Consider the following 65526-nt stretch of genomic DNA (forward strand, 5'->3'; position numbering starts at 1 on the left):
GTCCCGGAGCGGGGGCCTGGTGGGGGGCCATGCAAGGGGTTCCCAGCCCCCGGGGCCCCTTTCCTGGGCTCCTGCCCGGGGTGGGGGACAGCCAGGGCTTGCTGGAAAAGTACCGCGCGTGGGCGGGAGCTGCCCTAGGTTGATGGTTAATCGCATCCAGGGGACTTGGAAACAATTTGACCTGTTTCTGGGCCTGCCGAGAGCGGGAGGAGCTGGAGATAACTGGGGTGGCCTGGGGCGCCCTCTGCCCGCTCGTAAACCAGGCCCCTGGGAGGGCCGGCCTGGCCGTGAGTCAGGCCCCAGGGAGGGGGCCACGGGAGGCCCGAGGACACCCCGCAGACACCCCGCGCTGCCCAGGGCAGGGCCTGCAGCCCCTCTCAGCTGGCGCCTCCCGACCGCCCTCCGGGCCCGGTGCCCAGCACAGGGTCTCCCCTTGGTGCGCTTGGGGATGGGGTGCAGGGCGGGGCACCCCAACCTCAGCATTCCGCACACCTTGGACTCAACCCCAAACTTCACTTGAAAACTGGGTTCCCAGGTCGCCCATCTCTGAGACCAGAAACTGCTCGGCACCGGGTTCAGCCCAGACCCCGCAGCGGCCCTGGTGGCCGGCGCCCTCCCCAGGCGCACCGCAGCCCGGCCAGCCTCTCCCCTGGCCTGGAGGAAGCGGCCCGGATAAGAGGACACTGGACCCCCTGGGCGGACCCACCTCTGGTCTCAGGGCCGCGCGGGTGGTGCGCCCCAAAGCCAGCCCTGCCAAAGCCGGCCGAGCTGCCGGAGCTCAGACATCCATGGTGCCACCACTCAGGGGCCCAGCGCCAGCCACACGGCCTCCAGCAGGCGGAGCCCCGAACGCCCGCCAGCAGCTCAGCCTGGGTGCGGGTGGCCTGGGCTCTGCAGGGCCGGCCCCCGGGCCCAGGGGCACACGCCGTGCGGAGTGCAGGGCCTTCAGAAATGGCTCTGCCAGCAGGGCCCAGAGGAGAGGAGCCGTCCCTGCCCCTGCCACTCCTGCCCGCCGTCACCCGCACGCCCTCCCGGTGCCTCCACACCGGGTCATGGGGTCAGCCTCCTCCTGGTCGTCCGTGTGTCCAGCACCTGCACACGTTAAAACCACAAAATGACCCTAACGGCAAAGCCAACCACACTTCCAAGTATCCCGGGTAAGTGAGCGTGAGTGCTTCGGGAGATGCGTGGGCCACCCGCTGCCAGCTGCCCCCCGCCCGGCCCTGTGCTGCCTTTTCCAGCTACGTGTCAGAACGTGTCATCTCAGAAGCCGCACGGACATCTGGGCGGATGGCCTCGGCGGCTGCCCTGGCCACTGCAGCTGCCCACCCGCGGCTCCCCAGCAGCCGCGGGGCCATGGGTGCTGGCCGACGTGGCCGTCCGTGTCCCCCGCCAGTGCCCGCCAAGGCCACACTCAGGCTGCAGCCCCTCACCCAGCACCCTCTTATCTGGCCACTTCCTCCAGGCCCAGGTGACAGCCGCTGTTTTGATAGCTCAGCGGTGACCGCGCAGGGCGGGGCTCCAGGGACTGGGTGCTCGGCTGCTCCTTGAGAGTCAGCAGCAGGGGGGCATTTCCTGCCCAGGTGAGCCCGGGGGGGATGTGTCGCCCAGACACGCCTTCCAGCTCACTCCGTCTCCCCTCCCCACTGCCCAGACGGGGCGGGAGGGGCAGCAGAGGCAGGCCTGGTGGGCGCCGAGGGACATTCATGTGGGCTTAGCTCTGCCCAGGACGACCCGGCCTCCAGCCAACCCGGGCGCAGGCTCTCAGGAAGACAAGTCCCATCCAGACAAAGGTCAGCGGCTCCGCGACCCCAGGCACTCCCTGCTCCTGCCCACGCCCCGGGCGTGGCGCACGCGCGTCCAGCACCGAGGGCGGCGCCCAATTGCCCCTCCGGGACTTCCCGGGCGATGGCCCTGGCTCTCTGCCGGTGGCACCGCTGAGCACCCCAGGGCTCCCAGGCCGGACAGGCCTGGCGCGGGGCCAGGCGGGTGCACTCAGGCGGTCAGCTCTGCCCGTTTTCCGTGTGTTTGGTAAATGTATGGAATCAGGAAACATGTGGAGCAGCCGCTGTTGGGCGTGGTGGGGTGACCGCCTGCCGAGGGCCGTGAGGGCCGGCCCTGGCCTCAGCCTGCGTCCCGCAGACGCCACCGCCACGTGTAGCCCTCAGCCGCTTGGGGCCGCGTCCTGCAGGATGAGGGGTCCCTAGTGAAGGCCGGGGCTAGTGTGGGGGTGCAGGGTGGGCCCACGGTCAACTGCAGTTGTGGCATTAAGAGAATAAAGGGTGGGGCCTCCCTGGGGCGCACAGGTTGATTCTCGGAGCTATGAAGCCATCGCCAGCCGCTGAGTCCCATCCCCGGCCAGGGAGCGGCCCACAGGCGCAGCAGACCTCTCTGTCTCCCGCGGCTCCCCTCAGCAGTGGGTTTCAGTGGATCCGCCTGTTGTGCTCCCCGCTCTGTCTCTGGGGAGTCCTCCCATCCCCCCAACCTCTGGCCTGCACCCCGGCTCTTATAAGCATAAATAAGTAAAATAAATCTTAAATAAAAAAGAGGGAATAAAGGGTGAGGTGCTCACGGCCGCCTTTAAAGGGCAGCCGGGCCCTGCGTCTGCTGCCACTGGCGATGGGGGGCCTGGGGCGGGCGCGGGGGGCCCAGCGGGGACGGCCGCCAGTGTGCGTCCACTCAGAGTGACCAGCACGCTCCGCGGCACAGCCTGTGCGCCTGGACGTTGTGGGTGGGCTGAAAGGCCCTTGAGGTGCTGGGGCCCCCCGCTGGTTCCTCGGCTGGAGCAGGACGCGGGAGACGGCGGGAGACGGCAAGGGAAGGCAGGAGGGGAACACGGATGGCCTTCCGGCCCGCGCAGCGTGTGCGGGGGATGCCCAGGCGTCAGGGCTGACGTGCAGGAAGCCCCAACGTGGTGATGGCAGCGGCGGGTTGTTCTGAGCGTAGGACGGGCCAGCGCGGGCAGCAGGGGGCAGGGGCCCCTCACACAGGCCCGGGCAGCTCCCAGGCCCCTGGGGACCCTGGGGCGGGCCCTGCCAAACTGATGCCCGAGGGGCCCCTGCACGGTGGGGGGACGGGCGGCGGGCAGGCAGGTGCGTGGATGGTCCGGCGGTCCCGCGGGCCTCGGGCCCCTGGGCTGCGTGGAGCCAGAGAGGCCTGCAAGGGCAGGGGCCGGCCATGTGCCCGGCCAGGAGACGGGACCCCGGGACAGGATGGAGGGGGAGGGATGCCACTGGGGCTCTCGGCAGGAGCAGAGCCGGCTGGTCCAGGCCGGAGAAGCAGGGTGGAGGCGACACCTCCCGCGTGCAGCCCCATCCCTGGGCGAGGAGCTGGTGGGGGAAGGGCCGGCCTGGCCCCGGGAACATCATGGGGCCCCAGGAACCCACAGACGTGGCACCCAGGCTGGCCCAGCTGCAGGAACACTGACCCCAGTGTCCACCGCTGCCCAGTGCAGCCTCTGAGGCAGGGCCCACAGCCAGACACAGGGCTGTGGGGTGACTCAGGCCTGGACCCCATCGCCAGGGGTGGAGGCCGCACACCCGGCTGCCGCCCGCAGGGCCCAGGTTCCTCGGCCCAGGCAGCCAGTGGCGCGGGTGGGCACCACGGGGAGCCGGCTGGGATGGGTGCTCAGGGGCTTCTCTGGGGCCCCGCCCCGAGGCCGTCTCCCTGTCTCGGCGTGGGTGTGAGCGTGGGCCGCGAGCGGCAGGCCCCGGGGACGAGGTCCAGCCACTGGCCTCCAGCTCGCCGGGGCGCTGACACCCCCGGCAGAAATGACTTGAAAGGAGAAGTCGATGAGCGGTTGTAGCCGTGACGACCCACGTCCCCTGGAGACACGGGCGCGCAGCTCGGGACGACGGCGTCACGGAGAGGGCGCGGAGGAGAGGGGCGGGTCAGGGGGCAGCAGCCCTGGCAGCGGGCCGGGCAGGGGCCCGGGGCGGGGGCCGGGCCGGAGGAGCGGGGCCTGCGGGGGCTCCCAGGAGGACACGGGCGTCGGCGGAGCATCCGGGAGAGCCTGTGTCCAGAGTCTGGCTCTGCGTCTGTGGGCCGGGGGTGTGCGCTGGACACGTCCAGGCCAGCCCTCGCCACCCCACCCTGCCCGGTGCCCCAGGCCACGCTGCCTGCCGCGGCCACTCCCCCGCCCACCAGCCTGCGCCCCCCCCCACCCCACCCTCCGCCTCTCCGTGTCTGTCTGTCCTGCCCTGGCCCTCGGCCTTTCCCGCCCAGGAGCCTAAATACTACCCCTCCTCCCGCCCTCCCTCCCGCCTCGCCCCTCCCCAGCCCCCCGTCCTGGGCGCAGATGCCAGCTCCTGACCCTGGACCGGGGTCCTGGGACGGCGCCGTCCAGTGGTGCAGACCTGAGCAGGGCGCCAGGGCAGCCCCAGGGGGGAGGCCACTGTCCCGGCGCTGCCTGAGCCGGCCAGGGCGTCCCCCGGAAGGGCCCGGCAGGAACGGCGGCACAGCCGCTAGCCAGAGGGAAAGCGGCCGGCGGTGACCACGTGGGCCACCGGCCAGCGCGCGGAGGAAGGACCCCCCGACCCGTGTGGCGCCGCCTGACCGCTGCTGGGGCCGGGCCCTCGTGCCTGGGGATGGCGGAGGCCGGCCACTCCTGGGCACCGCGGCTGGGCCGCTCTGGGGTCCAGGGCCCCGCCGGCAGGCCCCGCCGGGCGCCGCGCCCGTGGCCGGAGGGACGCCAGGGCCGTGAAGGAGCTGGCTCCGCTGAGTCGGGTGGGGGCTCTGCGCTCAGGCCACTGGGGCCGCCGCCTGCAGGGGTGGGGTGCGGTGGGGGAGGGCTGTGGGGCGGGGACCCCGGGCCCTGGGAGGTGGTCTTGCTGCTGCGCTGGGCGGCGGCCCCACCTGTGCCGCTAGGCCTGAGTTTGCAGAGGGGCGGGGCGGAGGGTCGGCGCCGGCAGATAAGGCATTAACAGCCGGGATCTGCTGACGCCTCCGCTCGGGCCTCGGCGAAGTGCCAAAGGTTCCCTATAAAGCCCCGGGGCCTGCCCTCGCCCGCGCTCCCTGCCCGCGCTCCCTGCCCAGGCGAGCACAACGCGGCCACCATGGTGAGGCTGGTGCTGCCCAACCCGGGCCTGGAGGACCGGATCCCCTCCCTGGACCAGCTGGAGGACCTCGAGCAGGCGGAGGCCAGCTCCCGGCCCAAGTGGGACAACAAGGCCCAGTACATGCTGACCTGCGTGGGCTTCTGCGTGGGCCTGGGCAACGTGTGGCGCTTCCCCTACCTGTGCCAGAGCCACGGCGGAGGTGAGCGGCCGGCGGGCGGCGCCTGCGCCGGGAAGACAGGGCTGCGGCTGCCCAGAACCCCCCTCTGCCCCGTCCATCGGGAGGTGGCGCCGGGACCGCCTGCCTACCCGGGCGGAGGCTGCCCCTCGTGGACGACGCGTTCCCCGCTGCTCCCGGCGGCTCCCGGCAGCTCCCGGCAGGCGCGGCTGCTCCCCTCGCACGGGCGTGTCGGGTGCCCCGGCACTGGCCGCCTGCCGAGGCCTCTGAGGGTCTCCGGGCACCAAGCCCCCGGCCCCAGCCGCAGGGCCCCGGGGTGCGGGTCTGGCCCTGCAGGGCTGCGTGAGGCTGGCCCCTCTGGCCCGTGCCCTGGAGTGGTCAGTGGGGCCCGGGGAGGGTGGCGCCGGCACCCCCGCCGCTGGCTGGAAGCCCAGGAGCCCGGCTCTGTGTGGCCGGATGAGGGGGCGCTGGGGTCAGTGTCCTGAGGGACAGAGGGGCCGGGGCAGCCTCCGGGCTGCAATGTCTGGGAGGGTGTAAGCCCAGAGGGCGACCCATGACCGAGTGGGGGGCCCGAGGCTGCCAGGTGGGGGGCGGCCCCCACAACTCCCTGGCCCCGCCGGACACGGTGGGCTGTCTGTGGGGGCAGCCAGTGCGGGGGCACACCCAGGCCTGGGGGGCGGGGCTGGGCACGAGACCCCCAGGATGGCTGACCCTTCAGGCTGGCGAGGGAGCAGTGCCGAGGCCCATCCAGCCTGGCGGGCCTGGCCTGGGGAAAGGGTCATTTGCCTCCCCTTGTTCCCGGGGGTGGATGAACTTGAAGGCGAGGCCGCCCCCCTTCGCTTTGACTTGATGGCGTCCCTCCACGCAGGCCGGGCGTGGCCTTCCACGGCAGCACGGACCCTGAGCCCGGGGAGCGGCCGCACCCCACCCTCCCAGCTCCTCCATTTCCAGATGTGCTCCCCGCACGCCGCTGCAGTCACCTCAGCCCCCGCCGCCTGGCAGTGCCTCGGGGGGCGCGGGCCTGGGCCGGGGGCTTGGGCTCCACCATCTGGGCCGAGCGATCCGGGTCCTGGCTGGCCGGGAGGGGCTGGGCCTGGGCTTGCGGGGCCGGGCGGGGCACTCGGAGGGGAGGCGGGTCTGGGAGGGGGCGGATGTGCCCTGCAGGCCCCAGACGCCGGCCTGGTCTGCCCACCTCGTCTGTCCGGCCTGGGCTGGGCACAGGGGCTCCGGTGCTGCCCAGGGAGGCTGGTCTGGGGGCCTCGGGAGCCGCCCGGGCGCCCACTCGGCGCAGGTGCACAGCCCCCTCCCCGCCCCTCGCGCCTTCGTCCAGGAGAAACGAGGGGTGTAAAACGACCCCAGACCGGCCGATCCCCGGGAGCGGAGGGGCTGCCGGGTCTCTGAGGAGAAAGGGGCTGAGGAGTGCCCCACCCCCAGAGGCCCAGGTCCGGGGTGGGGGGCGTGTGCGACCCCCTCGCCCTCAGCTCTCGTGGGCCCCCGTGGGGGCAGCAGCAGCTCCCGGGAGGAGAGGTCATCCAGGCAGGGCTTTCAAGGGGGCCCCGAGGGGCAGGGAGAGTGGGGGTGAAGGTGGCCTGGGGGTGGGAGCAGGGCGCGAGGCCAGCGGGTGCGTCTGGAGTCCCAGGCCCACTCCCCAGGGGGCGTCGGGGCAGCGTCCGGGGGGCTGCCGGCGCCCGGACACAGAGGGACTCCCTGCAGGCGACCTGGCCAGCGCCCGGCTCGGCACTGGGTGCTGGCCCCACGCACACGCGTGGACACGCACAGGCCATGCACACGGCGTGAACACAGCTCGCCCACCCAGGGCCTCTGCTGCGGCCCAACGAGGCGGCTGGGGGTGCCGGCAGGGGCGCAGGGCAGGTGAGGGTGTGGGGAGCGGGGGAGGAGAGCAAACAGGAGCCGGTGCAGGGAGGGCGGGGGGGGGGGGGGGGGACAGAGCCCAGGGGGCCAGGGCCGCGAGGGAGGGACAGGGGGTGGGTGCTGAGCACGTAGGGGTGGGGGGACAGGCGCGCCGGATGTTGGGGTGTCCCGCGTGTCCCTCTGGGAGCAGCCCCCGTGGCCCTGAAGCGGAGCTGAGCGCGGGGCAGTGTCGGGGCGGAGGTCTCAGGTCTCGCAGCAAGTGGCAGACGGCGCCCCCACCCCCTGCGCTGCCGCCCCTCGCCCCGCCTCCTCGCCCCCCACGCTGCCCCTCGCCCCGCCTCCTCGCTCCCCACGCGCCCCTCGCCGCGCCTCCTCGCTCCCCGCGGCGGCTCAGTCCCACCCTCGCCCTCTCCGCCCCTCGCCTGAAGCCCGCGCCGCGCTGGTGCTTTGGGCCTGGCCCCCTGGAGTCCCTGCCCCGCCGGGCAGGGGCAGCCGGGTAGTGGAGGCAGAGGACACCCCCGCCGAGGCCGCGGCCCCTCTGGTTCGGGGGTGCCCCTCCACGCCTGTCAGGGGGCCCTAAGGGGCAGCTTGCTCGCCCCGGCCACGGCCTCCTCCCCGCCCCGCTCTAGGGTCTGACCCCCAGCAGCCGCGGGCCCTCCCGTGCCCTCACGGATGCCCCCCGTGGCGCGCCCAGCCGGCAGGTGGCCCGGGCTGGACACGTGGGCCAAGGGCCCGGGACGCTGGGCTCGGCAGAGGGGACCCCGTAAAACAGCTCTGGGGGCCTCTGCGGCCGGCTGGAGCCGTGAGTCCTCCGCGGCCCCGCTCAGCTGGCCCCTCTCCCGCCCGCCGCCCGCCCGCAGGGGCCTTCATGATCCCGTTCCTCATCCTGCTGGTGGTGGAGGGCATCCCCCTGCTGCACCTGGAGTTCGCCATCGGCCAGCGGCTGCGCAAGGGCAGCGTGGGCGTCTGGAGCTCCATCCACCCGGCCCTGAAGGGCGTCGGTGCGTGTCCCCGCCCGCGGCTGCCCACCCCTTCCCGGAGCTGCCAGGGCAGCAGGGCCAGGACCCGAGTCCACGGGTGCCCGGGGCAGGGGGTGTGGACACCCTGGCCAGAGCGGCCCAGCCAGTGCCCCGGTGGCAGGCGTCGGCACAGCAGGCCCCTCCTGCCCTCGGGGACTCCTCGTCCACTACACACCTCAGCGGGGAGATCCTCGGGCCAGACCCCTCCGTGCCCCCTGCACCCCACCGTGCCGTGCGCCCCCCCACCCCCCCACGCCCCACACTCCTAACTCCATCACGACCCGCAGGGCCCTGCCCCCCCGCTCCGGGCCTGCCCTGAGCCCCCCGCCCGGGGCGCCCCCCGGGCCCCCCGCCCGCCCGCGGCCCGCCCTGCCCCTGACCGCGCTCTGCCCGCAGGCGTGGCGTCCATGTTCGTGTCCTTCATGGTGGGCTTCTACTACAACACCATCATCGCCTGGGTCATGTGGTATTTCTTCAACTCCTTCCAGGACCCGCTGCCCTGGAGCCAGTGTCCCCTCAACGAGAACCGCACAGGTGAGTGGGCGCCGGCCGGGCCGCCCTCCCCGCGCCGTCCAGCCCGCGGCTGCCTCAGGCCGCGAGCGCCCACAGGAGGCAGGGCCGGGCCGCCGGTGGACCCCCAGGGGCCAGGAGAGGACAGGCCTCCCCAGGGCCCCCCAGGGAACGCGCCCGTCTCCGAGGTGTCCTCCGGGATTGGGTCGCCTCCCCCTTAGAGGGTCTGGGAGGGTCCGTGAGCCTGAGCGGCGGCACGACCCCAGACCACAAGGCGGGACAGTCTTGGGCGGGAGCCGGGTCGGGGGCCCCTCGCAGCGCCTGCTGTGCCGGCACCCGGCAAGCCCCGCGCCCTGCGGGGGGGGGGGGGGGACCGGGAGCGCGTGCCTGGGGCTGGCCGTGCTCCGCAGCGCCCCGGTGCCCCCAGGCTACGTGGACGAGTGCGCGCGCAGCTCCCCTGTTGACTACTACTGGTACCGGGAGACCCTGAACATCTCCACGTCCATCGACGACTCGGGCTCCGTGCAGTGGTGGATCCTGCTGTGCCTGACCTGCGCCTGGAGCGTGCTCTACGTGTGCACCATCCGCGGCATCGAGACCACCGGGAAGGTGCGGAGCCCTGGCTGCGCCGGCTCTCGCGTGCCCGCCCCCGCAGGCCCTGGTGGGGTGCTGACCGCTGAACCGCAGGCGGGCGCGGGGCGCAGGGCGGAAGGCCGGGGCGCAGGGCCGCGGGGCGGGCGGGACGCAAGGGCGCGCGCAGGAGCCTGGTCAGCTGGGGTCCCACCGCCGTGCCGCCCTCCCAGGCCGTGTACGTCACCTCCACGCTGCCCTACGTGGTGCTGACCATCTTCCTCATCCGAGGCCTGACGCTGAAGGGGGCCACCAACGGCATCATCTTCCTCTTCACGCCCAACGTGAGTCTCCGGTCCCGGCCGGGTCTCCCCCCAGGGCAGAGGGGACGGCCGGGCTTTCGGGGAGGGTCAGCTGCCCTCTGAGGGGTGGTCCTGGCCCCTCGCCCCATGCCGGGGCCGCAGCCTTGCCTCCCGCTCGGTCTCCCCCGCGGCGTGCCCTGGCGGCCCCGAGGTGCCCGGCTGAGCGTCCCCTTTGTGGCAGGTCACGGAGCTGGCCAACCCGGTCACCTGGCTGGATGCGGGCGCTCAGGTCTTCTACTCCTTCTCGCTGGCCTTCGGGGGCCTCATCTCCTTCTCCAGCTACAACTCTGTGCAGTGAGTGTGCGGGCCCGTGGGGGGCTGCACGGGCGCCTTGGTGCTGGCCTCGGTTTCCCTCCAGGAGGGGGTCTGTGTGAGGACGGAAGCCGTGCAGGTGCGGGCAGAGCCCCCTGCTGCCCCTGCTGGGCCGCCTTCCCGCACCCCACGGGATGGGTCCCTCTGGACCCAGAGCCCACACTCGGAGGCAGCCAGGAGTGAGCGGGGCGGTCCCACCCGCCTCCCCTCCAGCTCGGTCTGCCAGGGCCAGCCTGGGTGGGCACGCTCTCCCCTTGGCCCCCCACGCCGGCCCCCCAGCCGCAGGCTCCCTGAGCCTCCCCTGCACGCACGCCCAGCCTCGCGGCCCCCACCCAGGGGACACAGCAGGGCTGGTTCCTCCCCAGGACACGAGTGCACCTACTGTGCGCCCGCCTGCTGCGGCAGGAGCCCGGGGGCGGGGCGCGGGCAGCTCAGAGTGGGCAGAGGGGGCGCCTTGGCACAGACCCTGATGGTGTGCTAACAGTGACGCCGCGCGCCCGGGCGCTGGAGATAAGGGGGCTAAGGCCGCGGCTGGGCGGTCAGGGGAGGGGCCAAGGGGGCACGAGGGGTGGCCGGGCGTTGAGACCCCAAACTGCACTCAGCTGTGGGCTGCGCGTGGGGCTCAGTGTGCGGGGCCGCGGGCACCCCCGCCGCGTCCTGGTCATCCCGTCTGGGCCCGGCGCCGCCCTCCTGCCCGCGGCCGTGGGCGGGGAGCTCCAGGGCCAGTGAGCGAGGCCTGCCTGGCCCTCCCAGAAGGGCATCCCCGGCCGCTGCCAGTGGAGCGGCCTGGACGCGTGTCCGGCCCTGGGCCAGCGGCCGGTGACCGGCGTCCTCTCGGCCGCAGCAACAACTGCGAGATGGACTCTGTGATCGTGTCCATCATCAACGGCTTCACGTCCGTGTACGCGGCCACCGTGGTCTACTCCATCATTGGTTTCCGGGCCACCGAGCGCTACGACGAGTGCTTCAACCAGTGCGTGCCCCCGCCTGGCCCTGGCAGCCCAAGGAGGCGCCCCCCAGCCCCCTGCGCCCACCCCGTCCCGGCCCCGCTCTGTGCCCGACCCACCCTTGTGCCCGCCCCCCCGTCCGTGTCCCCCCACGGGAGTCCCTCTGGCCCCTGCCCCGCCCCGCCCCACCCCCCATCCTGTCCACGCCCCTGGCCACCCCCTGGGACCTCACCACGGGTCCTTCCAGGAATATCCTGACCCTCATGAACGGGTTCGACCTGCCGGAAGGCAGCGTCACCCAGGACAACTTCACGGAGGTGCAGCAGTGGTACAACGCCACCCACCCCGCCGCCTTCGCGGCGCTGACCTTCCAGACGTGTGACATGAACTCGCTGCTGTCGGAGGTGAGCCCGCCCGCCCGGCCGGTCAGGCACTGGCCGCGTCGCTGGGGCGGGGCGGCCGCTGACACGGAAGCCCGGGGCGGTCCCGGGCACCGCGGGCTGGGCCCCCCGCGGCCCGCCGGCACCGTCCACGGAGCTCTGCCCGTCCACGGAGCTCTGCCCGTCCACACCCGCGCCTTGATGGGGCAGTTTTCCCATCTGGGCCCGCGCAGCCTTTGGGGTGTCGGCACCTGCAGGCCCCCAGCCCGCAGGGCCCCGGCCGTCCTCAGCGGCCACACGGATCCGTGTTTCCCTAAAACCCGCGCAGAGGCTGCGGCCCCGCTCCGTGGTCTGGGCCTGTGTGGCCAGGGCCGGTCCACCGCGCCTCCCCGCAGGCCGGCTGGGCTCGACCCCTGCCGGTGGCCGCACCTGTTCGCGCAGTCGGGCTGCTCCCCTCAAGCTCCTCCGGAGCCCTCCGGGCGCCGCTGGGCGCGTGTCCCCGCGCTCCCCCTGAGGCCGTGGCCGAGGCCCCCGCGGGTCTTCCCTCCTGGCCGCGCCAGCCGAGCTCCCCAGGCGGGGGTGCGTGGGCCCAGGGGCAGGGCCCTGCTGACCACCCGCTGACCGCTCCCCCCGCGCAGGGCGTGGAGGGCACAGGCCTGGCCTTCATCGTCTTCACCGAGGCCATCACCAAGATGCCGGTGGCCCCGCTCTGGGCCGTGCTGTTCTTCATCATGCTGTTCTGCCTGGGGCTGTCGTCCATGTTCGGCAACATGGAGGGGGTGGTCGTGCCCCTGCAGGACCTCAAGATCATCCCCAAGAAGTGGCCCAAGGAGCTGCTCACAGGTGGGGGGCCGCGAGGGCGGGGCAGGCTGGGCTGCGGGGGCGGGGCGGGCTGGCTGGGGCGGCCGGGTCTGCAGCGCTGCCGTCCACCGCAGGCCTCATCTGCCTGGGCACCTACCTCCTGGCCATCATCTTCACGCTCAACTCTGGCCAGTACTGGCTCTCTCTGCTGGACGGCTATGCCGGCTCCATCCCCCTGCTCGTCATCGCCTTCTGCGAGATGTTCGCTGTGGTCTACGTGTATGGCGTGGACAGGTGGGACCTGGCGGTGGCCGTGGCATCAAAGGGTCATGGGCCTGGGGACAGGCCCGGGTGCTGGGGGCAGGCCTGGCCGGCCGCTCACTGTGCCGTCCGGGGTGGGGCCGCTCCCACGAGGAGCCGAGTGGGGTGGGGACACGGACAGGCAGGCCCGGAGATGCCAGGGTCTCCGCTGGGGCAGCCCCTGGGGCTGGGGCGCAGGCTGGGGCATCTGTCCTTTCCCACAAGCGTCCCCGAGGCTCGCTGGCCGCCCGGTTCGCTTCTGCTGCCCTTCCCAACCCAAGGTCGCCTGGCGTGGGGGAGCGGCACAGGCGCGGGCCGCCGGGCGGGGGCCAGCAGGGAGCCCGCAGAAGGCTCTGCCACCAGCGCCGCCGGACAGGCCTCGAGGGGCCCGGGGACGAGTGGCCACGGGGCCTCCCGGGTGGCCGCACCTGTGGTGTGGGAGGTCAGGTGCAGCAGGAGGGACGGCGGCCCCCGGCTGCCCTCTCTCCCGGACAGGGCGGTGACGCACCCTCTGGCCTCGGCCTCCAGGTTCAACAAGGACATCGAGTTCATGATCGGCCACAAGCCCAACATCTTCTGGCAGGTCATGTGGCGGGTGGTCAGCCCGCTGCTCATGCTGGTCATCTTCCTGTTCTTCTTCGTGGTCAAGGTCAACGAGCAGCTGATCTACAGCGTGTGGGACCCCTCCTACGTGAGCGCGGGGCGGCCTCGGGGGGCTGAGAATCGGGATGGGGGTCTTGCCCTATGGGGCCCCGTGACCTTGGCGCCTGCTCACCCCGAGGCCTCTCTCCCCAGGAGGAGTTCCCCAAGTCCCAGAAGACCACGTACCCCAGCTGGGTGTACGCCGTGGTGGTCGTGGTGTCCGGCGCGCCCTGCCTGGTCATCCCCGGCTTCGCCATCTACAAGCTTATCAGGACCCGCTTACAGCGCGGCGGGGACCAGCAGGGGCTGGTCAGCTCGGCGTCCACAGCCTCAGTGAACGGGGGCCTGAAGCAGTGATCCCCAGAGGGGCCGGGGGGTGGTGGGGGTGTCAGGGTGAGTGTGCACAGCCACAGGCCACGGGTGTGCACAGGGGAGCACTGTGTATGAGCGTGTGTGCGTGTGCTACATGTGCAAGTGTGTGCGAGTGTGTGTGTGCGAGTGCTATCCCTGTCAATACATGAGTGCAGGCATGCATGTGCCCCACATGCAGGGGTGTGTGTGTGTGAACACGTGTGAGCATGAGTGCACTCGTGTGCGCAGTATGTGCGTGAGAACAGCACATGTGGTTGTCTTGTGTGCACGTGTTGCACACGTGTGCACTGGTCGCACAGAGTGGGTGTTTGCGAGGTCTGACTGCACGTGCATTGCATGAGTGTCAGCTCACAAGCATGTGTGTTGGGGCGTGTGCACGTGAGTGTGACCGCACACCTGTGTGTCGTGTGTGCAGGTGCACATGTGGGTGTATGTGCCTTGCACACCTGTGCACCCTGCACACATGCTGCCTGCCCGCTGGCCCTCACACGTGGACGTGCACCACCCACACTCCCGGGACAGGCCCTGCGGGGCTGGGGAGGCGGCACCCCTGCGCCCTGCTCTGTCCCACCCCGACCTCGGCGGGTCGAGCCCTTCGTCCCTTCAGCGGGAAGCCTGGTCTCCGGCCGCGCTGCCCCAGGCTGTGGTTTGAGGAGCCCGTCTGCGGCCCTCGGGCGCCCTGCCCCCCAGGCCCCAGCCCCCAGCCGAGCGCAGCCCATTAATCATTGCTCCTGGCACCGCCGCGGGAACAGTTGTCACACCCAGCTTGGCACGACTTAGGCAGAAGCCACCTTTGCATCCTCACGGGGATGTGAGCTGCGTGAATTTTTAGCCTGATGTCGGAGAAGACCAGTTACAGGCTAACTCGGCTGGGCCCCGCGTGGGGGATGGCATGCCCCAAGGGGTGCCAGGCGGGCTCCCCGAGACAGCCCGTCGCCCCGGCAGTCACCGCTTGCCCACTTTCCATGGAAAAATCTGCAAGTTTCAACTCCCTGGACTTTCTGAGACTTGTCAAGAGCAGGAGTCCGGGGAGCCGAGCACCCGCCCGCCGTGGGGGCCCGCCGCTCCCCACCTCCCCAGTCTCCCGGCACGGAGATCACAGCGGCGGGTGCCCCACGGCCCAAGGAGGCCCTCCAGAGACCTGGCGCCCCAGCCCAGACGCCACGACCCACAGAACCTCAGACGGACCTGGGTGTGCAGCTGGGCCGGCGCGCTGACCTGGGAAGCCCACAGGGCCACCCCCACCCCCGTGCTGCTGGCCGTCGGGACCCCGCCCCTCCTGAAGCCCCCTGGCCTCACCTGGGCACAGGGTCGTGCCGCCCGGCCCTGACTCTGCAGACTGTGCCCATCCTGGGGAATAAATTGATTTTCGTATTCTTGGCCCAATGTGTCTGCGCGCAGAGGGCCCCCTGAAAGGGCGGGGGGGGGACTGGGTTCTGTCCGGGGGAGTCTTCTCTGAGGAAGCCAGGGAGGCCAGGCCATGGAGGGGGCTCGGGGCCGCGAGCTCGCAGGGGGCAGCGAGCTGTGGGCGTGACGGGGCTTCTGGGCAGAAGAGGGCGGTCGGGAGCCTGCCTCCCTCCCCACCCCCCAGCCACCTGGTCTTCCTAGGCCCACTTTTCCCTTCTCACCCCAAAAGGACCTTGTAGATGAGTCCCCTGGAGCCGTTTCCAGGACACACGCGTGAATCGGACCGTGCAGTGGGCATGGGGCCTGGCCCGAGAACTGTGGACCAGGGCCTGCCCTGTCCTGGGGTGTCTGTGGGCTGTGGGTCTCACGTCCAGGGATCCCCAGACGCTACCCCCTGCCCTGGCGCAGCCCCCCTCGGCGGAGGCGAAAGGGCGGGGACTGCCCGTGGGTGGCTGGGGTGCTCTGGGGGAGGCTCCCCTGAGGCCTGCGCAGTGGCCAGAGAAGCCTGAATTCTCTCTGGAAATGAAGGCCCAGCAGCGGCCAGCAGGAGCTGCCCCCAGGGTGGACAGCCGCGGGGGGCCGGGGAGCAGCGGGTGCCTGCAGGGGCCGGGATGCGGGCGGCGGGGTTACCCATTAACTGGCTCCACCGGCTTCCCTTAAGTCGCCCGCCGGAGCGGTCGCCGCTGTCTCTGCAGGATGGCGAGCGCGGGCGGCCCGGCCGCGCCGGGGGCCGGGGAGGACCGGCCGCAGTGGGACAACAAGCTGCAGTACTTCCTGAGCTGCCTGGGCTTCGCCGTGGGGCTGGGCAACATCTGGCGGTTCCCGTACCTGTGCCAGAGCCATGGCGGGGGTGAGCCGGGCGCGGGGGGCGGGGGGCTCCTCCCTCCAAGGCCCCGCAGGCCCCCCAGGCCCCCAGGGGAGCTGGGAGGGCTCAGCTCCGCGGGTCTCTGGCCGCAGCCCCCCAAGCTGGTGCACACTGCCTGGCACCCTGCCCCGACACTTGGGGGCCTCCCTGGGGGCCCGGCCCATGTTCCCGTCCCTGGCCAGGCTGCCCCCGCCGGGCCCTGCCGCGTGGAGCTCTGGCGGGTCTCACGCTGGGGCACAGGTCCTGCTGGGGACGAGGCGTCCCCTGGGGGCCGGAGGGTCGAGGCGGCGTGGGCACGTCCTGCTGGGGACCCGCCGCCCCCCACCCCCGAGCTGGCCGCCCTGCCCCCACCCGCCTCCCGGGAGCTCGGGCTCTGCGACGGGGGACGCGGGGCGGGGTGGACCGCAGGCCCCGGGCGCAGCGCACCTGCCCCCCCGCCGCCCCCCACGCCCCCCACGCCCCCTACGCCCCGCGACGTCCAGGCCTCCGGGGTCTGCGCGGGGCCGGGGCGCGAACCCGCAGCACAGGGCGCGGCTGAGCCGGGCGACTGGCCGGCGGCGGACGGCCCGGGGGGCCGCCCCTCCCCCCCCGCCGGGGCCACGCCCCTCGGGCCCGACGCCCCGCCCACTGGGGGCCCGCCCCGCCCACCCGGGGCCCGCCCCGCCCCGCCCCGCCCGCGGGCTGAGCCGCGTCCCCGCAGGCGCCTTCCTCATCCCCTACTTCCTCGCGCTGGTCCTCGAGGGGATCCCCATCTTCCACCTGGAGCTCGCCATCGGCCAGCGCCTGCGCAGGGGCAGCGTCGGCGCGTGGACGGCCATCTCGCCCTACCTGGGCGGCGTGGGTAGGCCCCGCCCCGCCGTGCCCGCGGGGCTCGGAAGGGGCACCTGCGGCGGGGGCGGGCACTTGGGGGGCACCTGGGCCGGGGACTTGGGGGGCACCCTGGGGCGGGGGGCCTGGGACTTGGGGGGCACCTGGGCGGGGGGCCAGGGAGGCTGGGGCAGGGCAGGGTGCGGGGTTGGGGTGCCTGGGAGTGTACCTGGGGGGTCATGGGGGGCACCCTAGGGCAGGGCCGGGGTCTGGGGGGCACCTGGGCCAAGGGAGACTGGGGCAGGGTGGGGGGCCTGGGGAGCAACTGGGGGGCCTGCAGCGGGGACCTGGGGGGCCGAGGCGGGGCACAGGTCCGGCGGGGGCTGGGGGACTGGGGCAGCCGGGGGGCCTGGGGCGGGGCCGGGGACAGGGCCCGGGTCTGGCAGTGGCGGGGGCTGACGCTGTCCCCCCGCAGGCCTGGGCTGCTTCACCGTGTCCCTCCTGGTCAGCCTCTACTACAACACGGTGCTGACCTGGGTGCTCTGGTACCTCCTGAACTCCTTCCAGCACCCGCTGCCCTGGGGCTCCTGCCCGCCGGACGGCAACCGCACAGGTGGGCTGCGGGCGGCGGCCGTCCCTCCTCGCCGCCGCCACCCCCACACGGCCCGGGGGCAGGAACCGGCGCCCAGCGCCGCCCTGAGCTGGGCCCTAGCTCTGCTCTGCCCAGGGGCCTTTCAGGGGCTCAGGGCCTCATTTTCACACCCCAGGCGGCGCCCACACCCCTCCCCCCTCGGTGCCCGTGCCCACACGCCCCCCCTGCTCCGGCCTGGGGGCCGAAGGGCGAGAATGGCCGATGGCCGAGTCTCCCTTGGTGGCCCCGCTGGGCTCAGCTGGACACTGGGGCAGCGAGTCCCTCGTGTGCCCATCCCCCCGGGGGCGGGTCCTGCGACTTGCCCAGTGGGCAGCGACCACCATGTCCCGAGCCCCGTGGCCAGCACTGATGCCCATGTCGCCCAGGCCTGGAGGAGGAGTGTGGCCGCAGCAGCGCCGTCAGCTACTTCTGGTACCGGCGGACCCTGAACATCTCGGCCGACATCGCGGACAGCGGCTCCGTGCAGTGGCGGCTGCTGGTTTGCCTGGCGGCCAGCTGGGCGCTGCTGTACCTGTGCATCATCAGGGGCATCGAGTCCAGCGGGAAGGTGCGCGCCGCCGACAGCCCGTGTCCTCTGCGTCCGCTGGGTGGCCGAGGGGGCGGACCCCAGGGCTGGTGCAGCCTCCGGGGAGGTCTGCAGGCCCCACGGGCGGCCGTCACCGCGCAGCTCTAGCCCTGCCTGACTCCCTGCTGCTGGGGCGACTCCCTGGCCACACAGCTGCCCACAGCGCCGGCCGGACACTCGCACGGCCTCTGTGGAGACAGAATCACCTTCACGGAGACGCAGGCAGCGGGACCAGGAGTCAGAGCGGAGGCCTCGGGCACCCGTCGCGGTCCAGACTGAGTGCCCTCCTGGCCCCGTGACCCCGTGTCCCTGCCTGCCGTCGAGGGCATCAGGCTGGCGGACAGGGCAGCTCCCAGGCATCCGAGTCCCTACAGACACACGGGGCCCCCCAAGTCAGTCTGTGGTCATGCCTTGGGGGATGTGCGGGGAGAGAAGACCCCACGCGAGGTGGCCCTGTCCAGCGAGAGGCAGGGTCCAGGCCACGCGGGGGGCGGAGGGGCTGAGCGGAGGGGCGGGGCGCGGCCCGGTGGGGCGCCCCCGTGGGCACACAGGCCTGGCTGCCACCCACCACCTGCCGCTCTGGCTGCTGGGCCCGGAGCCGCCGCCCGAGGCCTGCCGTCTCTCTCCCGAAGGCGATTTACTTCACGGCCTTGTTCCCTTACCTGGTGCTGACCGTCTTCCTCGTGCGGGGCCTCACCCTGCCCGGGGCCACAGAGGGCTTGATCTACCTGTTCACCCCCAATGTAAGTGGGCGCTGGCCCGCCGGGGCGGGGGCTCGGGGACTCAGGGCGGGGAGCGGCATGGAGGGAGGGGCGCCAGCACCGGCTTTGGTCCTCCCCCAGGTCCAGGGGGGGACACCATAAGGGGGGGCTGGGGTGCTGGCGGGGCCCCTTGGCCCACCTCTAGTCCTGACCCCGTTGCTCTGAGAGAGGAGCCCCGGGACCAAGGGCCCCGCCCCCCAGCGCCTGCACCCCCTTCCTGGCCATTCCAATTACCCAGGGCCCCAGCACCTCCACCCGACACTCCGGGGCTCCTGGGGGCACGGCTGGTCGGGGCACCCGGAGGCGGCCAGGCCCTGCACCCACACACTCCTCGCTCGCGGCCCCAACACCGACGGAGGCCAGTGCAGACTGTCCAGGCCCCCAGCGGCTCCCACCCTCTGCAGGAGCCCGGCGAGGCGCAGGGGGGAGCCCCCGACTGCCCCTCCAGCGGCCGTGCAGCCTGGCCTGGCCTGTCCTGGGCCACGGGGCGAGCGCCGGCCCGGCTCAGGCCCGTCCCCACAGTTGCAGACCCTCCAGAACCCCCGGGTGTGGCTGGACGCGGCCACACAGATCTTCTTCTCCCTGTCCCTGGCCTTCGGCGGACACATCGCGTTTGCAAGTTACAACCCACCCAGGTAGGCCCCAGGGGCTTCCTCGCGGGCGGGAGGCTCCCAGGGCCCAGGAAGGGCCGCGCTGCCCGGGCTCCCGACGCGGACGCCGGGGCGCTCTGGAGCAGCTGCAGGTGCCGGCCCGTATGAGCCTCCAGCGCCGTCCCGCCCCGGACGCCCAGCAGCGCAGGTGGGGCTGGCGCTCGCCTGGAGAGGGCAGCCGCCCCGCTGCCGCCCTCCCTCCGCCGGTGCCGGGGTGGGCCTGGGGCCCCTGGGGCCTGGAGCTGGGGCGGCAGGGCTGTGTGCGGGCCCCAGGTGCAGGGGGACCCTGCGCCCCGGCCTCCTCCTGCCCACGGCCCTGCCACGTGTCCCCAGGAACGACTGTGAGAAGGACGCGGTCAGCATTGCCCTGGTGAACAGCATGACCTCCCTGTACGCGTCCATCGCCATCTTCTCGGTCCTGGGGTTCAAGGCGGCCAATGACCTCGGGCGCTGCCTGGATGGGTGAGCCGCGTCCTCGGCGTGGCCAGCAGGGGGCTGGACGCCAGGCCCTGTGGGAGCAGGGCCTCTGCGGCCGTGATGGGCCAGGGGGCTATGGCCCGGACGGTGTCCTCACAGAGCACGGGACGAGGCCGTGAGCACAGGGGCAGGAGCTGAGTGGACAGGCCACTCGCCCACGGAGGCCTGGGTCCCGGCAGGAGCGCCGCCCAGCCACCCTGTGCCCACACTCCGGCTTGACCGCCAGGAGGGGCTCGTGCCGCCGTCAGCGTTGGCTGGGGCAGCGCAGCCCGGGCTGTGGGTGGACAGCCTGGGCAGGTAAAGACTCACTGGCCAGCGGCTTCTGCGCATGGCTCTCCTCTTCAGGCCCACAGGGGTCCCGGGCACCCCATGCTGCTGGCTGTTCCCAGGCCCAGGTTGGCGTCTGGCTGCTGCACCTGCCCTCCAGTCCAGGCGCCAACGCCCAGACTGCAGGGGTGGAGGTCAGGGGCAGAGGCTCCCGCCCTGCACCCCGCTCGGGACACAGGCACCCCAGGGCCATGCTGGGGGCATCTAATACGGCACCAACAAAAAGGACACCGTGTGAAGGCCGGGGCGCGGGGGCGCGGGGCAGGGGGCGGGCGGCCAGGCCTCGCCTGGAGTCGACAGCAGCGCCCCTGGCCACGCGCCGCCACACCTGCCGGGAGGAGCCGCTCCCAGGCCCCGGGCGGCCGCCCTGGGGCGACCCTGCGGGTGGGGGGGGTGCTGCCGCGCTGACCGCCCGGCCCTGCAGGAACATCCTCGTCCTGCTCGACGCCTTTGACCTCGCTGACCAGAGCATCTCCAGGGAGGGCTACGCCGCCGCCCTCGCCCACCTGAACGCCTCCTGGCCAGGCAGGGTGGCCAGGCTGCCCCTGCAGACCTGCCGCCTGCGCGACTTTCTGGACAAGGTACGGCCGGGGCTGTGGGCCGGGCCCTCCGCGGCCTCCGCCAGCCGGGCCTGCGGGACACGTGGCCCCGCCGTGCTGCCCGGGGGCTGCCGCTGGGCGGGGGGCGGGGCGGCGCGGGAAGCCGGCCCCAGGCGCATGCCACCGCCCCACCGCCCGTGTTGCAGAGCGCCTCGGGCACCGGCCTGGCCTTCATCGTCTTCACCGAGGCCATCCTGCACATGCCCGGCGCGCCCGGCTGGGCCGTGCTCTTCTTCGCGATGCTCTTCACGCTGGGGCTGTCGTCCATGTTCGGGAACATGGAGGGGGTCATCACGCCGCTGCTGGACTTGGGCGTCCTGCCCAAATCGGTCCCCAAGGAGGTCCTGACAGGTGAGCGGCCGGCCTGAGGGCCTGTTCTCCCCGCCAACTTCCTGGGTGCCCCCGGTGGGCACCCCTCCTCCTGAGGGTCACTGGCCAGGCCTGGCCACCTCCCAGGGTCGTCCTGGAGCCTCTCGCTCACTGGATGTCCCCAGGGGGTTGTCACAGGGGAGCCAGAGCGAGAGGCAGGGTCCAGCCACCCCCCCTGGGCACAGGCCCCTGCCCCCCAGGAGCCCCGGTGCAGCCCCAGGACACAGGGCGGGCGCCTGCTCAGGCCGGGTGCTGTCCAGGGGCGGCCTGCCTGCTCTGCTTCCTCTCGGCCACCTGCTTCACGCTGCAGTCAGGGAACTACTGGCTGGAGATCTTCGACAGCTACGCGGCGCCCCCGAACCTCATCATTTTCGCCTGCTTCGAGGTGGTCGGCGTCGTTTATGTTTACGGGATGAAGCGGTGAGCTCGGTGGCCTCTCGGGACTCCCAGGCAGCAGTGGGGAACATGGGGCCTCCGAGGCCTCTCCCCAGACACCCCAGGGTGGTGACTCCCGGGGTGCAGGAGGTGCCCAGATCCCACCCCACCACTGCTGACCTCTGGCCTCTCCAGCCACCAGTGCCCAAGGCCCAGGAGCAGTGGACGCCTGGCTTGTCCCAACCCCTCCTAGGCCACAAGGCCCAGCTCAGCCTCTCGCGGGCACCAGCGCCGCTGCCCTGGGGCCGGCGGTCACACCGCCCACCTTGGGTGCCCCGGGCCTCACAGCTGCCCTCCTGGAGGCACACGGGAGAGCCTCCACCCAGGGCACCGGCACCACAGGCGGGGCAGTGACCTTGGGCTTGGACGGGCTGGGCCGCAGGAGACCCAGGCGTGTGCGCAGGCAGCTGGGGAGCAGTGGGCACAGCTGACACATGTCCACCTCTTTGGCGTCTCAGAACCCCGTGCAGCTGCCACTCCCCACCCCAACCTCCCCGGTTCCTGGATGGCAGCAGCTGCCACCTGCTCCTTGTGCAGGGCTGGGCCGTTAGGACGAGGGTGCCAGCTGCCTGGACGTCACGGGCAAGGCTAGGGTGGGCAGAGCTCCTGTGGCGCAGAGGGCGACCTGGGGCCTGGACCCGCAGGTTCTGTGACGACGTGGCCTGGATGACCGGGAGGAAGCCTGGGCTCTACTGGCAACTGACCTGGAAGGCCATCAGCCCCCTGCTGCTGCTGACCATCCTCGTGGCCTACGTGGTGCTTCTGGCCCGGACGCCACCAGGCTACAGCGCCTGGAACCCCCAATATGTAGGTCCTGGGGAGCCTGGAATGCCCTCACGATAGACTTGCAGCTAAGTGACCTTGTGGGCAGCCTCTGCTGGGAGGCCTAAGGCTGTAGCCTTCCTGGTGCCTCAGGCGGCCCATGGCCACTGTGGCCTGGACCAAGGCCTCAGGCTTAAGGGGGTGGCAGCCAGCCCGGGCAGCACACAGACCCTCCTGGCTCACCGGCAGCTGCTCCAGCCACTGCAGGTGTGCAGGAGGGGCACCGAGGCCTGCAGGTGGCGCATGGCCTGGGTATCTGGTCAGAACGGCCAGCGCCCTCCCAGGGCAGGAGGCCAGCCCGACACCGCCCTGTGGCCAAGGAGCCTGAGCCCAGGGGCAGGTGGGCAGCAGCTCCTGGCCGGCGGCACCCCTATAGAGGACAGCCGGGGAGGAGGGCCCAGGGTCTTGCCGGCAACTCTTTCCAGGAGAGACCCCAGGGTCCTGGCAAATCCCTAGAGCCCAGCCCAGCAAGGGGGCCGCTGCCCTCATGGGCATTTCCAAGCACGGACCCCAAAGCCACGCTGGGTGCTCCCCCGGGGGAAGCAAGCAGCGTGCCCCACGCCGGGTCCCCGCTCCGCCCGGGCAGTCGCCAGCTGACCCAGCCGTGTCCCCACAGGAGTGGTTCCCCGCGCGGCAGCCGAAGGCCTACCCGGGCTGGGTGCAGGCGGTCTGCATACTCCTGTCCTTCCTGCCCATGCTGTGGGTCCCCGGGGTGGCCCTGGCCCAGTGGCTCGCCCGGCGTGGACGGCGGCCCAGGGACGCGCAGCAGGACAGCCACTGAGGCAGCTTCTCGGGGGGAGGGCAGGTGCCCCTGCAGAGCAAACCCCATTATACGTTCAATCCCGACCTCGTCCTGAGTGCTGCTTCCTGGGGCCCTCGCGTCGCTCCCGCCGCCGCGGCACCAACCCCCAGGGACGGCTGGGCCCGTGGCCATGGCCGTGAACTGCCCTGGTGAGCCCACAGGAGAGGGGCCCTGGGAGCCACGACCTCAACCTGGGGGGCGAGGGCCCAGCCTTGCTGCCCCCACCAGACCCCTGCCCCCGGGCACAGCTGCAGCCGCTCGGGGTGGAGTGGCTCTGCCTCGGCACCTGCTCCGGGCAGGGTGGGGGCTCCCAGGGCTGGAGGGCGGCGGCAGCCTCCAGGGCAGGCACCAGGCGCCGGCTCAGAGCCCCGAGCCTACGCCCACACTCTGCACCCCTGCACAGCAGGGTCCCCCGGCCTTCCTCCCCCGCTCTGGAGGAGCCCCGTGACGTCTCCACCTGGCTCGGCGTGCCCCCAGGGGGCAAGGAAGGCCGCAGGCTCTGGCACTGGGATGTGGCACCACTGGACCCTTGTTCTGCCCCCTGCGGCGCCGGGGTCTGAACCTGCACCTTTGGGAACCCTTTGCCATGCAGTGGGGGTGGCGGCATCACACTGCCCGCGGCACCCCTGCTTCCTCGCTGCTGGATGCCTGCTCAGGCCCGTGGGAGCTGGGTGCGCGCCCGAGGCCGGCCAGGCCGACCCTGAAGAGACCAAGCCTTGCTTTGTTTTTTAAAATTTCACTTGCTCACGCCCTCCCCGACCCGCGAGGACACCCGGGTCTGGAGACGGTCAGGAGAGCTGCGCGGAGCCGGCCTCGCCCCCCCAGCAGCGGCCCTCCTGCCCAGGCGGGGCGGGGGCGGCTCTCCGGTGTGGAGGAGCTGTGACGCATGCGCCCAGGCGCCTCCGGCCGCCGCGCGGTGGGCAGGCGACGCCCAGAGCCCGGCACGCGACATGCAGCCTCCGCCAGTAGCACCGCCGCCCTGGGCAGGGCCCGCGGCTGAAGGCCCTTTGCTCTGGAGCGCGGGCGCTGGACTTTGGATGCAGTGGGGTGGCGGGCGGGGCTCCTGGCGGTTGTGGACAGGTCAGCAGGATGGGCCTGCACCCTCTGCTGAGCAAGCACGTGCCACCCTGCGTCCCGGGGACCGTGTCCGCATGGTGCCGGGGTGACAAAGTCCCCAACACGCCCATGAGCCACCCGATGCCCCAGCCAGGGCCTCGCTGCAGGACGGACTGGGTACTGGAGGGTCACGGCAGGTGGCCTGCCCCCCTGGGGCTGTCCCCTCCCCAGAGCTGCCCACCCTCTGCCCCAGGGCCGCAGGGGAGAGGGCTAGGCCCAGGGGGCAGCAGCTGGGGTGGGCAGGGACTGGGCTGCCGGGTGGGGGCAGCGGTCAGTCTAAGATGGTGCTGAAGTCTGCTGTCAGGGCTGGGTCGGCCGCAGCCTCCAGGGAGGCCAGTGCTGCTGCAGAGAGCTGCCGGCACAGCTGTGCTTTGGCTGCAAGAGAGAAACCAGGTTTGGTCCTGGCAAGCTGCCCGGCCTGGAGATGTGGCCAGTGCCCAGGCGGACCTGCTGTGTGCCGGGCAGGCTCATTTGGAGGCCTGGGCCAGGCCAGCATCTGCCCCACGGAGCAGACGGGAGCTGGGGAGGTGGGGGGCAGGGACAGGCAGCAGAGCCCGGGTGGCTGAGGTGGGTGGCCGAGGGGAGGCTGGCAGGAGCCGGCCAGGCCAGGGAAGCAGAGGGGGCATCGGGTGAGGAGTGGAGGGAGCAGGGCCCGCCCGGCCAGGCCCCTGCCCGGCTTACCGGTGCGGAGGGGCCCCAGGAGGCGCCTGTAGGTCACTCTGTGCTGACCCAGCTTGCGCAGGAAGGCGTGGAAGCAGAGCCACCGCACAGCCTTGGCGGGGAAGGGGCAGGAGGCGCCCTCTGGCCCCAGGGACACCCCTGGGGAGCAGACAGATGAGGCCAGATGCTGGGAGGCCTGGGGAGCGGGCTGGGGCGGCAGTGGGGTTCTCCCACCACACAGTGGGACCTACCAGCCCAGGGGTCTCCGGAGCCCCCCAACACAGACAGGACAGCCGGCCAAGCTGCGCCAGCGAGCACAGCCTGCACCAGGGCCCATGAGACAGCTGGAGCATCAGGGGTGAGCAGGACCCCCCACTGGCGGAGGCACCCTGGGCTGGATGCGGGGACAGGGGCTCGGGCCCACGGAAGGGGGCTGGCGGCCAGGGCAGGACCACATGGGGCCACGCACCAGGTGGCAGGGGTGGGGCGGGGGTGCTGCTGAGCAGGTGTGCCCCAGGTGGCCCCCCCATGTGCCGTGGGGTGGGAGCTTCCCGCAGGCCCTGCTCGCACCTGCATTCTTGGCCCGCAGGTGGGCACAGCAGCGCGACGCGATGTCCGCGATGACCCGCAGGAAGAAGGCGCGGTTACTCCCCACGCGCTGGGCGAACGGGAGCTGCAGCACGCACGCGTGGAACCTGCGTGAGGACACGCGCAAACGTCCCGCAGCCCGCCGTGCCCGCCCTGGGGTCCCCCGCACCCAACCCTCCCCTGTGGCTCCCCGAGCAAGGGGTCCCCTGGCGAAGGTCACAGAAGCTGCCGGCGTGGGCAGGTGTGCATGTGCCCCACGTGCGGGGGCACGCGCGGGAGGCCGGGTTGGCGACACGGGCGGGGCAGTGCTGAGAACAGGGCCCGGGCGGAGCCCAGGGCCAGCGAGCCAGCAAGTGCGCTCTGGGCAGGCCCCAGGGACAGACCCGCACCTGGCCCTGGGGTTCCCTCTCCGGTTCCAGGGTGACCACGCCCTGGGGACCGGCGCGGAGGCTGCACACTCCAGTTACCAGGAGACACTGGCCTTTGTCGGGCGATGCACCCGGCCATCTGTCCCCTCCGGGTGGGCGCCTCCCGGTGATAAAGCATCGGAAGCTTGGGGCCTCGCTGCCCTGCGGGCGGGCTCGCCCAGAAGCCACGGGGAGCAAAGTCCACTGTCCCTGAGCCCAAGGCGTACGGTGGCCAGCTCCTTCCCAGGGTGTCCCAACCAAGACAGGCACAGGAGACGGCAGAGGCCCAGGTGGGGGGTGCTGTGGAACTGGGGAGCCCTGCTCCAAGGACCCCTGGAGTTCTGCCTCCCCCCCAGCCTGATACCAGGCACCGCCCCCTGGCAAGGTGTGGCGTCTAGGGCGGTCCGGAGGAGCCCCGGGGAGGGGTGCCCGCGCATGTGGGGCCTGTGTGCCCCCTGCTGGCGGCCGCCGGGCGCACCTGTAGGCCTGCAGCAGGAAGATCTTGTACACGCTGGCGAACACCGTCTGCTGGCTGTTCACCTGCGGGGACACGCACGCTCGGCCCGTGTCCTGCGGCGGGGAGCAAAATCCCACCGGGGCTGCGGACCTCACCAGCAGCCTACCCAGGGGCCCACCCAGGCGTGGAGCTGCCCTATGAGGAGGACCTGGGTTCAGCAGGGGAGGGCAAGGGTGAGATGTGCCCCACAAAGATGCACACGTGCGCACACACACCTGCCCTCGGCCTCACCTGCATGCACCTGTTCATACACGGGCACACACACCTCCACGCACATGCACGCAGCCGGCACGGCCCCGCTCACTCGGAGCACAGGGCGCCACGCTGCGCTGCCTCACGCCCCCGCGGACGCGCCTGCAGAGCCCCGCGCGCACCTGCAGGTCCAGGAACAGACCGTGGCACTTGAGCGCCAAGATGGCCAGGAGCTTGCGGCGCAGGTGCCAGCCGGGCCGGGAGCCCTGGCAGAAGGACAGGCTGGCCCTGATGGAGGTCTGCGCGTAGCTGCAACACAGGGCGGGGCCTGAGACGCGCGCCGGCGCCGTTTGGGGGCTCGCGCGCACCCCCGCACGCTCCAGTCACGGTCCACACAGCCCGGCCAGCCCCCACCCACGACACGTCCACTCGGAGCCCCAGGCCTCACGAGCCCCGGCTCCCCTCGCCACCTGGGGCCCACCGCGCCCTCAGCTCGTGGCCCCTCCGTGGGCCCAGCCCTGGACTGGCGTGCCCCACAGGACGCCAGGCTCCGGGGCACCCTGTCGGCGGCTGGCTGAGGCGCCACCCCGGGGCCTCGGCTTCCCGATCCTCGTCTGAAGGACCCGGAGGCACTGGGCGGTCAATCCAGGGGCCTGGCCACCCACTGCCCTGGGCCTGTGAGCTCGGCCCCCTCCAGACCAGCCTGGCGGCCCGGGCCCGCCCTCCGGAGCCTCTGCCTGCCCTCCCCGCCAGGCCGGCTTCGTGTGTGCGGTCCACACGGCGCTCGCTGTCTTCTTCCAAACCATCCACTTTCTCAGGAAAAACCCCAATCGCTGCTTCTCCGGCCTGGGCCGCGGCAGCGAGGGAGGGCGAGGAGGGCGCTCCGGCCCAGCCGGTCCTCGCCGCGCGGCGGCGCTGTGGCTGCAGCTCCGACCCCGGCCCAAGTCCTCCCGCGGCCTCCCCAGCCAGCATGGCCGGCGCTGGCGAGGCCGCCTGCACGCCCCGCGGCCCCTCTGCCGGGCAGCCCCTCCGGCAGCATCACCTCAGACCGGGCCCACAGGCGGCGGGGCGGGGCCCGCCAGGCCGAGGGTTCCAGCAGCCCCTGGTGGGGCTCCACGCGGCACCCTGCGCTCTGTCGGCAAAAGCCCGGTCTCCCGCCCGTGCCGGCCGGCCTCGGGATAACCAACAGGGGTGGGGGGCCGCCTGCGCCCAGCTCCGGCTGGAGCCCCACGCTGACCCGGGCGGTTCTCTGCAACAAGCACACAGCGAGGTGAGGCATAACCCGGGGACCCTGCGTCTGCACGCCCAGCGGGCGGCCCCGGAGGACACGCCCGGCAGCTCCTCTGGCGTCCGGACGTGGAGGTCAGCGCGTGCTGGGGAAACCGCCAGGGACAAGGGCACCTCACACGGGGTGGCCGAGCGGACTCACGCCGTCCAGGGAGACCGTGGCGGGCCTCAAAGGCCTGGGAGGCCGTGGCCATGGGCGCCTCGCCCCTGAACTCGGGGCTACACCCTGTCCCGTGGACACGCGGCTGCCCCAAACCTCCTTTGACACAGCTGCCCACGAGGGCCCCACTCCCAGGAGGGACGGCGCCAGCCCCCGCCCCGCCTGCCGCCAGCCCACCTGCTGTAGTCGCAGCGCACCTCCAGGGTCCGCGTGTCCAGCAGCAAGCCGCACCACGGAAACAGGCAGTGGGCCGGCAGCTGGAGGGGGGCCGCGGCCCCCAGCTCCCCAGCTCCCACGGGGAAGTTCACCACTGTCTTCTGCAAGTTCGCCACGCAGCCGTACTCGGGCACCCCTCGGACCAGGGTCCTGCGGCAGAGGGCGACAGCGGGGGCCGGGGACGCTGCGCCCAGAGCCCAGGCAGCGGGCGCCCGCCCCGAGCCCCCCCCACCTGCGGCCCCGCCCTGCCCGCCCGAGGCCACCCCCACGCTCCCCCCCTCGCCCCTCGCTGGCCGCCCGCGGGGATGCACCGCGTGGGGCCTGGGGTCCGGGCACAGTCCAGACGGCCGCCCCACAGGCCGCCCAGGAGCGGCCGCCGTGACCTCGGAAGGGTCGGGTTTATGACTTTCTTCCAGACGCCTGCCCGGGAGATGCTGGGCTCGGGCTGCGCGGACTGGAACTGACCCACCGCCAGGCCCGCCTCCGAGGCCGCGCGGGGCACTGGCTGAGCGAGCGCCGCCCTCTCAGGGGAAGGGGCCGGGGGGGAGGCCACAGGCCGTGGGGCGGGAGCCAGGGCGACGGCGGGCAGCGGGCAGCGGGCGCCGGCGCTCACCTGAGGAAGGCTTTCGCGCGCGTCAGGTACGGCGTCACCAGCAGGAAGTCGTCCACCAGACGCAGGAGCAGCCTAGAGGGGGCTCAGATGAGGGGGCTCGCCCCGCACGTCCGCCCGCAGGGGGGACCCCACACCGGAGGGACCCCAGCCAGATGGTGTGGGGAGCGGCCCCCACACCCACCAGCCCGGCCAGGAGGGCCAGCCCTAAGGATGTCCACTCCCCGGGGGCAGATGCCACTTAGGCCCAGTGCCCAAGGTCCACCGGCTCCTGGGCTCTGCAAGCCCCTTCTGGCTCCTGCAGATAGCGCCCCGGAGTCGCTGGGGAGCAGAAGTAAACGGGACGACAGCAAAGCAGACCAGGGCAGGCGCTTACCCGTCCTGCTGGAGCCCGGGGAACAGCTTGGCCTCCATGTCCCCGTAGCACAAGTTGCAGAGCAGGGTGGACAGCATGGAGCCCTGGGGGATGCCCTGGCGCTGGACGTAGGACCTGGGGGCAGGACGTGTCAGGGAGCAGGCAGGCCACGCGTGGCACAGCCCCACTGCAAGACGGCACGCGCGTGGGCGCAGACCATGTCCATGTGCAGGTGCCCGCCCACACGCCGGGCTGGTCTGAGTGGCTGGCCAGCAGGTGCCTGGGCCTGGACCGGCATACCCCCTCGCGGTGACGGGGTCGGCACCCCCTGGCGCGCAGGGAGGCGAGAGCTGGGGCCTGGGCCAGCCTGCGGGCTGGTCGGGCAGGCGCGGGGGGCGGGACGGGGACTGGCTGCCAGCAGAGGGGGCGCACGGGGCAGGAGCCCCCAGCTCACTTGTGCCCGATCCTGAGGACGTGGCTGCGGAGGAAGTGCAGGAAGATGTCGAAGAGGTGGAGGCCGGTCTCGTTCAGGGAGAGGCTCTGGACAAACGGGCACACGCAGGTCAGGCGGCCAGCCCAGCTTTCCGTGTGCGCCTGCAGCTGGCCCGCGCCGCCGGGTGGCCCTGGCCGCGGGGGGAGCGTGCTGGAGGCCCAGCGCCTGCCCCTGGAGCTGGTTGTGCCACCAGCAATGCCGCAGGCAGGGGCTGCCCACACCAAGAGCGGGGCTCCCCTCCAAGGGCCAGCGTGGGGGACACAGTTGCCTTCTAAGCTCAAGGTTAATCCGAGCAGCAGGAGCCCCGCAGCCGGCAGCACAGCACAGCGCACAGGCAAGGCCTGGGGGCGGGGCCTGGGGCGGGCAAGGGTTGGGGGGGCGGGTGGCAGAGGTCTATGCCCGGGAGCCGGGCAAGGCGGCTGCGGCGGCACCTCCAAGGCCCCAAGTGCACCGACCTGCTCCACCACCACGGCGTCCCGCAGCGCGCGGGTCTCCTGCAGATGGCGCACGAACGCCCGCATGGACGGCTGCAGGTCCTCCAGGGTGGACACCTGTGGGGGAGGGCGCGAGGCGCTGAGCGCGGCCCTGGGAGGAGCCTGCGGCGCGGGCGTGGGGCGGAGAACAAAGCAACCACGGACGCCACCACGGCTGCCGGCGACGGGGCGGGGCGGGGCGGGGCGGGGCGGGGCGGGGCGGGACGCCTCCCGCGGGCCCAGGGCTCTGGAGGACGGCACACGCAGTCTGGGTTTCCAGAGCCTCCTTTACAGGCGGGGCTGCAGGCGAACAACTAAGGGGCCTCGGAACAGGCCTGGGCCAGAGCAGAAGGAAAATGAGCAACGTGGGGGCGTCGCGGGTGGACGAGACAGTCGGCGACACGGGACAGGCGAGGCTGGCGCAGAGGCCTCCCCGGGTGAGAAGACGCACGCGGTGCCCGGAGCCAAACCCGCGCAGCGGAGCTGGAGGACGGCAAGCAGGCGGGGCCGCTACAGACGGGGTTTCGGCCACCGGTCCCCGCGCAAGCACCCCGAGCGCGGGCCCAGGAGGCGGGGAACCCGGGGGTGCCGGGGGGAGGCGCGAGGGGAGCAGCGGAGCCAGAGACCCACCCGGGCCTCCAGCACGGAGGACGGGGCGCACCTCGCGGACCCAGCATCCTGTGCTCATCAGGCCTCTGGGGTGAAAGGGTGGCGGACGGGGGCCGTGAGACACGGCCTGCACGGGCCAGCCCTGCTGCGGGGACCGCCGTGTCCTGCCCAGGAGACGCGCACCCCGAGCAGCAGGCGGAGGGCCCCGAGACCCGCTGGGGCGCCGCTGCCACAGCCCCCGCCGTGCACAGAGCAGCCCGCGGCCCGGGCTGGGACCAGCGACCCGAGGCCGCACGAGCGTGTGGAGAAAGTGGGGATGCGGGGGCAGCGCCGGGCGGGGGCAGGGGGTCGGCGCCTGAGGTGGGCGCAGGCCGCCTCGCGTGTCACAGGCGCCCATGGGAGCCACACCCCCCCACCCGTGCCCGCTCTCACGTGGCACCCGAAGGCCCTGTGCACACGCCTGCCGCCGGCGCTCCTGAGGGTGGCGTAGCGGCGCACGCAGTAGGTGCTCTCCTGCGGCCGGATGGCGCGGGCCACCACCTGCACCAGCTTGTCCTGGGGGAGGGCGTCGAAGGCCCCCATCACATCCACCTGGGCACGGGGGCGTTGTAGGTGCCAGTTGCCCGTGGTCCCCTGCGACCCGAGGCCCGACCAGCCCCCCCAAGCCCTGGGGTGCAGGGACAGCACAAAACGCGCCGTGTCTGGGAACCAGGCCTCCAGGGGGGTCGCACGCCTGCCCACCCCGCGCCCGGGCCTCAGCGGGCAGACGCCCACCTTGACGAACCAGAGCTGGGGCGCAGGCTGCTGGGCCCGCACGCGCAGCACGAAGGCGCGCCAGGCCCTGTGGATGTCGTCCAGGCCCAGCACAGAGGCGCCCAGGAGGCCGGGGCGCCGGGCTCGCTCGTAGTTCAGCACCCCAAACAGCGTCCTGACCTGCGAGGCCAGATGCTGGGCCTGAGGGGCCCCACAGGGCAGGGTCAGCCGGGAGGCAGAAAGACCCCCCACTAGCACAGGAGGCCAAGTGAGGGGCTTCCCGCCCCCCTTCTGACCGCCCCAGGCCCCGCCCTCCCCTCTGCTGCAGTTGCGCGCCCTGAACCAAGAGCAGACGACCTTCCGTTCTGCGCGTAGGGTCCTGGCCCCCAGCGTGCTGTCCATGTTGACGATGGGCCGCAGCCCGCTGGGCTTGGGCACGAAGCGCAGTCTGGCCGGCGGCAGGGCGGGCCTGGCCTCCTGACTCCGCTCAGCCTGGGTCAGCTCCCGCAGCTGCACCCTCTCCAGGTGCTGCCTGAAACAGGGGCCTCTTTGGATGTGGCCGGCAGGCCTGGGGGGCTCGGGCGCCAGGGAGCTGCGCTGTGCCTGCCACGCTGAGCCCTGACCCACGCACCGGGGCTACCCAGGGCAGGTGCCCCATCAGAGCCCTGGGGGGCAGACGGGGGGGCAAGCCCCAGGCAGAGAGACCCCCACTAGCCCAGGAGGCCCAGTGAGGGGCCAGCTGCCGGGGGCTTCCTGCTCCAGCTGCCAGTGATCCTGTGTCCTGCTTGCCCCCGGGAATTAAGACAGCGTGCCCGCCTGCGGAGGCCCGTCCGCTCAAAGCCCGGATCTCACAGCGAGAAGGGGGCTTCAGGGGCCTGTGCTGGGGCCGGGACCCTGTGGCAGGACGGCCGTGGGACCCGAGGGAGTGGGGCAGGGCCCCGTGCCCGCCGCTGTACCGGACACCGATGGCCTGCAGCTGGCTCCACACGCGCTTGCGGTAGAAGAAAAGCCTGTTCTTCTGGAACGTGGTCTCTGTGACGTAGAAGAAGCTTCTGAGCAGCTCCGCCACGTAGCCGTCCATCAGCCAGCACAGGAACGCGGCCAGGACGGCCTCCCGCCGGCGGTGCTCCGCAGCTGGCACGCAGCGCACCCCTGAAACAGAGGGGCAGCCCGTCACCCGCCAGGGTGACCCCGCCACACGCCCAGGACGGCAGCTGTGGCCCGGCGTGGCGGGCGGGCGGGGCAGGCCCCTTGCGGATGCGCGCAGAGCACGGGCGGGCGCCGGGCTTTGGGAAAGTCTGGCTTGGCTTTAAGCTGACGTCACCTTTTCTTCCTCCCGCCCTAACGCGGCGCACGTGCGCGCCCCTCACACGGGCCAGGCGGCCAGCGCCGGCCCGGGCAGCGAGAGCCACCAGCCCTGCGCGAGCCGCACGGCCGCCGCCCTTCCCCGCTGCCCCCTGCACCTGCCCCGCGGGCGTGTGTCCATGGGCAAAGCACAGAAGGCAGGGCCCGGGCGAGCAGAGAGCAGTGAGCGCGGGGGAGGGGATTAAACGAAGCAAAGGTGGACCACAGCGAGCCGGGTAACGAAGCCCATGACGCCGCGCGGCTCTGGGGCGCTGGCACGCTGGGTTTGGCACCCACGTAAGCCTGGGGAGCGATGCGCTGTCGCCCACGGAACTCCAAACATCCAGGGAACGTTTTGGGGAAAAGCACCCGCGTGCGAGGTTAAAATGCAAGGCTCCACGGGGTCAAAAGGCAGTCCGGCTCGCAGAGACCCCCGGGCAGCTGAGAGGGAAGTCAGCAGGTAATTTAAAATACATCCCCGTGGCTCCTGATCAAAGACGAAATCCTGAGAATCAGACACTGGGAACAGCGGACATCCCGACGCGGGCGACCCATCGAAACGGGGGTGCGGCTGAGCCGTATTTAAAGGCGAGGCAGAGCCCAGCGCGCTCAAGAAGTCAAGGAGGGCAGAACCCACCCGCGGAAGATGAATGGGACCCGACGGTGCCCAACGAGCCCCTGCCCGTGTTGACACCCCCTCTGAGGGCCACGGGGCCTGGCCCGAGATCTCTGCACAGCTGGGGCGTCCTCAAGGCTGGGGGGTCTGAACTGGGCTTGTCCCAGATGCTGGCGTGCCCTGTGAGCTGCGGGGAGGTCAAGTGGCAGAACACGAGGCTCTGCTCTCACCGCCCTCCACCAGAGGGAGGGGGGCTGGTCCCTCCGCTCAGGGTGTGGCCAGCAGGCTGCACGAGGCGGGTGCCCTCAACACCAGATCCAGGGAACCCCAGGGACGGGGGTGGAACGCGGGCGCAGGGTCTCAGAAAACACCCTGCAAGCAGCACGCAGCGGAGCCTCCCCGGCACGGGGGCGCCCGCCGGCCCCTCTGCTCGCTGGAGCCTCCGGCCCTACGGACGCGGCGGGGTCCTCGTGCAGGGAGAAAGCCAGCCCTTTACTCGCCTTCCTCGGCCCGGCCCTGCCTGTTTCAACCTGAACGCGGCCCTGGACCCGGCCCAGGTGCCCCGGGAGCGCCCCTCCTCCCGTCTCCCACGTCCACAGGGAGAACCCCGTCGCCAGGGGGCCAGGAACAGCCTGCGGGGGCCTGCCAAGGGCTCCCGGCTCTCCTGTCCTGCTCCCGGCCCTGGCCACGTCTCCTGGGCCCCTGCACTGGGTGGGGGCCCTCGGAGGCAGCGGGTCAGCGGCGACCCCGACAGCCCAAGCCCAGCCAGGGGCGGGGGCCAGGCCGGGGGCCAGGCCGGGCGCTCACCTGCACGCGCCCCCAGCCAGGCGCAGTGGCGCACCCTCATCTTCCACATCAGCTGCGGGAGCGAGAGCCGCCCGTGCTTCCCCAGGGACAGGAGCTTCTTCACGTTCCTCAGGAAGCGGCGCTGGTTGTGCCTGGAGCCCCAGAGGCGGGCGGGCACCAGGCGCTGCAGGCAGGCGCGCAGGAGCGCGTACACCTGCCAGGGGCTGCTGTGCTGGCGGAGCAGCTGGACCAGGCGCTCGGGGCCGGCGGGCCGGGCGGGGCGCAGCGGGCAGTGCGTCCTGAGGAGCGCCCGGTAGGGGCAGCGCGCGTGGTTCGCCAGCAGCTCGCGGAACAGGGGCCGCATGCGCCGGTAGCGCGGGGGCAGGCGGCGCGCGGGCGGCGGGGCCCGGGGCGGGCGGCCCAGGAAGATGGCCCCGACCAGCGCGCCGGCCCCCGCCAGGCTGGGCCGCAGGGCGCTGAGCAGGAACGCGGCGCTCGGGCCCTCGCGGCCGCCCGCGCTGTAGAGGAAGCGCTGGGTCTCGGCGCGCGGCCGCGGGAGGGGGGCGCGGGGCGGGCCGCGGGGCCGCCCTGTCCTCGGGGCGCCGGCTTCCCCGGCGGCCCCGGCCGGTGTCGCCTCGCGGGAGCCCGGGCTGGGCCCCCCTCCCTGGCCTCGCCGGGGCCCCGCGCCGGCCTGTGGCGGGCGGCGGGGGCCCGGGCCGGGCGGCGGGGCGCAGGGCCCGTAGAGCGGCGGCCCGCACACCTGGTAGGCGCAGCGCGGGGCCACGAGCACGAAGAGCGCGCAGCGCGCCAGCAGGTGGGTGAGCACGTCGTCGCCCACGCGGCGCAGCAGCAGCGCCCACGCGCCGCTGCCGCGCAGGGAGCCGGCCGCGGTGTTGGGCAGGTAGCTGGCCAGGCTGGCGGAGAAGGCCAGGGGCGGCCCGCCGCGCGCCTCGTCCAGCAGCGCGAAGCCGAAGGCCAGCACGTTCCTCGCGCCGCGCTCGCAGAGGCCCTGCAGGACGCGCGCCAGCAGCTCCTTGAGGCCGGACAGCTGCGGGGAGCGGGAGGGGCGCTGGGAGGGGCGCTGGGAGGGGCGCGGGCGAGGGCGCGGGGATGGGGCGCGGGGACGCGGGGGCGCGGGGCGGCGGGGATGGGGCGGGGCGCGGGGGGCGGGGCGCGGGGCGGCGGGGCTCGGGGCGGCGGGGCTCGGGGCGCGGGGGCGCGGGGCGGGGCGGGGGGCGCGGGGCGGGGCGCGGGCCCACCTGGCGGAAGGCGGGGCGCGCGGGCGGCGGCGGGGCGCCCCAGGGCACGCACACCAGGCAGCCGGCCACCAGCGCGCGGAAGGCCGCGGGGTCCCCGCGCCGCACGAGCCGCCGGCCCTCGGGCCCCAGGCGCCGCGCGAAGGCCGCCAGGCGCAGCACCTCGCGGTAGCGCGCGCGCAGCAGGTTGCGCACCGCCCGGCACCGCGGCGCGCGCGCCATCGGGGTCCGCGGCCTGGCGGGGGCGCAGGAAGGGGCGGGCGCCGCGCCGGAAGGGGCGGGCGGGCGCGCGGGGACCCGGGCGGTGGGGGCTGCGGCCGCGCCCCCGTCCCGGGGCCCTGGCTGCTCGCGGGGCGCCGGGGGCGCCCAGGGGTGGCGTGGGCAGGGCTCTGGGGGAGCCCAGGCAGGGGCCCCCCTGCACCCCGGGGCGGCCCCCCACGCCCTCGGCCCGGGCGGCTGGCGGCGGGGCGTCCTGCGGGCCCGCGACCTCGCGGCGGCGGGGCGGGGGTGCCCGCGGGGGCGGGCACGTGCCCAGGGGGTGGCGCTCGTGGGCACAGGGGCGCGGCGGCTTCTCCTCGGCTTCTCAGCTTCACGCGGTCCCCACCATAAACCCGTTAGTTCCCTGAGCGCCCCCAGGGCGCCACAGCACCTCGCCCTCAGCCCCGGGGAGCGGGACGGGGGGCTGGTGGCCCAGGCTGCAGCCCGGGGAGGAGCCCCGCACCCCTCCGCCGGGAGGGCGGCTCCGAGGGTGCGCCCGGGCTGGAGGGGGGCCCCAGCGGCCTCCGCACCCCAGCTCCTGGCTCCGGGGTCCCCCGTGTGGGGAGGCCACAGCCCTGGCTCCACACGCTGGCCACAGGGGGCCGAGCGCCGGCGACACCCACACTAGCAGGGCCAGGCCCGGATGCTGCTGGCCGCTGCCACCGCGGCGGGGGCCTGTCCCCTGCAGGCATGGCCCTGCCCACGCCCACCCGACCCGTCTGGCCTGCCGGCCAGTCCTGGGATGCTGCAGGGTCAGCTCTGCAGCACACGGCCCTTTGCAATGGGCTCCTGCTCAGCATGGTTCCGGGGTGTGGGCACCAGCCCCACCGCAGCACCCCAGGGGGACACAGCTGGCCCAACCCCTTGCCTTGTGAGGTCGGGGCTTCCTCACGACAGACATGACATCCCTGCGCTCATGCTGCCCAAGTGGGGGTCACGGCGCCCCACGGATGACCTCTCCTGACGGCAGGGTCAGGAGGCTGCCTCGCCTGGGGCTTCTGGACGCTGCCAAGAGCCCAGCGGAGAAGGGGCCTCCGTGAGCCACCAGAGCGTGCGGCTCTTGCGCCATCGCTGCAGCCCCGGACGAGCGGCCAGGGCCCTTGCGCTTCCCACAGGCCCAGCAGTGGGCAGAGCCCGGGGGGAGGGAAGCCACCCACTGGGAGACCATGTTGGGGGGCACCAGGCCCTCCACACCATAGGAGGGGAGCAGGCAGAGCCCAGACAGCGGCCCCGTGTGGGGGGCACCAGGGCAGCTGGGACCCCCAGCTCCTCTCCGGCCCAGCGAGGCCCACAGCTGCAGCGCAGGGCAGCAAGTGAGCGGGGAGCAGCCAGAGGCCCCTGCGGACACCAGCTGCGGAGGTGCAGAGAGAAGGCGGGGAGCAGAGGCGCCGGCTGCCGCCAAGGGCCGGCCCCGCCAGCGAGCACCAGCCCCGCCCCGACGCGGCGCCCCCGTGCGGACGGCGCCAGGCCCAGGGAGCGTCACAGCCAGGGGGTTTATTTTAAAATAGAAACATACGCGGAGCTTTACAGGATTGAATCCCAGAGGAAGGAGAGCGGTGTGACCCCAGAACCCATGGGCGGGTTTCCCGAGCGGCCGGCAGCCCTTGGGGGGGTGGCTCCCCACACCGCGTGGGCTCGGCCGGGAGAGCCGGAGATTTGGCAACGCGAGCAATGTCCGGGAGACGCCCCCGAGTGTCCAGGCAGGCCCGGGCAGCCGCGGCTCAGTCTGCGTGGGGCCTCCGCTGCGGCGCCTCCTCATAGGACTCCCCGTATTCATTCACCCTGCTCTTATCCACGGGGTACAGCCTGCAAGAAAGCAGCGTGCTCGGGGCGCCCGCAGGGGAGGCCGGCCTGCGGGGGCGGGGCAGGGCGCCAGGGCCCGGCGGGCAGCTCGGGCCGGGCGCACTCACCAGCGCTGGTAGAGGTAGACCAGGAAGACCACGTCGTCGCGGAAGCAGGCCAGCCGGTGGGAGGTGGGCATGGTGATGATGAAGGCGAAGACGTCGTCGATGAAGGTGTTGAAGGCCTGCGGGTGGCGGGCGGCGCGTCTGGGGCTGGAACCCGCCAGGCCCGGCCTCCTGCCCCCCGGGAGCCAGCGGGAGTGGAGGGGCTGTGCGGGCGCGGGTGGGCCCAGACACGCTCTCGCCCGGGACCCGCGATGGGGCACGGGGCCTGGCCTGGTGACCGCAGGGAGGGTGGACGCAGCCCGCGGGAGCCAGCGCTCTGGGTGCCCAGGGGCGCCTGTGGGCCCCGAAGTGCGGCCCGGCGTCCCGTACGGGGCTGCGGGCTGTGCGAGGGCCGCGGCCGGACACTGACCTTGTAGGTGAAGGCCTTCCAGGGCAGGTGTGCCACCGACTTCATCTGGGGACAACGGGACAAGCAGGTGAGCCCGCTGGCCCGCCCCGGGGGAGGACGCGGCCCCGCACAGGTGCCCGGCCTACCTTGTAGTTCACGAAGAGCTGGGGCAGCATGAAGAGGAAGCCGAAGGCGTAGACCCCTGAGGAGACGGGGGTGAGCGGGCGCCGGCCGCCCTGTGTCCCTTCCTGGGCAGCCCATGTGGCCGCCAGCAGGGGGCTTTGGGAGAAGGTGCCCCGGCTGCCGCCGCCGGGCCCTGGACTGGGATGCCCTGGGCAGGATTCTGCTCCCGCCCCCCACCTCCCCCCACAGAAAGCGGACCCGGGACTTTGGCCTGGCGAGCAGGCCGACGACAGTGGGCGGGGAGGCCGCCCCACTCACCGTTGACGAAGCTGTTGATCAGCCACGAGTACCAGCTGGAGGGAACAGGAGGGTGCGTCAGCCCCCAGCACCGCGGGCGCCCGCTGCCCAGGACTGCGCCACGGCACCTCCCCGGCCTGCTGCCTGCCGCGGCCGGAGGCAGCCGGGCTCCCCGTGGACGCCGCGGCCCTCCCAGCCCCAGAGGACGAGTCCCGTTGGGAGCAGGAGGTGGGGCGGGGTCCGCAGGGGTCTCGGCAGGCCAGGGCGCGGGGTCCCCAGGCCCCACCTCTTGTACTTGACGTTCCACAGCGAGTACACGGCGCCCCCGACGCACAGCGGGTAGAGCAGGTAGGACAGGTGCTTCATGGCCTGCGGACGGCAGGGCGCTGCTGGGCGGCTCCGGGGGAGGCCGGTGGAGCAAACCGGGCTCCGAGGACGCCCCCGGGAGCGCGTGAGCAGAGCTTTCCACGGTCTCTGTGACCGCCACAGGCAAACCTGCGCCCGTTAAACGGGTGCCCTGCAGACCCCCGCCAGGCCCGGCGCGTGCGGAGAAGGGAGAACAGCTCACGGGAGCCCCGGGGCCCCCACGCCGCTCCCAGCACCCACCCCGCCGGGTAAGCCCACGCCCGCCCGCAGCTGACCTGCGCGTCGTACTCCTCCGTCCTCCGCTCGGACTCACTGGAGGCGCCGAACTACGGAGACCAACACGCTCGCTGGGTGGGGCCGTCGGCAGGACCCGGGCCGTCAGCGCCGAACGCGGACCGGGGGGCAGCGAGGCCAGCCCAGGCACCCAGAGGGCCTCCACCCGCAGGACCCCAGCAGTTCCCCCAGGTCAAGCCTGGCAGCCCGCGTGGGCCTGGACCCCAGACCCCACCTGCCCCTCAGGCTGCTGCCCGACAGTCCTGCGGACGCGAGTGGGACGCTGCTGCCCGCGGACCGGCCAGTCCACAACACGGCGGGCTCCGTCCACTGCCGAGCCCACCGTGGCCCGCCCGGCGCTGAGACATGGGGGGTCTGCACCCAGGCGCTGCCCCCTCAGTGCAGCCGCCCGCCTTCGCCGCGACCTCTGACCCCCGGCCCCAGCCCAGGCCTGCCGGAATGCTCGGGGAGGTGTGGAGCCGCCTGGGGCGTCCACGCAGCTCGGGAGCAGGGCGGGGGACCGGCGTGGAGCTGGCTGGGGCCCAGGATCCGGTGGGGGGGCATCAGCTGGGGCTGGGCAGCAGGGCCTGCAGGCGCCTGCCCTCCCGCGCCGAGCTGCTTCCTGCCCAGAGGCGGCCGCTGGGGAACACGGCCGGGACGGGGCGCTCACCTGTAGCTCAGGCCACAGGCCCCTCCACCGCACGGTCATCTTCAAGGCCTTTTTCACTTTCCACAGCTGAGGGGAACGAGGCCTCCGCGTGAGACTCAGACCCGGAGAGCCGGAGCCGGGGCCGCCTGCCCTGCCCCCCCCGGCCGGGACCCCATCACTGCACAGGCGGCTGGCGGTGCCGTCCCCGCCCACCCCCCACCAGCCGAGGGGGCCCTTCCTGAGCCCACACAGCCAGCCCGGGGCAGCTAGGCGTGGGGGGGTCGGTGTGCTCCTGCCACTCACCTCGATGGCGGCCCCGACGCCCGCCGGGACCAGCACCAGCAGGCTCGTCTGCTCGTCCAACAGGAACAGGAAGATGACGACGGTGCTGAAGCAGCGCCAGAGCACTGGGGGAGGCGGGGAGAGGCGCTGGGGGCGCTGCACGCCCCGGGCTCGCACGCACGCACGCACGCCCCGTGCACATGCAGGTCCCCTCCAGCACCTCCCCCCCCCCCCACTCAGGCAGGCCAGAGCCTGGCTGGACAGGCGCTGCCCGCTCACAGGCACGTGGGGAGGCTGGTCAGGGCGGACGTGGTGACAGCCCTGTCACCGCCCCCCGGGCCGTCCTGCCCTGAGGACCCTCCCTCTGTGGGAAATGCCCGGGCCCCTCAGGCTGGGGGGCAGGAGGGCAGAGCCCCGCAGAGCTGCCTGGCTTGGCTGGCAACCCCAGTGTCAAAGGTCAGGGAGGGGCAGAGGCTGCGCTCCGAGCCGAGGATGGAGTGGTCTGGGGCACGGAGGACACAGGCCACCAGGCTATGTGTGCCCAGGCACCCGCCTGGCTGCCCACCCCAGCGCCCAGGGCCTCACCTGCCTTGGTGGACATTCCCATCATGCTCTTCTTCTTCTTCCAGAAGCTGATGTCATTTTTAAATGCCAGGAAATCGAACAAAAGCTGAAACCAAGAGCAAGTTTGCACCTTCAGGCGCCTCTCATGCGTTTGCCTGAGGCTGCAGGTGGGGCTGGGACTGGCAGCAAACCCCCCATCACCCCACGCCCCCCACCTCATCCCTGCTCGCTCTGCGCTTGAGCGTGGGAGCAGAGCGCCAACCTCTTGGTGGGTCCCGCTGCTTTCCAACAGCTCTGGAATGTTCCGGCCTGACCTAGCCAGTCCCCAGGCCGCGGGAAACCTGAGTGCCCCTTGGCGTCTGGTGAGACCAGCTGGCACCAGCCCGACCTCCACCCCTGCAGCCTCAGGCCCACTGCGCCAGGGCCTCGCACGCCGGGGCCTTGTTGCCATTGAAGATGAGCTCCAAGTCGACCCCCAAGTGCTCAGCATAGAAATGCAATCGCCTGCCCATCACTCACTGCTCCTGGGGTCCTGTCCCAGCTGGGGTCCAGCCCCAGCCCCGCAGATGAAGCCCCGCTTGACGGGCATGCCCGTGCGGACGCCCCCCAGGGCCGCCCGCCTGCCCCTGCCCGGACCGAGCCAGCACTCACGTGGAATGCGGCGACGAAGAAAGTCAACGCCAAGAAGTACAAGTTGGTGTCAACAAAAATCCCTTTGACCTCGTCGGCATCTTTCTCTGAAAAGCCTGGGGGGCAAGAGCAGGGCGGTGGCCTCAGCCAGTGGGCTGGGCCAGGGCGGAGGGGGCGGGCAGGCGGCGCGGGGCTCACCGAACTGCTGCAGCGAGTACACGGCGTCCTGCATGTGGATCCAGAAGCGCAGCCGCCCCAGGGAGATCTTGTCGTAGGACACGGTCAGCGGCAGCTCGGTGGTGGAGCGGTTGATGACCTGGAGGCCATGTGGCTGGTGGGTGCCAGGCTGCCCCGTCCCTCTGTGGCCGGCCAGGGGCCCAGCAGGGCTGGTGTCTGGGCCAAGACCCGCCTGTCTGTTCCAGGGCTCACCTGAGCCCGCGGGACCTGAGGCTGTTGCTGCACCTGAACTCGCACCTCCCAGCCACGCCTGGTGGCAACTGTTCGCCACGTGTGCCCGGGGCACCCCTGCGGGGCTGACGCTGCACATGGCCAGCGCTCCAGACACTGGCCCCATGACGCCTCCAGGGCCACACATCTGCTCACCCGCCACCAGCACATGCCAGGCTGGCCAGACACCAGGGCCAGGCCAGCTGCTGGCCTCGGGGCACACTTGAGGGTTAGGGTTAGGAGCCGCCGGGCCTGCCGGGGGCTGGGTCAGGGCCAGTGGACTGGCTGCCCGCAGAGACATGCCCGCCCCAAAGCAGCGCCAAGAGGGGCTCAGTGCTTGAGGACCGCTCCCGTCCAAGCCAGACCTGAGAGCGAGACCCCAGCTAGACACGGGGTGCGGCGGGTGTCTCAGGTTGGCTGAGACACAGGCGGCTGCAGACCTGTCCCAGGCAGAGCAGCCCCTCCGGACACACCCGGGACCCCGGCAGCACCAGGCGCTCTCGAGGCGAAGCAGCCGGTGAGGCTGCGCCTGCACCCTCAGCGAATCAGGCCCTGTGCCGGCCGCTGGGCTGCAGATCCCCAGAGGTCTGGGGCGTGAGGCCCCCAACTCCACAGCAGAGCCGCGCGGGTCACTGCTGGGGCCCGGCTGGCAGGAGGCGGCAGAGCGGGGACGGGGACCAGAGTCAGGCTCCCGATTCTCGAGCCGTTTCTGGTCTGTCAACAAGGGCGTGGCAACGAGACAGCTGGACCGTCCTGCACAGGCCCAGGGCTGACCAGGGAGCGGCGCCTGAGCTGTGTACCGGCTGTGCTGACATGACCAAGGGGTGGCTTCCCCGAGATACCAGAGTCAGCCGGGGACTCTGCAACGTGGGGTGCGGCCAGGATGCCCATCACACCATGGCCAGGGGTGGGTCACCGGCCCGTGATCGCCAGCTGGGGCCTCCGCTGCACCGGGACCGCCCACAGGAGGTGGCGCGCACAGAAACCAACTGGGCAGGACAAAGGCTTTTCTACCGTGCCGAGCTCCGCTGTGCAGACACCCGACACTGCAGCCTTCCAGAGCCTTCCCCCGAGGAGGGCAGGCAGGCAGGGCGCCCCAGCCAAGTGCTTACCATGAGGTCCTTGACCCGACTGCTGAGCTGGTCGATGAACAGGATGGGCAGGTAGTGCACGGTCTTGCCCAGCTGGACCCTGAGGCCAAGTGCAGGGGTTAGAGCCAGCACTCTGGGGGCACTGAGGGCCAGGACCGCGTGCTGGAGGAGCCCCAGACCTCCCAGACAGGCCTTCCCGGTGGAGGCAGAGGGCCCCTCAGCAGCCCGGGTTGGGACGGCCCGAGTGGCCGCAGGAGGCAGCAGGGCTCAGCAGCGGGGCAGGCGCGGAGCAGGCCCACAGGCTCCCACCGGCGTCCTGGGCACCCCGCCAGAGTGCCTCTTCACCCAGTGACCGTGCCACGCGGCCAAAGACGAAGTCTCTGTCTTCCAGACGGACCCCTGAGACGCTGCCACGGGCCGCGCTGAAGGCGGAGGAGGATGGGTGGCTCAAGGGGCAACTGAGGTCCTGGTGACACCCTCGGGGGCACCGGGGTTCGGGGGCACAGGTGGCCTGAGCTCAGGCAACGCAGCAGATCAAGCACACCTCGCTACGGAGGTCGATGTTCCACGAAGGTCGACGTGCCGGCGAGGATGCTGGGGTGCCCCATGGGGGACCCGGCACACAGGCAGGCCAGACCCCGCCGGCGCGTCCACCATGCTGGGGACGCCCCTTCCGGAACGTCCTCTGCGCCCGGGCTCTGTGAGAGGCAGCCCCTCTGGTTCTCCCTCAGGGACGCACTGGGCCCTCCCCTGTGGATTGCCTGGCGTAACCCCGGGGCGCGCAGCTCAGAGAGCACGCGAGGGAGGCCCCGACACTCACATCTTCATGTACCGATGCACGTCGGCCGGCAGGGAGGACCCATCGAAGACAAAGTCATCCACCATCACGTTCAGGGTCAGCTTCGGTCTCCAGTGAGAGACGGGCTCGTCCAGCGCGCTGGCCGGCCCCTCCTCGGCTTCACCCTGCTGCTGGCGACAGGAAGAGCCACTGCTGACAGAAGGTGCCACTGGGCCTGACACCTGCCTGCCCACGTCCTGTTCGGACACACGTGGGCCAAGCTCCCGCTTACTCTGCGCCCCACACCTCAGGGTCCAAAGGGGATGCGTCCGGGACAGGTGCGGAGGCTCAAGTGACTGCCCCGTGGTTGACAGCGCGACTGAAAAGGAGACCCGGACAGCAGCAGCCAGGTGCCTGGGACAGGCTGGGCACTGCCCTGGAAATAGCCGAGTCCAGAGAGAGACCGGCCTCCAGGAAAGCCCCGACTTCCTCCAGAGCAAAGGACACATTCGGCAAACAGTGATTCCGTTCACCCGCCCAGAATGTGGTCTACGTGTGACGGCCGATGCTAACTGTCCCCAAGTCCCGCTCACAGACACCTGTCCGTCCGCTGCAGAGCCCCAGTCTCCTCACCTCCTCACCTCCCAGAGTGCCCCAAGAGGCCGGGGGCACAGCCACTGTCCCTGCCAAGGGCGGGCACGGCTGCCCGAGACCGCATGGCAGGAAGCACAGTCTAGGAGCTCAGACAAGGTGGCTACCCTTCCTGAAACCTGGACGCCCGGCCTATGCCTAGAGACGCCTCCTGAGAAGCTGATGGCGCCCTGGGCCCCACCCCTTCCCTTCCATGCAGGCCAGAGCCCTGCTGGGTGTGCTGAGGCTGCCGCGTGTCGCCTAGGGCTCCCCATCCGATCCCCCTTCCAGGCGACAAGCCTATAACCATCGTCAGTGCTGCCTGCGCCCCCAGCCTGCCCTCACGAATGGCTGCAGCTCAAGTGCTCTGCGCCCTGCTGGGGCAGGATTCAGGGTGAGGTGGGAGGGTGGCCGACTGCACGCCGTCCAGGGCATTGCTCTGCTCAAGGTGTGGGCACACGCACCTGGGTGTCGGCCTCTCCAGTGAGCAGGTTGACCTCCTCCGGCTTGGGGACCATGTAGGTTGTCAGCGGGCTCACCAGGTGCACCTGCTTCCCATCATGCCATGGCAGGAGACCGGCGTGGTGGAGGAAGATGTAGGCATACAGCGTCCCATTGTTTCTTGTCTTCTTGGGCACGGAAACGTTGACCGTCCTGAAACAAGCCAGGGCCCGCCATCACCCCCCCAGTGGAGGAGGAAAGCTCAGAGCTGACCCCGCCCCCAGCGCTCACAAGGCATGCCTGCCCTGGCCGCTGTGGCTAACCGACTTCCTCTAACACCTGTCTCCGTGCGCGAGACTCAGCGAGGTCACTTACTTGACCTCAGGGCTCAAGTGCTGGTGTACAGAAAGTGGCAAGGAACCTGGCCAGACTGCCAGCCTACAGGGCATGCGGGGCACCACAGTGCAGGGTACACAAACAAAGCCCCTGACCCCAGAGCAGGCCCAGTGAACCTGCTGCCGGCACTGTGGGCGGTCTGTGTCTGCTTCCCTTCTAGAGGACCACCGGGAGGCTGAAGGGCCCTGCCAGAGTGACCGCAGCCTGGCCGGCCAGGGTGCTCAGTAGTTGCTGCCACTGCACAGGACCCCTGAGCACAGCACAGCTCCTCTACCCCCATGCCCGAGGGGCAGATGCTGGGCTTGGTGCCCTGCTCCCCTCGGGCACCCCTGGCTAAAGGCTCACTGAGACACTGAGGGAGGATGGGGCGGGGGGGCCCTGAATGAGGACGCCCCGCCCCTTGCATCTCCAGGTTGGGTGACCGTGCTAGTGGTGGCAGCAGCAAAGGTGCCCTCAACACAGATGCCGCCCAGGTATTTCCTCTGTCTGCAAGTGGTCCGTTGGAAAGCGCCGTGCTTGCCATCTCCGGTCTCGGAGGCTGGGGTCACTGGCCTGAGCGCACAGGCTCTGGTGCCAGGCAGCGTCCGCCCTGGGAGCGTGACCTCGCGCTACCTCCCCAGCTTCCTGGCCGGAGCCTGTGAAGCTCACCTGCTGCGTCTCAGGCAGCCCCTGACGCGCTAGCCCTTCTCAGGGCACACCCCAGGCCGTCAGAACTGCAGGAACCACGCGCCACACACACCTCTGGAAAGCCATACGCTTTCCCACACTCATCTCCATGTGTCCTAACATTACGCTCCGGTTTTACGGCCTCCCGCAAGGCTCGGCCCTAATCAGCCCTTTCCCCAAAGGGGCTCAGGACGGCCTCCGGCCCGGCCTGTATGTGGGTGAGGCCCCTGCGCCCCCAGGCCCTGCCGCTCCTGCTTTCCTGCGCGGGAAGAACAAGCTGGAAATGGCCAGCCCGACCACACCAGGCACGACAGCGCCCCGCGCCCAGGCAGCTCCGGGCAGCGCCCCCAGACAGCCGCCTGACAGCGCCCCCAGGCTGCCGCGCCCGCGCCACGTACCGCTCAAACTTGGTCTCCACGTCGAAGTCCTCCACGTTCAGGACCAGATCCACGCTGCTCTCGCCGCCGAGGCTGGCCCGCGTGGCGGTGTACACGCTCAGCTGGGGGGGGCAGGGGTCAGCAGGGCCGGGAGGGGCGGCCTCCGGCCCGGGTCGGGCCCCGCCCGCCCGCGGGGGAGGCCGTCGCCGGCGGGGCGGGGCGGGGCGGGCCCGGGCCCGGGGCCGGGCCCGGGGCGGGGGCTCACCTGCAGCTTGGGCCTGCGCGCCAGGTAGGGCCGGATGCAGGGCGCGGCGCCGGCGCACGGGCGCGTGTGGACGATGCCGTACATGACCCAGCAGGTGTGCAGCACGTAGACCACGAACACGCCCACCACCAGGCTGGTGAAGGAGCTGCGGCCGCCCCACATGGCGCCGCCGCCCGGCCCCCGGCCCCCGGCCCCGGCCTCCGCCGCTCACGCGAGGGCCGCCGCGCGCCGCCGGGGAACGGCCGCGCCCCGCATGCTCCCGGCGCCGCCCGAGGCCGCGGGTCCGCCGGCGCCGCTTCCGGGTCCGCGCGCCGCCGGAAGTGGCCGCGCGGCCCGAGAGGCGTAGTCGCGGCGGCGTGACGCGCGCCAACGTCAGCGCGACGGCGCAGCGTCATCTGCCCGCGCCGTCCTCCCGCCGCGCCGCGGCGCTGGTTGCTGCTCGTTGCCGGTGAGGCGCCGGGAGGCGGGGGGGGGTGGAAGGGGGCGGGGGCGTCGCACGCGGGGTGCGGGGCGGGGGGTGCACACGGGGGACGGTCTCCGGGGGGCGGGGCGTGCACGGCGGCGGTCTCTGGGGGCGGGGCGGGGCGGGGCGTGCATGGGGGGCGGTCTCGGGGCGGGGCGGGGCGGGGCGTGCACGGGGGGACAGTCTCTGGGGGCGGGGGGGTGCACACGGGGCGGTCTCCGGGGCGGGGCGGGGCGGGGCGTGCATGGGGGGCGGTCTCGGGGCGGGGCGGGGCGTGCACACGGGGGTCGGGCCCCCCAGACCTGAAGGCAACCGGAGAGAGGCGCGTTAGCGGAGGGCGCGGGGCCTCGTGGGGCGCAGGCCCCAAGCCTGGGGTTGAGGCTGGGCAGGAGCCCGCGGGGGCGCTTTCGGAGAGCAAATTCTGGGGTAAAGCGCGGAGCGAGGGAGGGAGGAGGAGGGGCGGCCGTCCCGGGCCGTCCAGCCGCTGTGGGCAGGGTAGCGTGGCCTCCGAGGGGCGGCGGCTGGGGCCCTTCCTTCTCGGACTCTTGGCGCGCCCTTCAGCCGGGCATCTGTGGATCGGAAGCGGTGGGGTGCTGCCGGCAGAAAGGCTGCCCTCGGCTTGTGGCCGGGAGGACGGCGGTCGTGTAGCCCTAGCGAGGGTCCGGGCCGGGCGGCGTCGCCCTCTTGGATCCGGCTCCCTGCCCCTCCGGCCCTTGGCCTGCACTGCCCTCCGATCCCGGTTACCTCTGTGGGGAGAAAGCCCGTCCCAAGCGAGCAGTTCAGTGAGTTCTGGGTCGCTGGGTCCGGTGACCCTGTTCCCGGAGAGACCACCAGGCACCCACCCGCTCCCAGGCTGCGCTGCGCCTGCCCCTGTGGCGGGAAGGGCTTCCCCGGTCTGGGCTTGCCGCCGGCCCCTCCCGCTCCCTGTTGTGTGGGGCTGGGGGCTCCCCTTGCCCCCGCCAGCCACTCTGCCCCACTCTATCTTTTTATTTCTCCAGAGGGAGATCCTGGAAGTGGGGCTGTGGGTCGGGGGGGGGGGGGGGGTGTGTGTGTGGCCTGTGGCCTGCAGCTTGGGAGTGTCAGGGCTGTAATCCCGACCCTGTAATCCTGACTCGGTGGTTCCCAGCAATTCAGTCTCGGGGGGGGGGGGGGGGGCAAGGGGGGGCCTCAGCGTTGCCTTCCCTACCACTGAGCAGAAGGATAGAAAAGCTGGGAAGGAGGCCCACAAGGCAGGAAACCTGGCTCACCCGTGCCGGGAGCTGGAGCCATGGGCGGAAGGGGTGAGCGCAGACAAGCTCCAGGAGTTAAAGTCCTTCAGTGCCAGGCACAGCCCCGGGAAAGTGTCAGACGCTGTTACTGTTGGGCGCAGACCCGAGATAAAGTTCTACCTGGATACCCCGAATCAACACTGAACAGATCACTCCATGAAGGGGTGAGCCCCCCCCCCCAAAGAAAAGACTCTACTGTCTACTGAGGCATTCTCTGCCCTGGGAGGGGCAGTGGCCCTTCCGCCCTCCTGGGCCTGTGCGCCACAGGACGTTCCCTCCTTCCCGCCCAGGGCCTGTGGCCGCGCCTGGGCTTCTCCCCACTGACCCCCTGCAGCAGGGGCAGCTCCCCTAGGCTGCCCACCTGGGACCACGCAGGCCTCTCACAAACCTGTCCCTCTCGGGGCAGGCCTCTGCCCGCTGTGTCCATGTGAGTGTCCCTTATTCTCCGCTCCTTTTCACAATAAACCTGCCCTTTAGGATACAGCCAGTGTCTCTGCGGCGTGGAGAAATGCGCCTGGGAGCTCGCCCGGTGCCGCTGAAAGGGGGGCTCTGGGGAAACTTCCCAGAGGGAACCCAAGCACCCGGCTCTCCAAACCTGACCTCACCGCCGCCAGGGGAGGGGGGCATCGGGGGGAGCCCCACAGGTGCTCCCACAGCAGGACTGTCCGCCAGCTCTGGAGGCGGCCCCGGTCGCTGGCCTTCGAGCGTCCTGACCCCTGGGTCCCCACACCACCACCCCGCTGTGGGTCCCGACTCTCGTAAGGATCCTAGTCCTGGGCCTTAGGCCTGATGGCCATGTCTAACCCCGTCACCCTGAGGCCCGGGTGAGGGCTCCAGCGTGGAGTCTGGAGGAGTCCAATGGGCTCTGCTGCTGGGCCCTGCGGTCCTGAGGGCGGGCACGAGGTCTGGTGGGGGGACTGCGCCTGGCCTGCGGGGGTGGGGGTTGGCCCTCGAGGACCTCCGCCCAGCAGATGGGCCACGTTCACCAGCCAGGACCTCTCAGGAGAGGGAGGGGTGTGCGGAGGCTGGTTCTCCAGGAGGGGAATCCAGGTTTTTGCCTGGACCGCGCAGCCATCTCCCCAGTCGGCGGCTCCCCGGTGACCCACACGACTCAGTGCTGCGCCGGCGCTGGCGGCTACCCAGCTGTGTCCTCCGGCGGACGTGGGGTCAGCAGCTCCCAGGCCACGGGCTGGGGGTCTCTGCGGTGGGGGCTGCCCGGGAGGCGCCTGTGGCGCTCCAGCCCCTGGGGCTCTGCCGCCTCCCACGCCTGGGGAGGGCCTGCTGAGGTGCTGGGGGTCCCTGCCGACCAGGGGGAGCAGGCCGTGTCTCCCCGACCCCCAGGCCTCCCTGCAGGCCACAGGAGAGGGCTGAGGGGTGCCTGCACCTCCGCTCAGCCCAGAGTGTGGTCAGCAGTGCGACAGGCCTTCGGGCCTTCAGGCCTCTGGATGCTCCTGTTGGCCTGAATATTGGACATTTAGTTTTCGGCCAGGCGGCCCAGCTGGGCCGTGTGCTGGGGGGCTGGTGGCCACGTGCAGAAGCGTCCCCACACCCTGACAGGTGCCCGCAGCCCGGGGCGGCGCAAAGACCTCTGTGCCCTCGCTTGAAGAGTGCCGGGTGTCTGGTCAGTCCCAGCATCAACGGGGCCACCGAGGACGCAGGCCCCTCCCTGTGGGGCGGACAAGGCCCCGACGTCCCCTGAAGTCCAAGTGCGGTGCCCGCCTGCCCCCCTCGCCTCATGCACCTGACCTCCCCAGCCCGAGGCCGTCTTCCTGGAGCCGCCCACCTGGCCCAGGCCCCACGGGCAGCGCGGGCAGCAGAAGCGTGTGGCCAGGGCACCGGGCTGTGCGTCCAGGGCAGGCAGGGCGGCGAGGGGACCCCAGGAGCCCGGCGGGCCTCCCATGACTCGGGCACAGGACTGGGGTCTGTGCCACCACCGTGTCCGCTGCCCAGCCAGACGCCGCGCGTGCGCAGATGTAACTCGAGAGCGGCCTTCGGGGCGGAAGCCGTCCTGAGGAAGCAGCCTCTGCGGCCGGCCCCTCCTGGGCCGCGAGCTCCGTGTTCCGCCTCCGGTAGACGGGCGCGTGGGCACCTCGGCCCCCGGGGAGGACAGCGCCCACCACGGGCCGAGCGGGCGGCGAGTGCCCCATGCGCCGGCCTCACCAGTCGGGCCCTGGGGCGCTGGGAGTGTGCCCGCTGGAGACGCGCTCCTGGGAGGCTTTGAAGCACTGGTTCCGCGCGGCAGAAGCTTCCGGTTTCCAGCTGGCGTGTGACCAGGCGGGGGCGTGGTGGGAACAGCACCTTGACCGGAGTGCGCCCGCAGGGCCGGGTGTGGCTGGGCCTTATCTCCAGCGGAACCGCAGCAGCGCCCGCTCCGGGCCAGGGAAATGAACCCAGTTCCGGGTAAACACCTGCCGCAGGTGGACGCTGCGCGAGAGGGTCAGCGATGTGCACGGCGGCTCCCGGGCCTGCGCCCCGGCCTCTGGTGTTGCCCGTTCACCTGGCGGCCGCCTGGTCCTCAGGGGACCCCGGCTGGGCTGCGGGAGCCACCAAGTAAGGTCCCCAGCCCCGGCGCTAGCGTGACGGCAGCGTGTGCCCGGGCCCAGCGTGGCCTGGTGACGCGGAGGCAGTGGATGCGCCCATTAGCCAGGGGCAGGTGGGGCGGGCCGGGGAGATGTGGCCGGGGCCGCTGATGCTGGAAATTCTGATGCCACAGTCCATCTGAAATAAAAGTACCCCTCTGAATTCCTCCCAAAGTCAGAGCGCTGCGCTACGCCACGCGATGCTGGGGTTTCCGCTCCAAGGCCCGCGGCCGGATGGGGCTGCTCCCTCCTCGCAGCCCGTGTGTAGGAGCCTGTACCGTGCCCGGCCCGGCCTGGGGAGGCGCCAGGGCCTGCTGCGGACATGAGCGCCATCCTGCACAGGAAGCGGGCGACCTAGCGCCCAGCCCTGCACGCTGAGGCCCTACTGTGCGCGCGCGGCAGACGCGGGGGCCGGTGCAGTCTGCCGCTCGGTGCCTTCTCTCCCTGCCCGGGTGCAGGCCCTCTCCGGCTCTGCTCCGGGGTGCACAGGAGGGCAGCGCGGTGCAGGGCTGTGACGGGCCTGGGAGTCCCAGCAGCGCAGGTGGCGGTGGGGGCGCTGCACCGCTGGCCCAGTGGCCGGTAAGGCCGGTCCTCACCCTGCCTGCCGGCCCACCCCCTGCGTGCCCTCGGCCAAGGCTTCTCTCATCAGGCGCGGGAGAGCCGGCCCCACAGCAGAACTCGCCATCAGGTGCTCCAGCTTGATCCTTGCTCACGCCGCAGAAGGTCTAGCTGGGCTCCCTCGCTGGACGCAGCCGCAGCGCCCCAGGCTCAAGGCCGCCGCCCGAGCAGGGCAGAGGGAGCGGCCGCAGGCCTCGTCCTTCCCTGCGCTGGCCAGCAGGAGCCCGCAGCCCGGCTTGGCCCTGACCTGCGGAGCGGCCCGAGGGGGGGTGACCCGGGTCCCTGGAGGGGCACCGCGGGCCGGGCCGAGCCCCGCACAGGCCTGGAGCACGGCCTCCCAGGTAACTCTGCCTCCCAAAGGCGACTTTTCCTTTCGCTAGGCAGCAGGCAGGCCGCGGGCGCGAGGTGACGGCGGAGATTAAAGGGGATTGTGGAGCAGAGACCGCGGCGCCGCCGTGGAGGGGTCTGTTTGCTCTTTAAATCGCGCGTCCACCGCGGCCGACCTTTATTAAAATGCCGCCCTCGAGGGAGCGCGGCGGCTTCTCTGCGCTCCGGCGCCAGGCGGCGTCTAAAGGTCACGGGGCGCCGAGCACAAATCCCACTGCAAAGTGCAGAGTGGACGGGGCTGCCCCACCGACAGGACAGGGGCGCGCCCTCCCGCGGGGCCCGGCGCTGCTCGCTGGGTCTGGCCGCCGGCGGGGGTGAGGGGCGGGGGCCGTGGGGGCGGGGGCACCTGGAGGCCCCGTGATGGGCAGGGCCCTGGGCCCGCGCCTGCGTGTGCCACCGTCCGGCCGTCCTCCCTTCTTCCTTCCTGCCCCCTCTCCGTCCACCCCCTGCTCACCCCGTAAGCGCCTGCCTGGCTCCTCCGCGTGTGAACACACACCAAGTGCTCCACACCCACTCCAGACACAGGGGTCAGAGGAGACTCAGGGCCGTGCCCAGGGGGCTCCCACCCACTAGGGACGGCGCCCCGGACGCCCGAGAGACCTGGGGTGGGGTCAGGAGTGCAGACGGGCAGCGCCGGTGTGGACGGAGAGGGGCCGGAGGTGTTGCCAAGAGCCGCTCAGGGGTGCTGGGCCTGCGGGGCCAGGCGAGGGGGCCGGGTGAGGGGCCGGGCCCAGATGGGCGGCTGGGACAGGCCAGGGGTAGAGCCTTCTAGGTAGAGGGCCTGGGCCAGGCCTGGAGGAGGGTCTGGGGTGGCCGCAGGAGCTCTGCCCCTCTGCACACGGCGGGCGTCTGTCCTCTCACAGCCTGGGAGGCCAGGGCTAGAGTTGCCAGCGGCGGCGAGTGGGTCCGTCCCCGCCGGTCCCAGCCTCGGGGCGGCTGGAGGCAGCTCCACTGCCGTCCACCTCCTCTGGGGCCCGAGTCTCACCTGCCCGCGAGGTCCCCACCATGTGGGGGAAGCCCGCCGGTCAGTGCCTAGTCCTCGGGGCGGGCGGTGGGGGGGGTTGGTGTGGGGCGGCCACCTCCCAGCAAAGCCGCCGCGAGCGCCTGGGTGCTGGTGAGTGCTGGGCAGGCCCCGTGCCCACAGCAGGGGCACAGAAGACAGCACTGCCCAGAGGAGGGCGTCTCGCGGGCTGGCCGGCCCCAGCATGGCCCCTGAGGTGCCCCTGCTGCTGGGTCCTGGGGGTGGGCGCACGCGTGCCTGGGGGCAGCTGGGCCTCTGCTGGCCGCTCACCCACCAGAGGTTCTGGCCTGCACCCTAGCTTCCCGGCCAACGAGGCGGTGTGGACAGGCGGGGGGCCAGGAGCTCCTCCAGGATGCCCCCCTTGGGCTGCCTGGGGTCTCGGGTGAGGCTGGGTCAGCTCTGTGTGGGGTGGTGCCTCCGGCCGCCCACTGCCCAGACCCGCCAAGCTAACTGGCGGTGTGGCGTGAGCCGTGAGCCGGGCGGCGCCCACCTGGCAGGTAGGAGAGAGCCCCAAAAAGGGTGGCGAAAGTGGGGGCAGAAGGGGGAGCCTCCCCGGGGGTGGGGGCGCTGGCGGGGCAGCTCTGGGTTCTGTGAGCTGGGTCGGGCTGCTTTGAGCTATTGGTCAGACGCGGCGCCGGCCGGACCTTCAGCTGAGCTGCCTGCAGCGGGCTCCTGAGCGTGAGGTGGGGGCTCATGTCCGGTGGGACGTGTGGCGTTAGGGCGCAGACGGCCCCTCTTGTCGGCCCCTCCATGCTGTGCTGAGGGGTCCCTGCCGGGAGGGCTTGCTGTCTGCAGCCCCCCAGACCAGAGGCCGAGGCCAGGGACTCAGGGACCCACGGGTGACCCGACAGAGGCGGTTCTGGGGCCGGCCGGACCCCCGGGCTCTGCGTGAGGCCGCTGCTCAGCTGGCCCCGGCCAGGCCCTGGTTGCGCAAGAGTGCCTGCGGGCCGCGGGCTTGGCTCCTGGGCGGACACGGCGCCGTGCTCTCGCGTGGGCACACGTGCCCCTGTGTGTTGGGCGTGGCGGGTGGACATGTCCCCTCCCAGGCTCTGGAGCTACAGCCCCGGCTGCTGCCCCTGCAGGTGTGGGGTGGGCCCTGTCCCCGGGCTGTGTCCACAGTCAGGCCACTTGCCCACTTCTCCGGGGTCGAGGCCCAGGCTGCTCGGCCTGGGCACAGCTGGAGCGTAAGAGCCCAGTCCTGCCCACAGGCTGGCCACGGCCAGCAAGCCCGAGGGGACGCCTCCTCCTGGGGCCCCTGGGGGGTGGGGGCGGGGGTGTGCGGTCAGCCGGCATCACCCTCCTGGGACGGCTGGTGTCCAGACCGGGCTTTGCGGTGGGAACGTCGAGGAGAATGGGGGCCTAGCAAGCCAGGAGGGGTGGGGAGCCCCGGAGAGGACGGGCAGCTCCAGGAAGGTCTGGACCCCGGGCCTCAGCCACCGGCGGGGGTTCGGGTGGGCCCAAGAGCAGGGCCGTGTGCCCACTCCCTGGAAGGGGCACCCCAGGGGCACGAGGCTGTCACCGGGGTGCTGGGCAAGGCCTTGGGTGGACAGACCCAGGGCCAGGCTGGGGCTGGCGGAGCGGCTGCCCCGCCCCGCGCCAAGGTGGGGGTGCTGGTATTGATTCCGGGAGCAACGGTGAGCCTCAGCGGCTGCTCTGGGTCAGGCCTCCGCTGACGGGCTCCGGAAGGACGTCTTTGGCCACAGAGTGGACAAGAGATCCTTGGGGCAAGGGCAGGGCCGCTCGGGCCTCTGGCGTCGCGTCCCAGAGGGGCCCTGGCCGTGAGCAGGCGGCTGGGCTGAGTCGGCGGCAGGGACCCTGCAGGCACGGCGGGGCAGGGGGAGACCCCGAGACCGTGCTCCCGTCCGGAGGAGGCCCCAGGGGCGCGCCCCGCTGGCGGCCGCGGCGGGAAGGATGGCAGCACACCGGCCACACTCGGCGTCCTCCATGGCTCTTTATTGCCAGCCACGCCCCGGGAGCTGACCGCGGCGATGCCGGGGCTCCGGCCACCGCCCGCCCCCGCCCGGCCCCCCGGGGGAACCCCTGCAGTGCTGAGTCGGCACCCCTGTTCCCTGGGGGGTGTGGGGGCACCCCCGTTCCATGAGGGATGGGGGCACCCCCGTTTCTGGAGGATGTGGGGGCATTCCTGTTCCTGGTGGCACAGGGTCACCCCTGTTCCTGGGGGGTGCAGGTCACCCCGTTCCTGAGGGGCGCGGGGCAGTCGTCTGGCGGGCCGCGCTAAGCTTCTCTGGCGACACAGAACATCACTGAGGATGAGGCGCCTGCCGGGAGCTCCGCCCCACGTGCTGGGGGCAGCAAGTGGAGGAAACTGCCGGCCCCTCCTCCGTGGGGCCCCGCGGGCGCCCGGGCTGCCCGGGCCATGGTGGGGGGCGGCTGCGAGGACGGGGCTGTCCGCAGGCGCCTGTGCGTGGGCGTCGCTGCCCCGTCCTGCCATCCGCCCTCTGCACGATGAGACAGACGGCACTGGGTTTCCGAACACGAGCAAGACAAACGATCCAGAAGCGACTGCGGACACGTGGGGGGCGGGCGGGGGCGCGTGGGGGGGTCGGGCGGAGGGGGGGCGGCTGCGGCGGGGGCGGGGCGGGGGCAGGTCGCCTCCTGGGGCGAGGGCATCTGCGGCGGGGCCCCCCAGGCGTGTCCAGCGGAGCGCGGTGAGAGCAGGGCCTCCTTCCCTCCTGGCGCCGCGCCTCCCCGCAGCCGGGCGGGTCCGCGCTACACCAGGAGCCAGTGGCGCAGCTGCAAGGGAAGCACCAGGTTACGGGGACGCGGGGGCGGGAGCGCCGCGCCCCTCCTGGCTCGACCCCGCCGCGCGGCTGAGGCCCAGATGGCGGGTGCGGCCTCGTCCCCACCAGGACGCGAGAGCGACAGGAGCAGCTATTTCGACTCCGGAAATTGTCGCAGCCTGTCACCCTGCAGCTGCGGGCCCGCCCCGCGCCGCACGGCCGCCCGCTGGCAGGGGCTGTTTTCACACCAACGGGAGTGTGACAGCGGCCGGGGGCTGCGGGGACGGGGGACGAGAGCCGAGGCCACGCCGGCCGCACCCGGAGGGCTGGGAGACGGTCCGGCCCGGGCAGGGCTCAGCCGGGTGCTCGTCCAGGAGTGGGCACGGGCAGGGCTGGCAGGGCCCCAGGCAGACTGCCCCCCAGCAGCGTCCAGAGGAGAGCCCCGGGGGCAGTGGCCGCCTGCCCGCCCGTGGGCAGCAGCAGGCCCCAAGCGGGGGGGGGGGGGCGGCCGGAGCCCGCGGAGAGGAGAAGCCGTCAGTCCAGGGGGAAGGAGGGTGGCCGGGCCGGGCCCGGGGCAGCTGTGCACTCCTGGGCGGCAGGGAGGAGTCGAGCCCGGTGCCCACACTCCTGGCCGCTGCGCATTTCCCGGGGACGAGCCGCAGGACACCACCCAGTGCTGCTGCAGGACACAGCGCGCCCGAGGGCAAGCGCACAAGGGTCACCCCCAGCAGCCGCGAGCGTCAGGGGTGCCTGGGGGGGCGTCAGGGGCCTCACAGGGCCATGGGGCCCTGGTCCCACATGAATGCTGCCCCGCCCACCTAACAAGGCTCGGGGCGACCGCCAAGCCCCACCATCACCGTGTAACTGGCCCCAGAACAAGCTCAGGCATGGGCAGGGCACGGGGCGCCTGCACCCCAAACCCGAGGCCCATAAGGCAGCCGTGTGGCCAAGGCCAGTGCCCACAGGGGCTCTGGGGAGGGGGACACAACGCTGGAACGTGCCCTCCGGGGTCAGAAGCTCCGCAGGGACGAGAGTGACCCAAAAAAGACCCAACTGCACGTCCAGGGAGTGGACAAAGAGCAAACGTAAGCTCCAAGCAAGACCCACAGAGGACAGAGGCCACGGCCTGGCCCGGGAGTCCCTGATGGGGGCCGGAGAAATGGCCAGGGAGTGAGAGCCGGACAACGTCCCCTTGGATGGCGACCAGAAGCCCCAGCCCCTGGACGCTGTCCAGGAGGTGCCTGGGATGCACAGGAGAGCCAGGGCCCCCTGGGTGTCCCACGGGGCACGGCCACAGCAGAGGGAGGAGCGGCCGCAGGGTCCCTCCCCAGCGCAGGCCGCGCCCACCCCGGCCCCTCCTCCCGCTGAGCCAGCAAGGGCCGAGGGCCCAGGCTCCCCGGTGCTGGGCGCCCCGCCCCGCCCCGCCCCGCGACCCCTCCCCAGGGCGCCACGGGCCTGGCCTCCCCTCGGCCCTGCGCGGGACTCACCGTGAACTGCCGCACCTGCCCGCTGTCCACCAGCTGGTGCTCCTTCTCAGGCGCGATGGCGTAGGCCAGCTTCTGGGGGGAGACGCGCCGCGTACTCAGCACGGCGGGGCCCCGCCCAGCCACGTCCAGTGGGCTGCGCCCGGCGTCCCCCGGGGCCCCGCAGTGGCCGCCCCCTCAGGCGCTCATGTCCCCCACACGCACCTCCCGCAGGGTCCCGGGCAGGCTGCAGAACTTGTAGGCCGCGTAGATGGGCACCATGGACATAGAGGACGCGGCGATGGTCCAGCCCAGCGTGTTGGCCCACTCGGGGAAGATGTAGGTCCCGTAGTGCGGGGGCCGGAAGGTCACGATGCTGACCACAACCACAAACTGAAACCGAGCACGAGTCGGGCGCTGCTGGCCGGGGGCTCGCAGAAGAGGGCTGGGGACGCCTGGCGGCCACGTGCTCCGGAGCCCAGGCTGCAGGCCGCCCGGGCCAGGGGCCGGCAAAGCAGGGAGCGGGGTCCCTATCCCAGGAGCAGGGTCCCTGTCTGTCCCAGGTGGCTGGTCCAGGACGTGGGGGGGGGGGCGTCCTTCCAGGCCCGTCTGACCAGCAGGGTCTCTCCCACCACCCTTCAGAGACCCCCTGTGGCCTGGATGGGTCACGGCGACACCGACATGCTTGACTGGCCCTGGGGGGACTGTCTTGGCTGCTCAGAGGGTTCAGGGCGCACTTTAGAAGCCCATTCCCCGACGTCTACGTCCGGGGAGTCTGTGAGTGTTGCTGGAGCTGGACCGCGCGTGTGGACGGCCTGCGGCCGGGCGGTCAGCTGCACCAGCCCCGTCTTAAGGCCCAAGGCCGTGGGGGGGGGGGCGGCCCGAGGTCCCACGGTCAGCGGTAGCCGCGGGGAGGGCCGCTGGGGGCAGGCAGAGGCGGGCCTCCGCTTGGAAATGGCCTTCCCTGCTAGGGGTGTGGCAGGACGCGGGGGAGCCCAGAGCCTCCGCCATGGGAGGGAGGGGCTGTCCCTGCCGCTGCGGCCCCACCACGCTGCGGTGTGCCCGGCGCCCGGCCAGAGGCTTCGCGGCTCGCCCTGGACACCCTGCGCCCTACACCGCGGGCGGCCCCTGGGGCGCGGAGGGTCCCGGGGGGTGGGGGCCGAGCACGTGGCTGCTCTGGAGTCTGGCTGCGCCGGGGGAAGGCGTTTCTCCGGGGAGGGGCGGGGGCGCGATGCCCCTGCGGCCGCGCACATCTGCCCTCGGCGGGGCTGGGGGGCAGCGGCCCACAGCTGGCTCACGGTCTGCACCCCTGTGGGTCCTGGCACCGGGGCCGCTGGCCCCACGCCCCTGGGCAGGGGCGAGCCTCCCCCTCATCCCAGACCCCAGGCCCTGCTGCGGACAGGCCAGAGCCCCTCCTGGGAGCCCCTGCGACGTCGGGGTCCCAGCGCCGTGTGTAAGGAGGGTGCGCACACGCAGCCAGTCACCACGCTGGCCGTGATGGGTCTGCGGGGGCTGCCAGCTGCCCTCGGCGTGGGGTGCCCCCCAGGCTGGCTGGGGAGCAGGAGGGCCTGGTGGCCAGGGAGGCGCTTGTCTCCTGGGGCTCTCCAGCCCCATGGGGCCACTGCACGGACTGGCTCCAGAAAGAGGCCGCTGCCCCATCAGCCTGGAGCCCCAGCTCGCTGGCCCAGGTGGTACAAGCCAGCGGCTACTGGATGAGAGCCAGGGCCTGGGGAGCCCCGCGGCGCCGGGCAGGAATCCAGTACTGGGCACCCCGAGGGTCTAAACCATCCCAGTGCCCCGGTGGAGGCTGCTGGGTCCGAGGTCTCAATGCCAGTCCAGGGCTGGGCACGGGCTCACCCTGGCCAGGTCTAGTGGGGACAGCGGACACCTTAGAGGCCAGGGGGGATCTTGGGGGGCTGCGCTCCAGACTGAGAGCCCTGAGCCTGTCTCGGGAGCCTCCCCCGGTGACACCCAGTGTGGCCGGCAGGCCGGGCCTCACCAGCAGGAAGCAGGGGCTGACGAACTTCCAGCACAGACGCCAGTAAAGGCTGGGCCGCTGCCCGGTCATTTGCTTGATGTCCTCGCTGAACTGCCGCACGCCTGGGGGTCAAGCCAGAAGGGTCAGACACGCGTGGCCTCGTGGTGTGGCCTTGGCCCCTGCAGCTGGGCCACGCTCCTGTAGCCAGGCCCCGCCCCTGGGCCCTCAGGCTGCTTGCTGGGCCCCTCCCTGTCCTGCGGCTCCACGTGTGCCATTTCGACTGGATTCTGATCCTGACGCTACGGGGTCTCTGGGGCCTCACGACGCCCCCCCCCCCCGGCCACCCCCCAGATGCCCATGGAACGTCATGCCCAGGTGAGTGTCCACCTGGTGAGTGGCTCTTTCCGTGGTGTTGTCCAGCCCCTCTAGGAAATGACAGGCCGCGGGGGCAGCACCCTGCCGCCCCTCCACGCAGCTCCCCGCTTCACCCCCAGCCTATCATGGAAGCCGGCCCGGGACATGGAGGCAGACCCAGAGGCACCGTGGATGGGCGAGGGCAAACCCAGGGGTGGCCAAGAGGGGGCCGTCCCCTCCGGCTTCCCGGCGCCCGTGCAGACTGTGCCGCCGGACGGGGTGCTGGACAAGTCCCATCTGTGCGGTGCTGTGGGGTGGCTCCGGGCTCGGGCTCTGGGCGCTGCTTCCAGCCTCCTCGGTGGGCTTGTTCCAGGGGTGCAGGGAGAGTAAAGTGGGGACAGTGCACTGGCTGCAGGTGCCGTCCGCAGGAAAGAAGGGCGGTGGCCTGGGGAGGCGTGGGCGGGGGCAGCGGAGCTCAGCTAGCTGCTTCTGGAGGGACATGCCTCCCTGCGGTGGCGCCCTGTCCGGGACTGGGGGGGCGACCCAGACCTCGAGCCGGACCACGAGCACCCAGCGGGAGCACGCTGCTGCAGGCCCGCACGAGCTGCCAAGGGCCTGGCTGGGGCGAGGCAAGGCCTGACCCTTGCGGGGAGAGCGGGGGTGGCGTGTGAGGCTGCCAGGTCGGTGCCCTGGGAAGGCACAGCTCCTTGGGCATCCGGGCATCATGGCTCCGGGAGGGGTGCATCAGGGGGTCCAGCCGACCCCGCAGGCTTAGAGCTGATGTGGGGTCCAGAGGCTGCTGGTGGGGGCAGGCCAGCAGCAGTGGCCCTGTGAGGAGGAGCTGAGGGCAGCATTCAGGGCACCCGGCCTCTAGGGACTTGGCACCGCCTCCTGCCAGCCGCTCTGCCCCAGGGCCTGGAGCCTCCTTCCCAGCACCAACGAGGGTGTCTGCAACTACATGCCCCCACCGGGCGCCTCTGACCACAATGAGGGTGCTGTCCTCACCGACCAGCTGGGCTGAGGGGTGGCCAGGCACGCGCCCTCGGTGGAGCACCCTGACCCCTCCTGGAGCGAGAGGCGGCCTGCAGAGCTGACGCCTGGCCGGCGCCCAGAGCAGCACCCAGGGGCCCTGTCCTTACCGTAGAACCAGGCCACCCCGATGGCCTCGATGAGCACCCCGAACAGGATGGACGTGCCAGCTGCGAAGTGGTCCAGCAGTGTGAAGACGTAGATGCCGCCCTGGAAGAGGGGCCGCTGGACTCGGTGCCGGAGCCAGACCTGGCCTGCTGTCGGCTAGGCAGACCCCCCCTCACCGCCCCCAGCCCCACCCGGGCACGAGTTCAGCCGCACACAGCCGCTTGGGTTTGTCCTTTACGCAAAAATGAAAAGCCTGTGCCCTCCCCCCCCCCGCCTCCCCCTGCACTCCTGGTGTCATCGGAGAGGCCACGCACGGCAGGTGCTCCAGGGACAGGCGTGGCCGGGCCCGCCCACGCACACTCCGCCTGCAGCTGCAGGACAACAAGGCGGGGTGCCGCCCAGGGAGCTGTCCAGGTGCTGAAGTCCCTCCAGCCCAAGTCCCCATAGCCCGTGGCCACGGCGGCTTGTCCGGGAGGATGCTGGCTCTGTCCCTGACAGCACCTACGTTGGTGACGCAGAAGAGGGACAGCAGGAAGGTGGCCAGGACGATGAAGAGAGTGAAGAGCTCCCGGTGCCGGTGCAGCAGCTGGAACTCGTCGATGAGGCCGGTGATGACCGACTCCATGCCGCCCATCTGCAGACACAGAGCGGGGCTGCAGGCCAGGCAGACAGGGCCAGGGACAGACGCCAGGTGGACGTGGAGCGGGCACTACCCAGTGTCTGTCCAGGGAATGGGCACCAGAAGGCGAGGCAGCCCTCCCAAGACCTCGCTGTGCACGTGCGGGAGTGGGGACCTGGAGGAGGGCGGGGGAACGCTGCGACAGAGAGGTGACTCTGAGGTGCCCCCACAGCGCCCAGCGCCACCAGACTTTTCCGAGCAGATGTCTCCGCTTAGTGGTTCCCAGGGCGCCTGGCCTGGCCTGGATGCTGGCCACTGGCCGCTAGCCAAGCCCTCCTGGTGACATGTCCTGACTCCAGGGTGGGTGGCCTCGGGCAGGTGGGTGCCCCCGTGGCTTGGTGAGCCTCGCTGCCTCTTTGGAGGGCTGTCTGCCCTGGGAAGTGCTGTTCTTGGGCTCACCCCTCCAGCACTGATGCATCTGGGGTGCACCTGTGGGTGGGGAAGGGGCTGAGGGGGTCCTGACCTGTGCGAGTGAGGGGAACCGCAGTTGTCGGCACACCCGTGGCTGGTCACGGACCCTGAGGACCCGCTCTTGGTCCCCAGCAGGCGGTGGGCAACGAGTGGCTCGGGCTAGACTGGGGCTGACCTGCGGCCTCCCAGTGCCACACTCACATGCACACGCGTGTGCACACAGGCACACTCAGGGCCACGGAAGGCCTAGGGGTGGCGGGAGGCTTCTGCCAGCCCTGCAGCGCCCGTTGTCCTGGGGCAGAGGCCCACCTCCCCGGTTCCCTGCTGCCATGGCGTCCACTGCAGGCTGTGCCGAGCCAACGCCGGGTGCACTCAGACACCCCGCCCCAGGAAGAGCACCTGGGCGGCCACCGCCACACTGGGAGAGGGACGTGAGGCTGCGGGCCGGTGGGGTCTCACTCACGGCACTGTCGATCCCCAGGGCGAGCAGCATGATGAAGAAGACCACCGCCCAGGCCGAGGACAGTGGGAGCGTGGCCAGTGCCTCGGGGTAGATGATGAAGATCAGCCCCGGCCCTGGAAGTAAACCCCCAGACCCGTGGGTGCGAGCCCCAGCCACGGCCCCGCCCAGACGCAGCTTCCTGCTCCGCTGGGTCCCCCCCACAGCCCCCCCACAGGACTCCTGCCCAGCCCCCGCAGCGATAAGACCCTCTAGATCCTCCTTCCTGCAGTTACAGGGTGCTGGGGGAGACCGGATAAGGGTGGGGCTCTGCTCCTGTCCCCCAGGGCCCGTTTCCTGAGCAAGTGGAGGACCCACCACCCCAGTCCACACGCTTCACCTAGTGACCCGCAGCACCGTCCTCGCTATGGCCTCGGGCCGACAGCCGCTTTGGCTCGTGTAGCGAGGCTGCTGGGCAGACCGGCACCCTGGGGCAGCACCCGTGGAGGTGGCTGAGGGCTGGGGGGGGGCGCTCTGGGCCTGGGGGGCCACAGGCGGTGGGCCTGGGGGGGCTGGTTGTGGGCCTACACAAGATGGGGGTGCAGGGCTCAGCCGGGACCTCATGCAGTTTGGTCCCCAGGATCCCAAAGTAAATGTCCCCGCAGGAAACGGGCAGTTGACCATTGTCACGGCCAGTCGTGCAGGCTGAGCACCCCAGCTCACCAGCCCCCCAGCCTTGGCCTCCAGAGCCGCAACGCCCAAGCCTGCATGGGCACCTGGACAACGGCCTCCCGGATCTGTCTAAACAGGTGCTTGTTCCAGAAGCTCTCACAGGCAGGGCGGGGCCACCGGGGCGGGGGGGGGGGGGGAGGGGGGGGCTATAACGCCCAAGCCAGGTCCCAGGCGAGGGCCTCCGCCTGCTTCTGACCCGCCTTCCCCTCTGGCGGTCAACACCCGCCCCCCACCCCCCTGAGGATCAGGGCTGCTGACATTTGCTTGCCCCAGCAGAGCGGCTGCTGCCTGGAAGGGGCTGGTTATTGCTATTTATCATAATAAAGGGCAGGAAGCAGGTGGAGGCTCCCGCAGGGTAAATCTCAGGCCTGATCTGCATCCGCCTCCCCTTCCCGACTCCCAGAGGCAGGGCCAGCCCCTGCCAGCCGCCTCCTGCCTTCAGAGTGGGGTCCTGACGCTCGGACCCCAGACCCACTGGGACGAGTGGCTGGCCTTCCAGGAGCTGCGGGCACCGGCGGGGTACCCAGTGCCCCCCCACCCTCGCCCCTGGCACCGGCAGGGTACCCCAGTGGCTCCCTGCCCCTCCTGACTCAGGGGTCAGAGAACTGCCACGGAGGCCCTGACCCGCAGGGTGTTCTGGGTGTGAGGAGCAGCCTGAGGGCGCGAGGCCTGCACACCTCCCTGGGTGGCCGGTCCCCAGGGGACACTGCCCAGCTCACAGCAGGGCAATCCCGAGGCGCTGGGTGGAGGCGCTGGCGCCAGGGCTGGCCAAGTTTTCACCCCCTGAGCACCAGCGGCCCCGGCCCCGTGCCCCACCCCTGCCCGCCTAGCAAGGCCGTGCCCTGGCCCCACCCAGGGTGCAGCCTGGCCGGCAGGTGCTGCAAGAGCTCCATGCCACATGCGCCGGACTTTGGGGGCTTCCAAACCTACCCAGCTGGCACGCAGCAGCCGCTGGCAGGGGCCTTGAGGTGGGGGAGCAGCTCGTTGGGGCTGACCTCGCTCAGGGCTGTCACGCCCAGCACCCCAGCAGCACCCTCCAGCATGCACCCCCAGCAGCACAGACAGCGCCCGGGGCCCCGGAGGCACGGTGCACCCAGAGACGGAACAGCCCCCTGCGCCACCCACTCCCCAGAGCCCCGGACCTGCCCCGTGTGCGGCCCAGACCTGAGTGGGTGCCAGGGCCGCGGAGACTCACCGTCCTTGGCCACGTCCCCAATGGGCACGCTGTGCTTCTGGGCCATGTAGCCCAGGAAGGAGAAGACCACGAAGCCAGAGGAGAAGCTGGTCAGGGAGTTGACTGAGGTGGTGATGATGGCATCTCTGAAAGAGCAGAACGACCCCACGTGCGCTCCAGCCTCGCTCCGGCAGCCGCGCCGGGTGGGCAGCTGGGCAGTCAAGGGCCCGAGGCGTGCCCTTGCGGGCCTCTTGCGGAGGCTTGAGGCTCTGGGGTGCCCGGCCTTGGCTCTGGGTGGGCCCCTGCACCCCTCCGCCCACGTTCACTGGGGACGGCGAGGCTCCTGGGGCCGAGGCTCCAAGCCGAGGGTGGCATAGGGCCGCCAGCTGGGCCGGCAGACGGAGGAGGGGCCTGCGCCATGCTGCAGGCCGTCTGGCCCGGCCCTGGGTGCCTTCCCGGGGACTGGTCAGACACAAGTTCTCATGGGGGCATCCCTGAGGCTGCCCTTCCCGGCTGCTGCCAGGGGCCCCGGCTGCTGGGGTGCCCTCTCTGAGAGCTGAGGGAGCAGGCCTCGACCTGTACCCTGACCGGGGGGCAGCACTCTGCAGGCCATCGGGTCCCAGACTGAACTCTTCCTGAATTCAGAAGGGTTTCTACCGCAGTCTGGGGCTCCAGTCACTGGTCACCCTGGCCGAGGCGAGTTCCCAGCAGCTTGTGGCTTCCCTGCGGGCACCGCCCTCCAAGGCCGGTCGGTAGCCCGAGCCCTCTGCAGGGCCAGCGATGAGCCACTGCGGCCTTGCGGTCTTGCTGGCTCGTTCCCCCTTCCTCTGGGGTCACCCACTTCTATAGTCACTGTGCCCCTACCCCAGGATGCCCCGAGCAGCAGCCCCCCATGGGGGGACAGCAGGGCTCACCTGTAGCAGTTGTTGGTGAATTTATTGTAACTGGAAAAGGCGATCAGCACCCCAAACCCCACGCCCAGTGAGAAGCAGATCTGGGTGGCGGCGTCGATCCAGACCTGTGATGGGGAGACGGCTGTTAGGGCCATGCAGGGGCTTCGGAGCCTGGGGCCACCTCTTGCCGCCTGCTGCCTGGCTAAGGGAGCAGTCGTGCAGCCCGGCCCCCCCAGGGCTCCCCTGCAGCCAGTGGCAAGCGGGGGGCAGGGCGGGGCTGACCGGGCGCCACTGCTCGCCGGCACTGTGAGGCCCGGTGCCTGGACAGGACACCTGCCCCTTTCCGGGATGCATCCGCCCTCGGCAAGCAGGCCGCGCTGAAGGCCTGCGGGGCAGTGCTCCGATGGGGAGGCCGGCAGGTGCGCGCAGGGTGACGCGAGGGGGTTCAGACGTGCACAGAGCCCAGCGTGAGCATGGCCCGTGCTGGGCACCCTCTTGGGAGAAATGCCTGAGCTCCGAGACAGGCTTGGGGTCCTTAGCAGGACAGCAGGGGGCTTAAAAGGCAAACGCGGCCTGCTCAGTCCAGATGAGCGGAGGCCCCTGGCCAGGTGTCGCTGCCCTGTGCAGCCGAGGGGACAGCAGAGGTACCGTCCGCCCTGGGCACCCCCTTGCTGGTCCAAGCCGCGGCCTGAAGCACGTCGGGGCGTCCCCCTCTGGGGAGCCTCTTCCCTGCCCGCGCCCGCCCTGCCCTCAGAGGCTGTCGCCAAGGGTCTTCAGCCAGAATCCTTCCCTCTTCGCTGAAAGGCCAGCCTGGCGCCGCTAAGTGTGGAGCAAGCGGCCCCTCGCTGCTGTGTGCGCACCGGGAGCCTTTCGCCCCGGAGCTGTGGCTTCCGCGGGCCTGGCCCTTCGGCCTCGCTGGGGCTCCGGCTCGGGTGGGCAGCGAGGTCCTGGGCACAGCCGGGGCAGCCCTGGGGCTTGGCCCCGAGACCAGGGCTCGGGTTCCGTTGCTGAGCTGACCCCCAGGCGCCGGCTCCCCTGCGCCCTCCCCACCCCCTTCTCAACGGAC

At 72.0% G+C, this 65526-nt stretch overlaps 5 protein-coding genes across 6 annotated transcripts in view; 2 read left to right on the forward strand and 3 right to left on the reverse strand.

The window, feature by feature from the left end:
* Positions 1 to 5054: 5054 nt before the first annotated feature.
* Positions 5055 to 13304, forward strand: SLC6A19 (solute carrier family 6 member 19; the record flags this gene model as incomplete). The annotated part of the gene is made up of 12 exons (XM_084233878.1): positions 5055 to 5256; positions 7965 to 8105; positions 8520 to 8657; positions 9061 to 9242; positions 9437 to 9547; positions 9747 to 9859; positions 10722 to 10850; positions 11072 to 11228; positions 11843 to 12047; positions 12140 to 12299; positions 12834 to 12996; positions 13101 to 13304. The coding sequence occupies 12 exons, from the start codon at positions 5055 to 5057 to the stop codon at positions 13302 to 13304; spliced, it is 1905 nt and encodes a 634-aa protein (XP_084090004.1).
* A 2118-nt stretch (positions 13305 to 15422) lies between these two features.
* Positions 15423 to 22836, forward strand: SLC6A18 (solute carrier family 6 member 18; the record flags this gene model as incomplete). The annotated part of the gene is made up of 12 exons (XM_084233879.1): positions 15423 to 15576; positions 16292 to 16432; positions 16874 to 17011; positions 17416 to 17597; positions 18248 to 18358; positions 18899 to 19011; positions 19360 to 19488; positions 20255 to 20411; positions 20576 to 20780; positions 21059 to 21218; positions 21878 to 22040; positions 22672 to 22836. The coding sequence occupies 12 exons, from the start codon at positions 15423 to 15425 to the stop codon at positions 22834 to 22836; spliced, it is 1818 nt and encodes a 605-aa protein (XP_084090005.1).
* A 1337-nt stretch (positions 22837 to 24173) lies between these two features.
* Positions 24174 to 35517, reverse strand: TERT (telomerase reverse transcriptase; the record flags this gene model as incomplete). The annotated part of the gene is made up of 16 exons (XM_084233882.1): positions 24174 to 24492; positions 24655 to 24792; positions 25204 to 25328; positions 26107 to 26168; positions 26520 to 26646; positions 27962 to 28150; positions 28614 to 28685; positions 28987 to 29100; positions 29420 to 29505; positions 29914 to 30009; positions 30724 to 31131; positions 31315 to 31494; positions 31651 to 31825; positions 32250 to 32445; positions 34061 to 35087; positions 35299 to 35517. 16 exons carry the CDS (start codon positions 35515 to 35517, stop codon positions 24245 to 24247), a joined length of 3462 nt encoding a protein of 1153 aa, XP_084090008.1. The 3' UTR covers positions 24174 to 24244.
* Positions 35518 to 37076: 1559 nt separating this feature from the next.
* Positions 37077 to 46285, reverse strand: CLPTM1L (CLPTM1 like; the record flags this gene model as incomplete). 2 transcript variants are annotated; one of them, XM_084232857.1, is made up of 17 exons in its annotated part: positions 37077 to 37359; positions 37464 to 37579; positions 37870 to 37914; positions 37995 to 38050; positions 38290 to 38324; positions 38555 to 38637; positions 38910 to 38960; positions 39578 to 39643; positions 39860 to 39963; positions 40424 to 40508; positions 41054 to 41148; positions 41231 to 41348; positions 42592 to 42670; positions 43391 to 43536; positions 44443 to 44632; positions 45880 to 45980; positions 46124 to 46285. In XM_084232857.1, 17 exons carry the CDS (start codon positions 46283 to 46285, stop codon positions 37275 to 37277), a joined length of 1617 nt encoding a protein of 538 aa, XP_084088983.1. In that variant the 3' UTR covers positions 37077 to 37274. The 2 variants fall into 2 exon arrangements, with proteins under 2 accessions (XP_084088983.1, XP_084088982.1); XM_084232856.1 differs by having other exon boundaries at positions 43391 to 43539.
* Positions 46286 to 55189: 8904 nt separating this feature from the next.
* The window catches only part of SLC6A3 (solute carrier family 6 member 3), a gene marked incomplete at its 3' end in the record, with an annotated part of 17981 nt that continues 7644 nt past the window's right edge, over positions 55190 to 65526 (reverse strand). Inside the window, exons 6-14 of the mRNA XM_084233256.1 lie at positions 64482 to 64585; positions 63589 to 63713; positions 61686 to 61798; positions 60638 to 60766; positions 60135 to 60234; positions 58663 to 58763; positions 56889 to 57056; positions 56688 to 56759; positions 55190 to 55213 (exon numbers count right to left, since the gene is read on the reverse strand). Of these exons, the coding sequence (XP_084089382.1) occupies positions 55190 to 55213; positions 56688 to 56759; positions 56889 to 57056; positions 58663 to 58763; positions 60135 to 60234; positions 60638 to 60766; positions 61686 to 61798; positions 63589 to 63713; positions 64482 to 64585 (936 nt within the window). The remainder of the gene's footprint in view (positions 55214 to 56687; positions 56760 to 56888; positions 57057 to 58662; positions 58764 to 60134; positions 60235 to 60637; positions 60767 to 61685; positions 61799 to 63588; positions 63714 to 64481; positions 64586 to 65526) is intronic.

The sequence above is a fragment of the Talpa europaea genome, assembly GCF_964194135.1.
Source record: "Talpa europaea genome assembly, chromosome: 5".
Classification (NCBI taxonomy): domain Eukaryota; kingdom Metazoa; phylum Chordata; class Mammalia; order Eulipotyphla; family Talpidae; genus Talpa; species Talpa europaea.